Raw genomic sequence first — 72,089 nt, forward strand, 5'->3', positions numbered from 1 at the left:
ATTAATTACAAAATATACAGTAAAAGACCCTTAAAACGAACAATAGCTAAATCATTTTGATATTATTTTGATATTGCTCAGATGGGTGGGCAGACCAACCTATTGTCAAAAAAAAAAACATGGGCAAAGATAGGTGCTCTCTTGGGGATATTGCCGGTCTCATTTTTGTGTTCTGCTTGGTTATGAGGGGTCTGACCATCCCCATCAAAGCTACTTCGCCGCCATCTTTGTATTCCCTAACATTCTGTATTATTATGGGTCTCAATGGGAAATCATCTGTTTTATTAACACTTCTGTGTACAAATTTGAAGGCTGCTTATTGGATAAATACAGGTAAACGTCATATTATACAACTACACTTTATGGAGAGCATACAACCTACTAGTTAAGTCTTGCCTTAAGAACAGGTGGTGCAAACAAATTATGCTTCACGGGATCGTGACACGGAACACAAAAGATGATATTTTAAAGAAATGTTTTTGTCCATATAATGAAAGGCGATGGTGACCAAAACAAGATGTTTTGCTCAACATTTACATTCCTTATATGAAATACCTGCAAAAGAAAGTCACATGGATTTGGATGGACATATGTGGTTGAGTAAATGATGACAGAATTTAAATTTTTGGGTCATTTTTAAATTAACATTTAAAGTTATAACTATCTGAAACACAGTAGTTTAAGACTATTGGTATACTGCATGTTGCAAAAGTATCTTCATTGCAAATAAAAAACAGATTGTGATGTTTTTTAATATATCATATTAGTAAATTATGGCATTTTTGCAACATCCTTTAGTGAGCGTTGTTTCACGGTTAAACACCGCACATCAGGTCATATTGAGAGTTTCGTCTTTTGGTGTTCGATGCCCTGTCGGTAGGCAATAGTAAGATGGCCGCCAGAGCACATCCGGTGGCTTCACCTACTGCTGGCAGTTTAAAATTCTATGAGCAATCCAGTTATATATATATAGATCAGTGATATCAGAATAAATTGGCTGAAATGGAGATTCTATCAGAATAAATTTGCATACATATAAGCTTTTCAATTATTTGAAACAAAAACAAAGAACAAACATGTCCTTGTCAAGCCACAACGGCAGCAGGCAGCTACCTGCGTTCATTCCAATATTATTTATTTACCTCCAACTCCAACAAACCTTGCTGCCTGCGTCTCCCCAACCATTCTCTCCTCCATATTCTTTTCTTTTTCGGGTTTTTGCTGCAAATCATTGCACAAATAACTTGGATTGCAAGCTTTTTGCAGACCACCGTTTTTAGAGGGACGAACTCCAGCCTCACGCGATAACTCCTGTCTCACGTGTGATCTTATGTCATTTTGTGTATCACTTCTCATGTGCATTTTGTTATGAAACCTAGTTTGGTGACCAGACGTAGTTGTCGGGGATTCTACCTAGTAAAATGTTTTGCAATGTGTGACACCGTCGCCGATCCCTCATGTAATGTGCAAACTACAGCAACTTCAAGATACCTCATTATAGACAGACAGTTGTGTAATGTGAACAGTACATCAATCCGATAACTTTGAAAGTCATATAGTGTGTGGGTGGCATGATAGGAATGCTCAGTGTATGTTTTAGCACTTGAAAAGTTAATACTTTTTCTCTTTTTTTTGCTTTGAGAACCATATCAAAAGAAAAACAGAAATTGTACATAATACTGATATATATGTGTGTGTGTGTGTGTGTGTGTGTGTGTGTGTGTGTGTGTTCTGGTAATCATCACTTTGTGGGGACAAGAATCTGTTTACACAGTCACGTAATGGGGACCTCTTGCGTTGTGGGGACCAAAAATCAGGTCCCCATAAGGGTAACGCATTTAATTGAATAGAGGAACTATTCTGAAGGTTCTGGGCGGAGTTTTAGCATTGGCCCATAACACATGATCATCAGGTAGTATGCGTGTGTGTAGCGCGAGCTCTGCTGCGCCCCCAAACATTTTTGGCTGGTAATGCACTCACTTCTCCACACACACATTTTCCAATTATGGTTGGGTACCGCCCACTTCCGGGTCCTCGTTAGGAAGGAGTTCGACAGCAACTTGAAAATACAAGTATTAAATTGATAACGTTACTTCACACGGAGGACAAAGAAGAAGATTATTTACTGGAGATGCCAACTAAGGATCTGAACTTCTACAGAGGATAAAAGTGAAGCTCAAGGTAAGCACATATATTAAACCAATTAAGTTAGGTTAATTAGATTAGGCAGCGGGCTCGCTAGTTAATGTTAGTGCTAATTGTTGAGGCTAACGTTAAGTGTGGCCTGACATTTTCTCTGTTTTTCAAATAAGCGATCACATAATCATACAATTTAATGTTAAGGACTTAATTTTAACTGAAAAGTGTCGTCTAGTCTGACTGAGTGCTAATGGAGGGATTCGGTTATTAAGTTTGTTTCTGTCTAGTTTGCGTTAGTGCTGGACGGTGGATTATTTTATCATTTAAATTAAATATATTTTATATATATATATATATATATATATATATATATATATATATATATATATATATATATATACACACACGTTAGCACTTATGTTTGACTGATCAGTAATTGTTTTTACATTTAAATGAACTCATAGGCAACATATACAAGCCACAGATCTTTACTAAAGTGCTTCACAGAGAAATTAAGTAACGTTAGGCTAAAATAAAACAAAAACTGAAATGGAAAGTAGCTTTAAATGAATAAACTTAGTTTTAATTATGACTGTAGTTAAAATAAACTGGGGTTTGTATGGTGAGCTCGTTCAAAAGAGTAACTTAGTTAGGTTAAGGACCAAATTAATAGTTAAATAACTGCCAGGGCTACCTGGGATTTTATAGATGTTGGTTTTGTGAGAGATTAGAGCCTGAGTGAAAATGGTGAGTTGATGCCCGCAAGGCTAGCATTGTGCCAGTCAATAAATCTGATTTTATTATATTGTAGAGTTCAGATTTCTTGTCTTACATTGATACATACAATATCATTGTAATGCAGTAACATTACAATAACATTCTTATCTAGTCTACTTATTGAACATGCTATTTCCGTGTAATTTATTTCACACTATTTTTTTCCTCTATCAGTTTGAAATGCCACCACGAATCAGCCCCTGAAGGATGCCATGCATCATGTTGTTTCAAAGACTGACAAAACATTCAAATTAGATGTGAAGTATATCAATGCAGTGAAAGGTAAGGTCGTGTGATTTTATCATTCAATATTTACCAAGATATGCATGTCCTAACCATAATCTTATGAGCACATTAGTCAGACCCTGGTTGCAGCTTATTTTAAATCAGCTGCCAACTGTTGATGATTTTTTTGTGTATTTGGCATCCTTTATCTATAAGATTTTAATAATTAAAAAAAAATTCTGTATTTTGCAGGACGTGGTCTATTTGCAAAGGGTGCCATTTGCAAAGGTGATTTTGTTGTTGAGTACAGGGAGATATGATAAATGATGCAGAACTGCAGAGGAGAAGAAAACGTTACCACGCATCCTGTGCTGCATTTATGTTTGATTTCAAGTGGCGAGGAAAACATGGTGGTAAGAAGTCAAGTTATAGCAAAGCTATATTCCTTATGCAAAAAGATAGTAAAAATACACTGATTTGTGGTGGTATATTGTAGTACTTGTAATCATCCTTTTCTCATGGTTTCATATTTAAGTATTGATGCGTCAAGAGAAGATGGATCGTATGGGCGGATCGTTAATGATGACCACAAACATCCAAATTGTAAGATGAAGAAAATTGACGTCAATGGAAAGCCTCACCTTTGTCTGTTTGCCCTGGATGACATTAAAGAAGGAGAAGAAATTGCCTATGATTATGGAGGAGAAAACTACCCATGGAGAACACAAGTATGTTGCAAAGCACACTGTGGACAAAATAGCTCATATTTTTGCAACATGTGTCAAACAAGTTGTTGGTTGAATAGATTATAATTTGATCTATTAGAAATCTATGAATCTAATTTGTCTATTCCAATAAATTATATCCAAATCCCCCACTCCCCCCAAAAAAATTATACATTAAAGAATGAGTTGGTACAGTCTTAGGCCAAATCTTTTTCCCCCAAGTTATGTGTGGCATACAATGACCATGTTGCAACTAATGGGTGAAATATAATCACAAAAAACCCAATGATTAACTATGTAAAATGAATGTTTTACTTTCTCAAACCATGTGGTATCTGTTTCAGATTTCTCTCTTGTGTTTCCATGTTCTAATATCTTGTCATTTTGAATGTTGTCTCTTACAGATGACCAGCGCTGCTGTTAATACCAGCACAGCGAGTAACTCTGATCCTTCTCTCCAGTCAGAGACTCAGATGGATGATGAATCTGCTCAAATCAACTCTCCTCAACAGGTACGTTCACATTCATCACTAAAGATTTAGGTTTTTGTCATGGTTTAGTGATTTGTAAGCATATTTTGATGCGTATCTGGTGTAAATTAGTACATTAAACCACATTAAACCATAAAAAATTAAACATGTTTTACGACATGTGTCCAGTAGATTAGTGGTAGTGGAGTATTTAGGGCCAGTTTTATCCTTCACGAGGATTTTTTTCTGGGTTAATTGTTGCATTAAAATGGACACTCACGACGTCCCCACAACACACTTTCAGTCAGTGTTTGAGTTCAAACCTGTGTTTTGAATTTGATGAAACTGGTCCCCATAAGGAACTATAACGTTGTGTGTGAAAGGTCCCCATGAAGCTGGTTTAATCCAGATGTGGTGGCACAGAGTTGCTGATTGATGATGGTCCCATAGGAACTATAAGCTGGTGGTCCATGAGCGACAGAGTTTGACTGGACAGGAATACATGTTTTAGATGTAGTTGATTTGTCTCTCATTCTCAAACCATGTGGTATCTGTTTCAGATTTCTCTCTTGTGTTTCCATGTTCTAATATCTTGTCATTTTGAATGTTGTCTCTTACAGATGACCAGCGCTGCTGTTAATACCAGCACAGCGAGTAACTCTGATCCTTCTCTCCAGTCAGAGACTCAGATGGATGATGAATCTGCTCAAATCAACTCTCCTCAACAGGTACGTTCACATTCATCACTAAAGATTTAGGTTTTTGTCATGGTTTAGTGATTTGTAAGCATATTTTGATGCGTATCTGGTGTAAATTAGTACATTAAACCACATTAAACCATAAAAAATTAAACATGTTTTACGACATGTGTCCAGTAGATTAGTGGTAGTGGAGTATTTAGGGCCAGTTTTATCCTTCACGAGGATTTTTTTCTGGGTTAATTGTTGCATTAAAATGGACACTCACGACGTCCCCACAACACACTTTCAGTCAGTGTTTGAGTTCAAACCTGTGTTTTGAATTTGATGAAACTGGTCCCCATAAGGAACTATAACGTTGTGTGTGAAAGGTCCCCATGAAGCTGGTTTTAATCCAGATGTGTGTGTGAGCCGCACAGAGTTTGACTGAATTTGATGAAACTGGTCCCCATAAGGAACTATAACGTTGTGTGTGAAAGGTCCCCATGAAGCTGGTTTTAATCCAGATGTGTGTGTGAGCCGCACAGAGTTTGACTGGACAGGAATACATGTTTTAGATGTAGTTGATTTGTCTCTCATTCTCAAACCATGTGGTATCTGTTTCAGATTTCTCTCTTGTGTTTCCATGTTCTAATATCTTGTCATTTTGAATGTTGTCTCTTACAGATGACCAGCTGCTGTTAATACCAGCACAGCGAGTAACTCTGATCCTTCTCTCCAGTCAGAGACTCAGATGGATGATGAATCTGCTCAAATCAACTCTCCTCAACAGGTACGTTCACATTCATCACTAAAGATTTAGGTTTTTGTCATGGTTTAGTGATTTGTAAGCATATTTTGATGCGTATCTGGTGTAAATTAGTACATTAAACCACATTAAACCATAAAAATTAAACATGTTTTACTGACATGTGTCCAGTAGATTAGTGGTAGTGGAGTATTTAGGGCCAGTTTTATCCTTCACGAGGATTTTTTTCTGGGTTAATTTTTGCATTAAAATGGACACTCACGACGTCCCCACAACACACTTTCAGTCAGTGTTTGAGTTCAAACCTGTGTTTTCAATTTGATGAAACTGGTCCCCATAAGGAACTATAACGTTGTGTGTGAAAGGTCCCCATGAAGCTGGTTTTAATCCAGATGTGTGTGTGAGCGCGCACAGAGTTTGACTGAATTTGATGAAACTGGTCCCCATAAGGAACTATAACGTTGTGTGTGAAAGGTCCCCATGAAGCTGGTTTTAATCCAGATGTGTGTGTGAGCACGCACAGAGTTTGACTGGACAGGAATACATGTTTTAGATGTAGTTGATTTGTCTCTCATTCTCAAACCATGTGGTATCTGTTTCAGATTTCTCTCTTGTGTTTCCATGTTCTAATATCTTGTCATTTTGAATGTTGTCTCTTACAGATGACCAGCTGCTGTTAATACCAGCACAGCGAGTAACTCTGATCCTTCTCTCCAGTCAGAGACTCAGATGGATGATGAATCTGCTCAAATCAACTCTCCTCAGCAGGTACGTTCACATTCATCACTAAAGATTTAGGTTTTTGTCATGGTTTAGTGATTTGTAAGCATATTTTGATGCGTATCTGGTGTAAATTAGTACATTAAACAACATTAAACATGTTTTACGACATGTGTCCAGTAGATTAGTGGTAGTGGAGTATTTAGGGCCAGTTTTATCCTTCACGAGGATTTTTTTCTGGGTTAATTGTTGCATTAAAATGGACACTCACGACGTCCCCACAACACACTTTCAGTCAGTGTTTGAGTTCAAACCTGTGTTTTGAATTTGATGAAACTGGTCCCCATAAGGAACTATAACGTTGTGTGTGAAAGGTCCCCATGAAGCTGGTTTTAATCCAGATGTGTGTGTGAGCGCGCACAGAGTTTGACTGAATTTGATGAAACTGGTCCCCATAAGGAACTATAACGTTGTGTGTGAAGGGTCCCCATGAAGCCGGTTTTAATCCAGATGTGTGTGAGCAAGGTTTGCGGGCCAGGAATAATTATTATAATTGTTTTTTTCTTATGCTTTTTATTTTTTCATTTCAAATACTATAATAATGTAAAATACTGTTTTCTTTTCTTTTTACAGATTGTGATACAGCTCGAAATGAAAATGACATTTTAGTACCAAGACTGAGAAGGACTAAAAGTATCATGGTAAGTTCTCAAGTCGCAACAAGAGACTCAGTGGCTATGTTTACATGCACAAGTTGGAGTTTTTCCCTCTTTTGCTCCTCTCTTTTAAATGTTAAAATCCTCGATAATTTGAAAGCTGAAAGTTAAATGTGCACGGCTGCACGGGCATTCATAATTTGAGTTCATTACTATGGAAGCTCGCTCTGCTCACTCTTTACATATGATTAAGGTGTTTGCATATGAAGGCTTTTCAGTCTGATTGAGCCGTCAGTCTGATTACTAATGGATTATTTGGTTGCATGTAAACGTAATCATTGTCATTTCTAATTGATCAGTTATTTTGCTTAGAGCTGCCATCAACATTTTATTCTCATTATCAATTACTCATTGAAATATAATTTATGTAATTAATATATTCTTATGTGATAAATCATTTTGACTACAAAATATCAAATCAAAAATTTGCATCCCCTTTTAGTATTGTCACGATACTAGAATTTCTTACTTCGATACGATATAACTTGAAAAATATCGATATTCGATACCATTTTCGATACCACGGAGAAAAAAACTGCCACTATATTAAGGGGGTTGACTAGCTTTCATAAGGTCTCTCGCTCTCTCCCTCTCTGCCGTGCGCGCGCTATGTATGTTGTGTGCGCGCTATCTATGTTATGCGCGCAGTATGTTCTGTCTCGCATGTGAGCTATAGATTCGGGACATTTGAACTAATTTGCGGGCATCAGGGAGAAGCTATCAATATGTGGGAGACTTCCGGGAGACTTGGGATGTCTGGCTTCATATCAAAAATATTTCCAGATAGCACTCCTGCTGTGTTCTTTATCAACCAAAACTGGTCGCTGAGGCCGCATGCACTTGCCATCTTTACATTCACTTCACTTTTGCTATTTAACCAGTGCGAATGAGACGAGTGTGTGTGTGTGTGTGTGTGGTGTTTGTCAACGCACCTTTGGAGAGAAGTGAAAGTGACAGCTCGGCTAGTATCGATACTTCGGGAAATTAGTATTGGTACCGTTCAGATATTTCAGTATCGATATATCGATATTTTTGACAACACTATCCCCTTTACATTAAACCCAAAACCCATCAGATGTCCTTATTTTTGTCAGATCAACTGCCCAAAACGTTTTATTACACTTAAGAACTTTAGTATAACAAACAGTAAGAAGCAGCAAATAATCACATGTAACTTGTAAATTTAAAACAAAACAATACTTGAACAGTACATTGATTATCACAATAGTTGCCAATTTATGTCTGTTAATGATCAATTAATTAAATGCAGCAGTTCTACCTATTTCTAATTAACTTTTTAATATTTCTTTTTTTTTCATTTAAGATGAAAGACATGGATCTTCAAGATTCTGGGGAGCTCTTTGATTCTACACCAGAGAGTTCAGATAATTATGTTCCAGATACCACTTCCGACAGTGACAGTGATGTTAGCCTTACACTGAACCCAACAAAACGTCAGCTTCTTGATGAACTGGATATGAATGAATCTGCCTCTGTAAGCTTCCCTGACTGTGACACAACAACGTCAGACAAAATGCACAGCCTTACATCTAAAGCATCTGGAACAGTAGAAGAGCCCAGTTCAAGTCAGAACACAATAGACTGCGTAGTTGTTAATGCATACCAAAAAAGAGATGGCGGTAGAGTGTATAACAAGAGACATTACTGCTTGTATTGCTCCAAACCTTACGCTAAGATGGCAAGGCATCTAGAAAGTTCACATGCAAATACATCTGATGTGGCTAGAGCTCTAAGCTTTCCAAAAGGTTCAAAAGAGAGAAAAAACAGCTGGATTATATTCGCAACAAAGGGAACTATGCCCACAATGCTGCTGTTATGGAATCAGGAAATGGGGAACTGGTGCCATTTAAACGACCACCTAAAAAGCACAGGGAGAGGATTTCATGCATTGTGCGTACTGTCAAGGACTTTTTACAAGAAAGGTCCTGTGGCGTCATATGCGTTCTTGTAGACTTCAACCTCAGTCAGTCCCCCCAAACCAGGAAAAAACCGTGTTCAGTCCATGTGTACATACACGGGCCTGTGCCTTCAAACATGACCAAACAACTGTGGGGAGTAATCAGTGCCATGAATCCTGACCCAATCACAGATATAATAAAAAATGACACAGTAATTACTGAAATTGGGCAGCACTTGTTGAACAAAGGAGGGCTATCAGCCAAAAATAAACAGAATGTGCGGGAGAAGATGCGAGAATTGGGAAGGTTGATTCACAAGGCGAGGAGAGTCACCTCTTTAAAAACGATGGAAGATTGTGTAAATCCAAAGAAGTACATGGAGACTGTCAAAGCTGTGAAGTATACGTGTGGGTATGACAGTGAAACGGACAAGTTCATGATTCCATCGCTTGCAAACAAGCTTGGGAATTCCCTGGTTAAAGTGAGCAAACTCTTAAAAGCTCAGGGATTAATCTCAAATGACAAACAGCTTGTTAAGAACGCCAGTGAGTTTCTAGAAGTCCATGAGAACAAGTGGAACGAGATGATCTCAGCTACAGCATTGAGGAACATCAGTGAAGCAAAGTGGAATGTGCCCACTATCATGCCCTTTACTGAAGACGTCCAGAAAATGCATACATATCTCAGTGAAGTGCAAGACAAGTGGTTCAAAACACTCTCTGAAAGTCCCTCTACTAAAGCCTGGATGGAGCTGGCAAAGGTGTGTCTAGCCCAGATGATTCTCTTTAACCGCCGCAGGGAAGGAGAGGTTTCGAGCATGCCTTTGTCTGCATTTCTATCAAGAGACACTTCTGATCCACATGAGGATGTGGACTGGGCACTCTCTGAAGTGGAAAAAAACTCTGCAGACACTTCACAAGGGTTATCACAAGGGGAAAGCGTGGTCGACCAGTTCCAATTCTTCTGACTCCAAAAATGCTATGTGCCTTAGAACTCCTTGTTAAGCAGAGAGAGGCTTGTGGGGTTCTGAAAAACAATCCCTATATGTTTGCAAGACCAGAAGCCATGACACATTTTCGAGGGTCAGACTGCCTCCGTGGCTTTGCTAAGGTGTGTGGCGCAAAGTGTCCCAAGTCACTGACATCTACAAGACTGCGAAAGCATGCCGCAACGCTTTCAACTGTGCTGAATATGACTGACACAGAGATGGACCAGCTGGCAAACTTTCTTGGACACGACATAAGAATCCATCGTGAGTTCTATCGACTCCCTGAGAAGACCCTGCAACTTGCCAAGATCAGCAAAGTTCTAATGGCTCTTGAGCAAGGAAGATTAGCTGAGTTCCATGGCAAGAACTTGGATGAAATTGGGATAGATCCTGATGGTGTGTTTTATTTGACTTTTGTTTGATTTTCTGTTTACCATCTATTCATATACCATGTGTTTTACCATTGCTAAGCTGTACTTTGAACTTCCACAGAAAAAGTTATTGACTGTGATGAGGAAGACGGGAGCATACAAGAGAGACACTGTTCATCTACTGTTGACGGTTTGTATTACTTTCAAAATACACTACTAGATTTTGCAGTTATTCATAGTTTTCAGTCACTTAACTTGTGAAGAAACATCATAGCCAACATTAAAAAAGATTCTTCAGTATGCTGAACAAACGTTTTTTACTGAAACTGCTCATTGTGTAATGAGTCAAATGCCTCCAAGCTATTCTTCAAAATGTCTTACACTAAACATTTATTCTGGAGTGAATATTTTTTGTGGAGTTTACTACTATAAAAATTATATTTCATAAGAGAAACGAGCAAATTTGTCGTAAAATGCTAGCTGATCCGCTCTCTTCTCGTGTTGGTTGTGTCATGGCACTAAACGAACCATGTCAGATTGAGTATTTAACCATTTTATTTCATGTCTTAGTTTGCTTGAGCTTATGTTTGATTAAATGTCTGCTGTAGTGTTGTCACGATACCAAAATTATGACTTCGATACGATACCAGACTAAAATACCTCGATATCGATACCATGGGGAAAAAACGAAAACAGTAAAAGTAACTGAAAAATATGACAGAACTTACAATTCATTGTTTTATAAATTAATAATAAAAAAAAAAACTTAACTTTGTTCCTTCAATGCTTTTTTACCATTACCTTTATTAAATAAAAGAATAATAATAATTAGCAAGTGCCAGTGTGTACGTCCTTACAAAGATGTTTGCAACATTGGCATTATTATCAATCATGTTAACATTTGCTAACCTTTCACAATTCTGAACAGGTTGGGATGACCAAAATCTTATTTCATGAAACGAGTTATTTAATATATTTTAAATGTAATTTTATAATTACAATATAGATATTTAATTCTATTTTTGTTATTTAAAATAAGCAAAAAAGCAAATTACAAACAATAGAGACAAATAAAATAAACAGTGCTTCATTTCTTTTTTGAATGCTACTGTTAAATAAACCTAGTACTGTAGCTGAAAAAATTAAGTCTTCACTCTATAAATTAATTATAGACTGATTCTTAATAAATATATACATTTATTCAGTCAAGCATTGGGTGATTGTCTATTTTCTGTTGTTTCATCAACATTAATTAAACAGAATATTATGCTGCTGGTCCGGCCCTTTAAAGGGATAGTTCACTTTGAAATTAATTTTTGGTATGTTTTAGCTTACCTCAAGGGCATCCAAGATGTAGGTGTCTTTGTTTCCGCAGTAGTTTAAATTTTGATATTTTTAGGTCAAACCGTTCTTGTCTGTCAGTCATATAATGCAGGTCTATGGTCACTTCCTCAAAGAGCATGCACAGAGAAGTCCAAATTAAACATGATTTAATGACTCGTAAATGTAAGTACACATTGATGGCCTAAGACACGAAACGAGCAGTTTGTGTGAGAAAACGAACACTATTTATATCGTTTTTACCTCTTGTAAACACAGCCACGTCCAAGTGATCTGAAGGCACGGGCACTTCGGTCTTTTCCGGCAAAGCGCGGAATGCGCCGAAGTGATCTCGTCGCGTGTACATCACTCATACAATTGTTTTATTTTTTATTTTTTTTAATTGTTTTCTTTTACGACGGTTTAAACATCCCAGATAAGCGCAAATTAGTACCATTTTAATTAGCCGTCTTACCTACAATCTCTGTTCTGTGTAAACAATGAGTGACGTACCTGCCGCGAGAGATCCCTTCCGGCGCTTGCCGGAAAAGACCGAGCGCCCGCCCCTCAGGCAATACGTTCTTTGCCTCAGATCACTTGGACGTGGCTGTGTTTACAAGAGGTAAAAACGATATAAATAGTGTTCGTTTTCTCACACAAACTGCTCGTTTCGTGTCTTAGGCCATCAATGTGTACTTACATTTACGAGTCATTAAATCATGTTTAATTTGGACTTCTCTGCATGCTCTTTGAGGAAGTGACCATAGACCTGCATTATATGACTGACAGACAAGAACGGTTTGACATAAAAATATCAAAATTGAAACTACTGCGGAAACAAAGACACCTTGACACCCAGGGATGCCCTTGAGGTAAGCTAAAACAAACCAAAATTTAATTTCAAAGTGAACTATCCCTTTAAGACCTGCACGTAGGTTTCCTAATGGAACACATACGATTTATATTTACAAACGGTTTACATTCACTAAAGACATACCTGACTGTGTTTACGTGAATACTTGCCAGAACGTACATTTTTACCTAGAATTTTGATTATTCAATCCAAATAATCCACGAAAGAGAACTGAAGTGGCAATGACATGCTGTGTGAAAGGCGTGTGTGTTTGTGCGCTCTTCAGGTCTGAGTCCGGCAGCGCGAGCATGTCCCGCGCTTTATTTTGTCATCATGCATATTTCAGCTATGCGTATATATTTTACTGTTCTGATTTCATTCATTAGTGAATGTAAACAGTGGAAGCAGAGCTCTGCACACACGTCCTGACTCCGACTGTCACACATCGACGCAAAATAAAGAAATACTGCTCTTATTATTTAGAGTGCTGTCACTCTTAAAGTACCGGTACTAATAAAATTTCATATCGTACCGATTTTAATAGCTGGGTATCGCGATACCTTTCTAGTATCGGTATATCGTGCAACTCTAGTCTGCTGGAAAGATGCAGTTCAATTATACTTGCAATAATGAAGAATTGCACAGGATTAGGGTTTATTGTACTTTAATGATTTTAAATAATTATTGCGTAAGTGTAATAAATAACACAGTGTATTGTCTGTTGGAAACTTTTCCTTTGTCGAAGCAGAGACAAGGAGACATTGGGATATCTTTCAAGCAGGATTCTTTGAGAACTCGCTGTGCATCGCTGTAGTCATCCCAGTCTAGTCTAACTAAGGCAGTGTACCTTGTAGTTTATATACCTTTCAAGGGGAGGGATTTACATAGAGGTGGAGACACTCTGAAACAAAGCATGTAAATGAAGTACGGAAGTCTGCTCGTTACGGAAATTCCCCAGCCCTGATCTCATCAGCATAGCAGTGTGATTCAGATGCATAGGTGATAATCCACTCAGCCTGACTATTTAACGACTGGAACAGGGGCTCCTAGAGTCATATAAAGACAAAGGCTCAATCCCAATTCATCCCTTGCCCCTACCCCTTGTTTTCGAGTGTACACCATGGCCCTTAAAACAGAGTTACAAGGGCCAAGGGGTTGAAATATTCCCCTACAAAATGGAACAACCCTTCATGAACCCGACACGTCATCAGTCGTCCTTCATGAACCCGACACGTCATCAGTCGTCCTTCATGAACCCGACACGTCATCAGTCGTCCTTCATGAACCCGACACGTCATCAGTCGTCCTTCATGAACCCGACACGTCATCAGTCGTCCTTCATGAACCCGATACGTCATCAGTCGTCGGCGATGGCTCTGACGTTACAGAGTTTTTACAGGATTTCTACATGACAACGACTGACAATCAGCGCAGCTTCTCTTAACTTTGAGGAAACATGATGATATAACATTCCTTCCTCGAAATGTATGTCTTTTCTGTTTCGGAAAGGTAATTTATTATACAATTTCTTCATTTCATCACCATCAATGGAGCACCGGTGGAGAGAGTCAGCAGCTTCAAGTTCCTCGGTGTCCACATTACTGAGGAACTCACATGGTCCGTCCACACTGAGGCCGTTGTGAAGAAGGCTCACCAGCGCCTCTTCTTCCTGAGACGGCTGAGGAAGTTTGGAATGAACCACCACATCCTCACACGGTTCTACACCAGCACTGTAGAGAGCATCCTGACTGGCTGCATCACCGCCTGGTACGGCAATAGCACCGCAGCACAACTGCAAAGCCCTGCAAAGGGTGGTGCGAACTGCCAGGAACATCATCGGAGGTGAGCTTCCTCCCTCCAGGACATATACACCAGGCGGTGTGTGAAAAAAGCTCGGAGGATCATCAGAGACTCCAGTCACCCAAGTCATGGGCTGTTCTCACTGCTACCATCAGGCAGGCGGTATCGCAGCATCAGGACCCGCACCAGCCGACTACATGATAGCTTTTTCCCCAAGCAATCAGACTGTTGAACTCTTGATCTATCAGGATCAATAATTAGCACTGCACTTTATTAATCTATAATCTCACACTGGACTGTCAACATATTCTCCTCAATACAACTGCTATATATATATATATATACACATATATATTTCATATACTCCCACTTATTGTATTGTATTGTATATTCTGTTCTATATTCTGCATTGTATATAATTGTGTTGTGTAAGTATGTGTACATCTGATTTGTAAATTGTTTTGTGTAAGTATGTGTACATTTGATATGTAAATTGTTTTGTGTAAGTATGTTGTTTATTGTAATTGGTATATGTCTCGTCACTGTCATGACTGCTATGTTGCTCGGAACTGCACACAAGAATTTCACCTACTGTTGCACTTGTGTACATGGTAGTGTGACAATAAAGTGATTTGATTTGATTTGATTTGATTTAAATGACTCTATTATTATCATAAGAGTAAATAAAGTGCATGGTGGTGTCATCTGGGGCTAAATTTAAATGTTTAACCGTTTGTGAAGCATCTCGCCGGTGATTCGCGATGCATTCTGTGAACTTTCTCGTAGCCCTCCGTTTGGAGTGTGCCTCTGAAAAGGGCTATGTAGCCCTACCCCTTCGCCCTACCCCTCGATCTCAACAAGACTCGGGACACCCTACCCCTAGACGTGAACGTGCAAAACGGAGGGGTAGGGCCAAGGGGTGAATTGGGATTGAGCCAAAGAGTGAGTCTCAGTATTCTGACTCATTTAACCTACAATAGAGAGAAACAGGACTGGCAGGAATCTCTTGCTGGAAAACTCTGATATAATCATCATTTATAACTCAAATGCAAAATTCAGTCTACTAAACTTTCTCAGTTTATATACTATTGTATTGGAACCTAAATTAAACATTTAATAAATTTGTAACACAACAATTGTCAGCATTCTATAGTACATTTAAAGTGTATATCTTTCTGAAAAAGTTTAACTTTGATTATTTTCCATAGAACCATCTTCAGAGGTGGCACTTCCTCCTACCGAGAGGAATGACATGCCGCCACCACCCAAGAGACCACGCAGACCACCATCAGATGAAGAGATGCCTTCAGGAGCCAGTGCTGTGAGGCCTTCTTCCAAAGGTGAACTCTTTACACATTTCTAAGACTAAATTAGACAATTTAGGAGCACTTTGATACCCCGATCTCAGACCAGATCACTAAATGCTGATTTTGTTTTTCGCTGTTTCCCTTTTGATACGTTTCCACCAAAACTTTAGCGATTTGAACACTTTGCAACTAAATTGTTCCTCTACACATGAATTTCAATATCATAATGCTCAGGAACCCATCTGTGGTTGTTTAGAGGGTTACTTGGTTGATGCTAGAATCTACTAGGTGCTTTGTGGCACTAGTAGGAACTGTAGCTGTTCTAATAATTGAAATATCAGGAATAACTATCTGGCGAGCTCCGAGAGGGCGGCGTGCCTTGGACGGTGAGAGCGGCGAGAAGTTGAAATCAGGTCAACTTTATGGTAATGAGCAATGACGTGGTTCAGCGGCAACCAATCGGAATGTAGAAGTGCTTCGTTTGAGAGGATTCCAGAGAATGCAGTCAAGTTACTTTTAGGTTCCGACCACATTATTTCCCAAGCAAAATAGAGGAGAGATTGATTAATTGAATTTGATAAGAAGGCACGCAACACTATTTATAGGCAAAGTTTTTGCGCTAGAGCACTTGTTTTTCAGCGGGAATGCAAATTAGAATAGCACTTAACCATGAACACAAAAGCCACACCACACAAATGGCTTTTAATTGGTTTATTTCATTAGCAAACATGTCACTATAATTAAGTTCTTTCCATTGATCAATTTTCTGCAAAAATAACTACTGACGTGCTTGTTTGCTTTATGGCCCCTTTAAATAAAGTTTTAAAAAGACCAAGTATTCGATCTACATCAGAGTGTCCACGAATCTTTCCACGGCGTCGCTGGCAGGGCGGCAGAGCGGCGGCGGTGTGAACGTAGGGTATCTCCTGGAGAAGTTTGAGTGGATAGATGCATAAAAATTACTTGCAGCCAAGACATTGATCCTAATATATTTTCCTTTTCCCCAATGATCATTTCAGGCCAAGTGACAATGTAAAAATCACTGTTTGATTGACAGTGTAATTCTATTTATAGATAGTGCAAATAATTTCTCTTGCAATATAGATGCTGACTAAAGATTTTTCTAGTTGACTAAGTTTAAAATGAATGACTACTAATCACATTTTTATACTAATAAGCCTTAACTAATAATAATGAGCCTTTAATTGCCTATATAATATAAAGCCTAATCAGCTCAAGCGCACACATAAAGCTCCACAGCGCACCGGCAAACATTGAACCATCATTACTAAACATTGTAATAATTTATTGGTAATGTTTTGGGCTGCAGAGATTAAGTCAACGATGCTGACTCATCTCCACAGTGATGCGCATATATGCACGTTTCATACGGATTACATAATCTGAGAATATTTATTTTACACTTGAATTGGTTCCTTTAAAAGCAGACATTTCAAGCTTTCTATAGATATATTTATCGTGTGTGAGGTGAGTATATGCTGAGTTTCGGCTCATTTCTGTGACGCTCAAGTTTACTGAGACAGCAGAAAGCACATCCTGATTGTTTTCATTATTTTACAAAAGCAAAACATTTTGTAGTTATTGAGTTTACAGAAATAATAGAAAATGAAATTTGACCCTTTACAGTTTGCATTACTCTTATCTATATGAATAAAAGGACAAGAGTATTGTAAGTAAAATGATGGCGCGCGCCTGTATGTACTGCAGTAAAGCGTCTCTCCACACACACACACAGATATGAGTCTAATAATAACACATTTATCAGGTTCACATTAGAGTGAGCGACTTGTAAGGTTAATACTACTCGCATGTTTCAAGTGATAAGCCATATTTAAGGTCAATGACTGATAGGCTGAATGTTTGGATTTCCTGCCGACTGCCGTTATTGATCTGTCCGTCACAGCCTGCATGATTTCCTGCGGGGGTTTCCCTGCGACTAACCGACTAATAAAATCGTGGTTAACTATTAGAGGGCAGACCTAATAAATACTGATAATAGGATTTAGAACTTTGGATTGGAATTCCAGTACACACACTTTCTCATTTCAATAGTTTTTTCTGTCCACTTTTAGGTAAAAGTACCCAGAAGACACCCTGGCAGCAGACAGAGGTGCAGGCGGTTGAAAGGCACATGCAGCGATTCATCACATCGCTCACTGTACCAGCAAAGAGCGACTGTGAGAAATGTTTGAAAGCTGAACCAGGAGCGCTGAAGAACCGCGATTGGAAGACTGTAAAATTTTACATTTATAATCGTATTACAGCTTACAAAAAGAAATTGCAGTGCAAATAATAATAATGTTAAGATCCAACTCTGTCATGGCAGGTTTTGTTCAAGATGTTAAAAGGTTAAAGATGTTTTTGGGTTTACTAACCCTTTAAAACTACAGAAACACGTGTAGGCTATAGAATAACTTTATTTGAAATGTTTTATGATGACCACCAGTCGGAAAGCATTGGTCGAACAAAGTTATTTTATGGTTGTAGTTTGTTTAAATCCACATGTATGTGAAAGCATGTGTGAAAGTTATATATATGTTTTTTTTTATACTTTTAATATCAGGACTTTGTTTTGAGGTATGACTCCATTTGAGTTATTTTGTTAAGTTGAACTCAATAAAAGTTGAATTCAGCAATTGTAATGTAAATTAATGTATTGAAGCTCAATTAGTAGTAGATTTTTTTAAATACGTATCAGGTGAATGAGTAGCAGCTGATGCTGGGAGGTTGACTGAAAAATTACAATTATAGAAAGAATAGTTTGAAGTGGAAAGGTTTGAATGTTTGACTTGTGGTTATGAAATGGGTTGGAAAATATCCAGAAAATAATTCACTACTTGCATGCAGTCCTCCATTCACATACAATCCACTTCTATCACACTACTATTCCAATCAAACGTAGGAACAATCCATCGATCCAAACAAATATTCTGCATGTTGAGGAGATGATTACAAGCACAACACTAGGGCCTGGTTTCACAGACAGGATTTAGATTAAACCAGGATTAGGCCTTTAGTTCAATTAGAACATTTAAGTAGCTTTTTTTAACGTTTCTTAGAAATAAACATTACTGGTGTGCGTCTTGAGACAAAACAATGGTACTTGGACACAATGGACTTAATTTAAGATGTGCTTTCAGTTAAAACGGCTTAAACACGGACTTTAGTCTGAGACTATCTTAAGCCAGGTCTGTGAAACCAGCCATAGGTATTCTATGCAAGAGTGAAGCTTTGCATCACTGGCACCATTTGCAGGCCTCACTATCTCTCCACATTAACTAATCGAAGTTTTGTACCAATGTATATTTTAATTCTACTTGGTTGTAGATTCAACCCATTTTTAAGGGCAAATGGACAAATGCAATCTGAGGATTTACTTTATATAAATGCTTATTATTTGTCAAATATTGATAGAACAATAAGTATATCTAGGTCCCCACAAATCAAATGGGAGGCTGTGTGAATTATGCAAATTAGGTCCCCACAAATCAAATGGGAGGTTGTGTGAATTATGCAAATATTATGCAAAGTAGGTCCCTATAAGACATGTCCACTCGATGTTTCAAAGGTCCCCATTGCACATGGTCAAATCATTACTTCATCAATTCAGATATTTGAAGGCGTGTATAAGTTATCAATGCTATGGTAAGTATCCCTAATTTTTTTTATACCTCTAGAACCTTTAGAAAGGGTGGTCCCCACAGGTGATGGTCATAAAGTTGGTCCCCATCCAACATGGAAACCAGTATGTGTGTGTGTGTGTGTGTGTGTGTGTGTATTTGTTGCCATGTGAACTTGAATCTACCGTTTTAAAATGTCAAGCTGAACTCTGAGCAAGATGTTCATGTGCTACACTGCTAATACAACATTTCACCATAGTAACCATAGTTACTGGTAAAATACCAGAATAACAAAAATTATTGTTTCTACAATAAAACTGGGAGCATGATAATAGCTAGCGCTAATTTAGGGTGCTTTTTAAGCTTTAAAGTGTATTATAAACTGCTATTGTTTGGCATCACAATTTATTTTTTAAATATATCCTTTTGTGTTTTGCACAAGAAAGTAATTTGGGTTTGGAATGGCATGAAGGTGATCAAATGATGACAGGACTTACATTTTTGGGCAAACAATTCCTTTAAGCCAGAATCCACAAGAATAAATGTATGAATATAGACAAGTGTCATCTGCAAACAAATTATGCTAGACGTATCACTAGTTTTCTGAGCTATTATTACAATTAATTTTAACCAACCGATTTCTAGTAGTAGTTCTAGTTTGTAGATGTATTACGTAAATTAAGTAAACGTAGGTGTACTTCATCACATTAACTATGAACATATTCCACGTACATCATTAAAAAATTGATGCATTTGTTGCATCATTGAAAACCTACACTGTAAAAAAAAGTTCCCGTAAAATTTACGGTAAAAAACTGGCAGCTGTTTGACAGAAATGTACCATAAAAAATACGATCGAAAATGTTCTTCTGTTTATGGTATACTTAAAAGTTAACTGTAAAATTTACGGTAAAAAACTTGCAGTTTTGGCTGCCATAAAATAACATTCAGAACTGGTATGAAAAGCAAATACAATTTTTTATTTAAATACCACAAGTTTACATAGTAAATACATACTTTGGACAACCATATTCTTCTTAAAACAGCAGTAAAAGAATGTACTTCTTGTTGGCTTCAACTTGCAGAACAAACATTTCAAACAATTGCAATCTTTACCAGAAATCCACATATTAAATAACCTGAACAAGACAACACACCACTCTATTAACAGAATGGATTAATCATGAACCAAAAGCTTGGAAAGCATTAACATAATGCTTTTTTACAATTTCAGATGCACACAACTTCCTGTAGGAAAACTTAAATATATAAATTGAAAGGACATGAAAAGCATAACATACAAAAATAAAATAATAATTACATTTTATTTTAGTTACACACAGTGTTTTGTTGGCTGCAAATCATTACTGGTATAGTACCATAAGTGCAAAACAGTATATAAGCCAAAAATAACTTTCTTAGAGGACAGGACTCACATTTATGTAGTTTTCGACATTCAAAGTTCAAGCATCTTTCAGTGTAAATCCAGATAACACAGTTGTAAAACATTCTCATTGCCAACGTAATCTTCAGACATCTGTCAAAAAGTTTTTGTCCAACCTTAATCTGCTCTCCATTCATGATCAGCAAGGTCTGCTATGAGTGTAAGGACTCGGGGGTTCACTGGGAGCTGTTTTTTGTCTTTCTTCGATTCAAATTTGGTGCCTTTCTCTGGGTTTATGCTGAAGAAGCACCTTAATTGAATTGAATGACTGAATTTGTTGCTCATAAATATACACTGACTAAAGCATTAGTTTACAATTTTTTTAATTGTTATCATTTACTCACCCTCAAGTTGTTCCAAATCTGTAGGAATTTCTTCTGTTGAACATGTGGGTAACCAAAGAGTTACTGGTGCCCATTGACTTCCATAGTATGGGAAAAAAATACAATGGAAGTCAAAAGGGACAAGAAACTGTCTGGTAAACCATATTTTTCAAAATATCTTTTGTGTTCAGCAGAAGAAACCAGTTTGGAACCTCTTGAGGGTGAGTAAATACCCAGCAACCATTTGGACATTTAATGACCATTGAAAAGACACCCCTCTGAAATATCCATCATGGTTGAAAAAAGTTCCAAAATGAAAGTTATGAAATATATCTGAATGCATTTTTAGGAATTGTTCGGTGTAACATATTTTTACCGATTTATGTCATCCCACTGCGACTATTTTTGGCCAGGGACACGACGTTGCTGTCAGACCAAAGTTTGCTGGGTAATGACAGAATTTAAATTTTTGGATGAACTATAGCTTTAACCACAACACAACTTTAGTGTACTATTTAGAGAGTACCACTGTAAAGGAAGTCATTTATTAGTCAACTTTTATGCATTGTAACATTCTATAAAATATATAATTTGTGATCTGCTGCAGTCAGTTCCAAACTCATAAGACTTCAGTTCATCTTAGGGACACAAATTAAGAATTTAATGAAATCTGAGAGCTCCATTGACAGCTACACAACGAACACTTTCAAGCCCCAGAAAGGTAGTTAAGACATAATTAAAGCAATCATGTGACTCCAGTGGTTTAACTTCAGTTTTATGAAGCAACATGAGTGCTTTGTTTGGGCAAAAAACTATTTACCACATTATTTACCAAACTATTGATCTGTAACACTTGTTCATGAGAGCATCATGACACGTGTGTTGTATGGATGCGAGAGCAGACATTGTGTGAACGCTTTTGATCATTTATTTTTATTTTAAAAAGAATGTTTGTAACCAAACAGTTGTGGGGCACCATGAATGCCATAGTATTTTTTTCCTGGAAGTCAATGGTGCCCCACAACTGTTTGGTTACAAACATTCTTCAAAATATCTTCTTTTGTGTTCAGCAGTACAAGGACATTTATACAGGTTTGGAACAACATGAGGGTGAGAAAATGATGACAACATTTTCATTTTATTTATTTATTTTTTTTTTTTATATATATATTTGGGTGAACAATCCCTTAAACATTTTTTAGATGAAACAAAATTTTATTAATTCAAGATTGGGTTGTCTTGAGAGAAATCGCTGCACTTCAGTATTTGGCCATCTGTGCAATCACAAAGTACATCAGTAGAGTTTGTTTCAGGCAGGTGCATCAAAATGCAATTCCTCCAAACCTCTGAATTTAACAGACACTTCAATGTCTCTTTCACAGGTACATAGTATGCAAATTGCTCTGTCCGATTCTCATCTCTACCTAAAAGTATTCTTTTTGGTTCAACATATTTGAATACTTTTTTAAAGGTCTGACTCCTTGAGTACTCTGTTCGCATAGGTCCCTTATGACAAACAGAAAACAAGTCTCATTCCTTTACAGCAGTAATGATTTGAGAAATAGTCTCCATGGGTAACCACAAACTCTGCAGAAGCGAATGTAGCTTACTAAAAGTATATGTCTGTCCCAATTCATGAATATTTTGTATTGTAGACGCAGGGTGAAGAAACTGCCCTTGTAATTTCAGATACAAATCAAATCGTCAATTTTGAAACGAGCCCATTTCACTTTCTTCTGACTCACCTGTATTTGCATCCCGGTCAGCAGGACATTGCTCAGTTGAAACAGACGGTATTTCGTGTGAATCGCTAATGCTGTTTACTGAACAGTTCATGTGCTTTCTAGACATATGAGATGTAAAAGAGGACATTATTTGAAAAGCACTTTTACACCCTCTCACTGGACAGTTAAAGGGCACCTATTATGGAATTTTGAAAATTACCTTTCATGTAGTGTGTAACATAGATTTAAGTGAACAAAAACATCCTGTAAAGTTTTAAATAAGAAAGTTCACCGTAAAAAAAGTTACTGACTCTGAGTCAATGTAATGAATCGTTTTTCCAACGAGTCATTTTCCTTTTCGTTGTGACGTCAAGACGAAAAGTTATCAAATTGGCCGCGCCCACTCATTGCGCGCGCAGACACCAGGGAAAACTTTAAAACATCATGTCGACAACAAGACGCTGTGTTCTGAAGTGCATATCAAAAGCGACCTTTTTTTCACTGCCCAGGGACGAGCATGTGAAGAATCAGTGGCTAGAGTTTATATTTACAACTATACCACACAAGTATAGCCCGAACCTTGTGCTGTGTTCGCGTCATTTTAATGACGATTGCTTTACAAACATGAATGCTTTCAAGTATGTATTCGCGAGCCGGTTGATACTGAAGGAAGGTTCAGTACCAAGTTTATTTGGATCAGCTTCCTCCTCCGAATCACAACCTTTAAGTATTATTAATAATTGTTGCTTTTATGTGTTTTTTAGCATGCTTAATAAGTATTTGTGTGTGTTGTGTAAGTTACGCTCAGCGCAGCTTCTAGGTCTCCAATGTCAATTTTTTTGAAATATGTGAAATGTTTGAGTTGTCATAAAGAATAGAGCAATAACTTGTAGTAATGCAGTGCTTTACCAATATGTTTATGCGTTGGGCTAACGCAAACAATAACTGATTGGGTGTTTACCACCGAACTTTGGGCTATGATCGCTAACATAAATCAACTCAAATTCCTTCTCTGATTTTGATTTTTTTTTACTACAAAGCGGTGATGGGCGTTCCGTTTCCGACAATCTCTGCACAGAGTATACCAATCACAACTGACTGGGTCATCTGACCAATCACCGCAGATTAGCGTCACGCAAAGGAGGGGTTTGGAAAAATTAGTCGTTGAACGAATCATTTGGGAGTCGGTGAGCAAATCAGGTAAACATAAATGCATATTATAAGACAACAAAAGTGTTTTTTGTCATTGCATGCATGTAAATCTGTTGTTGGGGACTCCCAAAACAATATTAGGAACATTGTAAATGCCATAATAGGTTCCCTTTAACTGCACGACCTTCCTTCATATGGTTCTTTAAGTGAGCAACAAGACTGGGCACATCCTGACACTGATAACTATATAATGAAATACTGCATGCCAAGGCTGTATCACCTCCTACATGTGCAGCCACAGCAGTGTTAAAGCTGTTTTGGCGCCGATAGAAATGGCTCTTAAATGCTAAGTATTTGGAAAACGTCTCGGTTACGTACGTAACCTTGGTTCCCTGAGACGAAGGGAATAAGACATTGCATTACCTACGCATATGGGGAGTGCCTTCATACACGACCTATTTGAAACCTCTCTACAATAACAGCAATATTCTAATATTGGCTATGGTGTTTGAGCCAGCCTGTTTTGGCATGAAACTGACCGCTATAAAACAGGTGCACAGACACCATTTCCTCAGAATTTCTGACTGAGAACAAGGAGCGCATTGCTCGTGCCTCAAGAACTCTGAGTCTTGTGGTGCGGCTAGCGTTCGTAATGTCTCGTTCCTTCGTCTCAGGGAACCGAGGTTACGTACGTAACCGAGACATTACCTTACGACTTCAGTCCACTTGACATTGCGTTACTAACGCATATGGGGAACAGAATCCCATCACGCCGCACTACACGACATAACTTCCTAGAGAGGAAACATGGCGGCGCAGTCTTATGGGACGGTGACCGACATGTGTATGCCGCAGTGAGTGATCCTCATGATGGCCAGGAGGAGAGCACTCATAATGAATATATGAGCTATAGCCATATAGTATGAATTACTCCTTATGAACCCGGCCGGGAAGAGAGTTTATTTATAATGAAGTGCTTGTGATTTATGGCATTATAACAGCCTGAATGCAGGCAGTTGTGTAAATGATGTGGAGCCCATACTTAAAAGGGGGGCACGTGTTTTGCGAGGACCATCCTGCTGCAAAACATATGTCTTGTAAGAACACACCATTCGTCCATGCCCATGAGGAGGCCATGCCTCTATTTGAGTGTGCTTAACACCAATTGGACAAGTCTGAACCTGCAATTCATAAGCCAGGGTAAGAAAGTCTTTGCTTGGAGAAGGACATCCCTTTTGCACATCCTCCATAGCATACAAAGATCTGATCAGACAGTCTGCACTGGCAAGTATGCTCAACGTATGTATGTAGCACCCGCACAGGGCATAACAAATGCAATGATTTATCCTCATCTGAATTAAATGGAGGAGGGGAGAAGGCCTGAAGATGAACCACCTGCGCTTTGAAGGGTGTGGTCAGGTCCTTGGGTAAATAGCCTTTCCTGGGTTTGACAGTGGCTCTTGAAAGACCAGGCCAACCTCCAGACATGAATTGTCGACTGATAATGCATGTAGGTCAACGACCCGTTTTTCTGAGTCCAGAGCCAGCAGTAGTGTGGTCTTAATAGAGAGCATAAGCAAATCAACAGAGTCCAAAGGCTAGAAGGGGGGGCCCTGCGTGAACATTTAGGACTAAAGTTAAATCCCAAGTCGGGACTGTAGCCTGCCGAGATGGGTTTAATCGTCTTGCTCCTTTAAGGAACTTTATGATTAAATCCTACTTGCCTATAGAGGTGCCGGTTTCATGTGCGTGATACGCAGATCTAGTTGCCACATACACTTTGAGCTTTGACGGGGTGAGTCCTGCGTCTAATCGCTCTTGAAGAAATATTAAAATTTCATGTATGGGGTAGTTTACCGGGTCCTTGCTGTGTGAGAGACACCAATCAGCGAACACCTTCCATTTTAGTGCATAGAGGCATCTAGTGGACGGTGCTCTGGCTTGTAAAATGGTGTTTATGACTGAACACGTCAGTTCTGGTGCATTTAGTATGCTCCATTCAGGAGCCACACATGCAGGTTCCACAGCTGGGGCTGGGGATTCCAAATTGTGTGCCTGAGAGAGGAGATCCCTCCTCAGTGGTATTTCCTATGGTGAGCTGTACAGCAACTCCATCATTTCGGTGCAACTAATAGAACGTTTCCTTGTCCTCTCAGACTTTGCATATGGCAGAGTGGATCAGGTATACTAGAGGAAATGCATATTTGTTTTTCACCGGCCATTTGTGTGCCATTGCATCCCTTCCCAGCGGGGCTTGGGACTTCGAAGAACAGAGGGGATAGTGGGCATTCTCCACTTAAGCAAATAGATTGATTTCTGCTTTGCTGAATATTTCCCAAATCCTCAGTATAGTTTGAGGATGAAGTCTCCATTCGCCCGGTATCGCCCCTTAGCGTAACAGTAGACGTGCACAGTAATTCAGGCAGCCTGGGACATATGTCACTCTCAGGGAGAGATGATGCTCGCTCCATAGGAGGGGGTGACGCGTCATTCTCGACAGTGGCGGTGAATGAATTCCGCCTTGGCTGTTTATACCACAACTGTCATGTTGACTGAGCAAACCAGGACATGACAGCTCACTATTTCAGACTGAAAGCCTTTAAGGCTAGAATTTACAGCCAATAGCTCTAAGCGGTTGATGTGCCACGCCCTCCTCACACCTGTCCAGGTGCCAAAAGTTGGGTGTCCATTGCACACCGCCCCCCAACCTGTGTTGGAAGCATCCATGGTCACCTCTTTTTGCCTGACAACTTGGGACTTCGAGTACCAGAGGGGACAGTGAGTATTCTCCACTGAGGCAAATAGATTGATTTCTGCTTTGCCAGATATTTCCCAAATCCTCAATACATTTTGAGGGTGAAGTCTCCTGAATTCTGCCTTGGTGGTTTATACATGCCACAACTGTCATGTTGTCTGAGCTAACCAGGACATGACAGTTTGATATTTCTGACTGAAAGCCTTTAAGGCTAGGAATACAGCCGATGGCTTTAGGCACCGTGTGACACTTGACCCAGCGCGACACCTCGCTGGTAAAATGCAAGAGGATCTGTCCGTGGTGCTGAACAGAGGCTGGATATAGTGATGCGGATGCCGCCGCCACAAATCCCAGTGCTTTCTGAAACAAGTTTCAGTGGAAATGTTCTCCCCAGTTTTAACTGAGATGGACACTGTAAAATGGCTGAAGCAGTAAAACTCTGCTGGCATAAAAAAACCTCTGATTGCGGCAGTAACAGCCAATTGTCGAGGTAGTTTAGGATGCGCATGCCGCTCAGTCTCAGAGGGGTGACAACCATATCAATGCACTTTGTGAATGTGCGAGGAGCCAAAGACGGTCCGAAGGGCAGGACTATGAATTGATACGCTGTTCTCTCGAACGCGAATCTCAAAAACATCCTGTGATGTCGTACAATTTGGATATGATAGTACGCATCCTTCAGATCTATCAACGCAAACCAATCATGTGGGCGTACATGCGATAAGATCCTTTTCTGAATAATAATTTTGAATAGGCGCTAACAAATGCGCAATTAAAATGTCTCAGATGCAGGATTGGCCGAAGCCCACCATCTTTCTTTGGAACAAGAAAATAACGGCTGTAAAACCATTTTGTGCTTGACAATTTGGCACAATCTCGATCACATTTTTCACGATGAGAGGTGTATTTCGGCTCATAACGCTGGCGCGTCATGCATTTGCGGCTCGTGAATTTGCAACGAATGCTGTATTCTTTTTGCACTTATTTTTATTTTTGCATTTATTTGAGTGCAAGACACAGAAACAACATTTTGAATAACAATATCCCTTTCTCGACCAACAAAAGTGGGGAGATGGGGAACAATGTTTTGTGTCTCTCCAATCGAGCCTTTTTTGGAGCAGACCCGGAGGGAATCGCGGGCTCTGCTTTCCGCTTCAAATGCTATTGCCCGTCAGGAGCGCTTTGCTGCGCGTAATGATACGCAGGTGCCTGTGAGGCTTTTAGTCGCGCACTGACTCGAAACAGAGCGAGGGCGAACCGGCTGTGATATACTCCATGTGGGCATAAAGTGTCTCATAGCCTGTGACTGCTGCTGAATCGTGACATAACGCTCAGCAAACTTATTCATAGAGCCGCCAAAAAGGCCTGCTGGAGACACAAGAGCATCTAAAACAGTGGCTTTTTCTTTATCACTCATTTTTGCCCTGGAGCACCGCCATTGTGTGGAGTGCTGATCCAGCTTGTTCTGCTGCTGAGTAAGCTTTTCCCGCCAGTGCGGACGTTTGTCGACACGGTTTGGAAGGATGTACATGTTACTCGCTGGGCAGAGGTGTGCGAGAGGCTGAATCGTCCCTCAGAACGAGGGCGATTCGTGAGCGAAGCGACTTGAGACTCATGTCCTCACAGTGAGGACAGTCTGTCTCCATGAGAGCTGACTCTGCGTGGGCGCGGCCCAGACAGAAAACGCAGCTCTCATGCTTGTCTGACGGCGGGATGTGTCTCTCGCACAAGGAACACTTACGGAACAACATCGTGAAAAAGATGTGAACACATAAGTGGCTCTTCTAGATATATAAATATAAATATAGATTTATATTTAACTTATAAAACGTACATTTATACACAAGTACAATTTTGCTTTAAAAGGATACTCTACACCTGCCGACGCGCTGCGGAGAATCAGGATGCTGAGGTCCGTTCACCAGCGAAGCGTCAAGTGGCGAGGAGGAGTGATGTTCGCCGGAGCACTGCAGGGGAGCGGAGAGTCTTCTCGCTGCCGTGAAGATTCCGTCCGCTGACTATTGTGAATCCACGGCGAAGGTAGAGGGCTTCGAGACAAGAGGTAATTGCTGTCTTGAAGGAAGAAATTCTGAGGAAATGGTGTCTGTGCACCTGTTTTATAGCGGTCAGTTCGCGCCGAAACGAATGGTCAGAACAGGCTGGCTCAAACACCATAGCCAATATTAGAATATTGGCGTTATTGTAGAGAGGTTTCAAATAGGTCGTGTATGAAGGCACTCCCCATATGCGTTAGTAACGCAATGTCAAGTGGACTGAAGTCGTAAGGGAACGACTGTTTGCAATCAACTGCGACACATTTGAAAATGACGCGAGGTTCGGTGCGATGCAGTCTGCAGTGCAGAACATATTCCCTCAGACTTTGCACTGTTAAACTACAAAAACAACAAGTGTACATTTTAATGCATATTCAAAACTTATCCTGAACTCAACCAATAACCAATGCGAGATATCGTTTAAACATTAAGTTCGCCTCGCCATGGTTAGTTAGACATAGCCCAGATAGCAAAAAATATCCGCACGGCTTCTTTTTGCCGCCGTCCCTAAGCTGTCGGCTATAGGTGCGTCCCACTGGCGGGGATGAAACGTTTGCCGCCGAATTCGTCACTCCCATTTCTTGCGAGATGCCACCCGCGAAAAGCTGGCGGGCCGCCCGCTTCATTTTCTCTGGCGGTTGCCTCGGGCTGATCGACTGCGGGCGGCTGGCGGCAAGCCGCTTTGAAATATAACAGAGGGTTTATAACAGAGGCTTGACTCTTGATTCCAGGAGAGTGGGGGCGGTTGCAACACTTTTTACATTTCCTTCAGATTCTCAGCGACTGTTTGTATTAGAAAGTCAAAAAAATTAAATATTAAACCCATATATGTCACCTACCTGCCCATACTGTTGCAACATGTGTACATATGATAATATGAATATAATTTGTACTTAAATAGACCCTGAAAAATGTTGCAACTGTCCCCATATATGGGGAAAGTTGCAACAGTACCGAGGGGCAGTTGCAACAGTCATTTAGATATAATAAAACTCATACTTCTTCATCATTTTTCAAATCTTTTTTAGTTTATTTGAGACTAGAGTTCATCGAGTTAACTTATTCAAGTAAAAAACAAGTAGGCTACACAAAATATTAAAGTTTACAACTGTAGTAACAAGTAGTAACAATTTGATTAACACCACCAAACTGATTATTTCATAACACCAACAAACTGATTATTTCATAACACCAACAAACTGATTATTTCATAGCATCAAGTATTCACAATTCCCCATCTGACTCACAATTGTGGCAAATGTAAATGGAACCACCATCAGTGCAGGCTTCATGAGCCCATGCCTTGCACAGCCAACATTGAAGCCACACCTCTTTCAGTCTGGAGTAGCTCTCCAAACATACAATGCAAAAATCTTCTTCTTTCTCTGAGTTACTGTCCTTCTCTGTATGCTTTTTCTTCTCGGTTTTGGTTTCTGGTGTGTTTTTTGTCAGTTTTCTCTTAACTTTTGTTGGCTTTCTCTTAACTTTTGCTTTCTCCCTCTCCAAAGCCTCCTTTTCGGGGGTGTCTGTCAAGATGGCCGATTTGCATTTTTTCCTACCGTTTGCTTTCGTTATCTTCCGTGGTCCTGCTCTGGGGTGAGGTCTAACAGTCTCAGGTGAGAACTCAGCTTGCACTGGAGGAACTGCAGAAGAAGCAGAAGTCCCAGCTTGCACTGGAGGAACTGCAGAAGAAGCAGAAGTCCCAGCTTGCACTGGAGGAACTGCAGAAGAAGCAGAAGGCCCAGCTTGCACTGGAGAAACATCCAAAGGAGCAGATGTCCCAGCTTGCTCTGGAAGAACTGGTGGTGGTGGCCGGTCTGTCACCAAAGATGGTGCAAAGTCACTGTCTTTGAATTTATCACGGTTATAAGGCCAAATTCCAGTGGTGCTAAAGCCATTCTGCACATTGCCTGGTGTTCCAGCCAATGGGAGGGCCAACCTAACAATTCCAGGAATGTCGTAGATGGACATCGTCAGGCCTGGGTGACTTCTCATCCAGGTATCGCAAAATGTGTTGACATGACGTTTTAGGGGGCCATAAACGGTACGATCCAGTGGCTTTAATTTGTGGGAGCAATGGGGTGGAAACGATAATATGACAATGCCATTTTCTCTGCAGAAATCTATTCCTCTTACAGAAAGATGGGAGGAATGATTATCAAGGATCAAGAGGACTTTGGCATCCAATGAGGCCCTCGTGTGGTGGTGGAAATGTTTAAGGAACTGAAGGAAATGGTCCTCCATCATCCACCCTGATTTATTGGCGACTCCAATGCATCCAGGCGGGCCATCGCGGATGAAATGGTCCTTGAAGTTAACCCGCGGGAATATGAACATGGGTGGAATCATGTTCCCTAATGCATTGCCTGCACATGCAACTGTTACCAGTGTTCCTCTCTCTCCGGAGATTACTGCCCCCACCTGTCTGACGCCGCGCCCGGCAACAACATTTTCTGGTTCTTGGACAGTTGTGACCCTGGTCTCATCCATATTCCAGATGTCCTTCCCTTCAAATTTGTTTTTGTCAAGCACATTGGCAAGATTGTCATAAAACAAGGATACATTGTAACGGTTGAAGCTTGTGTTCCGTGTGAGACTGGTAGCTTGAGGGCACCGTATAGACAGACTGGGCTGTCTTTTCATGAACCCCATAAACCAATCCCGGCCAGCCAGGGAGCACTCATTCCAGGTTTCAGGGTAGGAGCACTTGTAGTAGATAGCCAATTGGAAGCCCAATCGACGAACCTGCAAAATGGATGGTAAATGAAAATGGAGGTAGAATGGTAATTTCTCTTATCTTATTATTTCACAGTCTCAATATTCTTATATAATGCTCCCTACCAACCCTCCCTTTAAGCCTACACTCTGCTTTAATACCTTCCTCATGCTTAGCCCTACCTCTTTAGTGCTGAGACCATAGAAAAGATCAGCTGCTCTTTTTAGGTATTCTGCCAGGCTATCTTCCTGTTGGACTGAGAAGACACTCCTCGGGGTCCAGTAACCTGTCCTCATCTCCTCTCCTTGACTTAGCCTCTCTCTCTTTTTAATAAAGCAGTAGAGGGTTGTGTGGCAAATTGAATACTGTTTTGCCACAGACCTCACTGTCCTGCCGTCATTGCTCACTACAGCAGCAGCTAAGGACAGAATAGGTAGAGGGACACCCCTATCTGTTGTCCTTTTCCTGTCTCGTGGCATACTGAAAAAACAGAACAGAAAATGTAGGATATACTGCAGCCTAGTTTGACTTTTAAAAAAGCAATTTGCTGAAATACAAAGAGGAGACACCTGGCTATTGAAATATGTTCTTTATCAAACCACTGAATTGCCTTTTATATCAATTTTATCTAATTGTCATTATTATTGTCATGAGGGACAGTTGCAACACCATGTGGGGACAGTTGCAAAAATGCATTGCAACTGTCCCACCCCTGGCAGCCATCTTAAAACTAGTGATGCTAGCCTAACACATTAGCTTGAACACATTGGTCCTAAGTCTGTTAAGAGCTAAGAAACTGCACATTCAAACTATAAAACTATAAATATCAATACTTAAACCGTTTAGACAGTATGACAAAAAATTTAGTTGTTAAAAAAGGTACTTTTTTACCTTGAATTTCAGTTCTCCCTTAAGGAAGTTTAACATGTGGCTGTTAACTTCTAGAAAGAAGGAGGGGCATACTGAGCATGTGCAGTAGGATTGTCATGACTCCAGCTCATTCCTGATTGGAGAAATCAGCAATGTTGCAACTGCCACACGTTGCAACTGTCCCCACTCCTAAGGTTTAGGAAATGACATTTAAATTACTTTGAAACTCTGAAGCGATTATACAGTAATATATGTAAAATATATTGAATTATTTTATGCACTTGAAAATTGTTTACATTTCTTTGATTGCTGCGCATTTGAGACATGCACCAATAAACCAAAAATAATTCCTTTTGTAAAACTTACTTGGCAATAAATATCTTTATGATTCTGATTAGGTTTTAAAATAGATATTTAATTCATGGTATGAACAATTTAGCAGAATAAATTGATGAAGTTAGACTTTTCACAAATGCCTGACTATCAGTGAACAGTGAAAGACATCTGCAACATGGCCAAAATCTCGGGTATACTTTTTTTTATTAATTTGCAACCATGGTGATATCTATCATAAACATGAAAATCCCTGTTTTGACGTGAAGGATAAACTCAATGAAAAAGCGAAATTATCCTCTGGTTTCACAGTTATGTCTACATTTTTTCCAACCTCGATTTTTTTATTATTTTACCTTTTACAGGTTTTGCAATTATGACCTGTACAAATGTTTAAGAAAGTGTTAAAGTCCCTGTAAAGGCAATAAAAATAAATCTAAACGCATTATAAATGTTAAACATGTATTGCTAAAACACATTACAAAGACTGAACTGTGAAGTTCCGCTGTCGCCATATCTGTATCCGGTTTACTTAGCGTCGCCCAAAATGTCTGTTTTTACTCGATGTCTCCAGAATCTTCCGAAAATACTGGCGTCAGCGATGTTCATCGCATTGTTGATGCCTGGTCCCCTGCTCCGACAAGCAAGAGGGACAAGGGCTTTAAACTCTACATATCGAGTTATCTGCACAACTACAAGGGTAAGTATTTTAATCTAATGTGGTGTGTCGGCAGATAGCGGCTAAGCTAGTTCAGCCACGTGTTCATTTTTATGTAAGGTTAGTATAGAAGCTTGTTTTTTCTTAGTTTTAAAGCAGACTGTTTGTTAATTTTTGTGATAATTGTAATATAAATTATATTAACTTGCTCTCCTCTCAGTTTCTAATAAAGATCAGGGCACAGGTGAAGTCACTGTCAGGGCATTGTGCTACAGGTCCACAAGGAAAGCAGATAAACCTCACAGTTTGAGTGTATGGTGAAGCTAGAATTGATAAGACCGCAGTTATAGGCGTGTTACTTTAATAGCCCGATGTTCCTGGGGACTCGGCTAAGGTTATTCATGTTTAATGTAACTCAAATCAAATGAAAACAGTTATTGTAGGCAGGTAAGTTTCCCTAGCTGGTCCCCTCCAGGTAAAATGCGTTCTTGTTCAAGTTTTCAACTCAGTCATTCGTTTAAGATGCAATCTTGTGTTATAAGTATTAGGCTATCTTGATTATACAGTGAGCAAGCTATATAAATAAGTATTTAATATAATAAAAGTGTAGAGCAACAACCGAGGGTGTAAGGTAAAGGCTGAATATTGTAGATGTATTACAATATGTTGCATGTTTGAATTAAAATACCTGTGGATATGCCACTTCACACTCATGAAAGTGTTATTCAAAGGAGCACACACTCTACAAAGGCCTGACTGGAGATTTGCCTGATCTATCCGTCCTTCAGGTGAGTAGGGATATAACAATAGCAAATTTCACTGTAAAGTATGATATATCAACCAAAATCTGTATACCAATATTTCATTATTTTCTTTTTCCTCCGCTTTTACAAACAAATATTCTGCTTCAAAGAAAAAAAATGAAATTGATGTTATCATAAGGGTTCTTCATTATGAACTTGTATGCCATGCATAACATACTGTGGATAGAAATTACAGGGAAAGTTACTGGTATGATAATTGTGGTTCTATTATATTACTATTATATTTAGTGTATTGCTAATCAATATATTGTTACTTCCCAGGTGACAGCAGCTCACTTACAGAGCAGGTGAAGCAAGTTGGGACAATGTTGAAGACATTTGCTCTCACTGGGCAATCGGGTACAACTTGCAAACAACACCTGTGGTTGTTGGTGTACTTCCCACTGGGGCCACCTGTACATGTAGTAGACCTAGATATAAATGTCATAGTTTAGTTGTTGAAGGACCAGGACTGACTACTTTACTCTTTTATTCTGGGAACCCCTGTAGGTGCAGATCAAACCCTAATGCTGCGACGTCTTGGAGTTTGGCGATGTTGTGCGTAGCATGGACAACAAAATGCTATGCTGCAACATTTCAGTGCCAATGTGTCTGTTGGAGAGTTATCCCTGCCAGGGGATCTGTTACTCCCCCCTAGACACCCAGGAAGATTTGGCGTTGCTTGACAACAGTTTGAGGCAGGATAAAGAGCTCCAGCAACGATTTGTAAGTTTGCCGATTTCGTTTATAACGCCATAGGGTAATCTAAAAAGTAAAATTAAGATGGTACCCTGCATATTCTACAGTCTGAATCCACAGCCTGTCACATTTTAAATTTATGAGAAGCTTCAGAGAAATGTAATTTGTAACATGTTTTTTTTTGTATTTTCAGCTTCGGTTTTTGGCAATCAAATGTGGGAGGGACCTGAAGACAACCGTGTGGCGAATGCTTCAGAGTATCTTCTCTAATCACCTTTCCATCAATACAACCTGGACTGGTGTAGGGGATAAAGCATGTTTTAGAGACATGTTCCTGAAGACCATTGTACAAAGATATTTTTTTTATATTTAAGTAGATGTGTATGACCACATGCCATTCAAATGGAATGACAGATCTTTATTTTCTACAGGAGCCATCCGGAAGGACCTGGCAACCCAGGATGCCACTGATGAGGCGATCCAGGTTAACGTTATGCGTTACCTGAAAGGAGCATCTGAACATGAAGGTGGAAAAAGGCGCCGCACAGCTGAGAGGGACCCACAGCCGACCCCTTAAACCTAGGCTGACTACTGACACCCCAGCATCACTGACAACTGGAACCCTTTCTTTATCCTGCAGTCAGTAACATCAAGACCCCTAAAAAAGCCTGCTAAAAGTGTCAGACTACACTCACCCAATCCACACTGTTCACTGTGGAAATTGCTCGTGACCCTGCTTTGAGGGCAGCTCCTTGGATGAATATGGGATGGTTTGTCCTTTTATACAGGCGCACGAGGAATCACTGAAGATATGCCAATTTGCACTGCCTCATTCTGGAGGTCGGGGAAAACCGGTGATTCTTAGCCCACTACGCCACGCAGTCCCCAACCTCTCCAGACATTCTGATTGGCTGTGTTCTCTACAGCCAGATTTTCTGCTGTTAATTATATTTATTCCCACTTGTTGTCATGTGTAAGTTGAATGTCAAAATGTATATTATACCTGTTATCCTGCACATTCTTTGATACCAAAGATCTCAATTATTTCATATACAATTTGCTGCTTATTTCATTGTTACAGTGCTTAACTATTGTATTTTTAAATATAGCTTGTAAATCCTAGATTATACATCTAATACTTGATATCTGCACATTATCTGGTATCAAATATTCTACTTACCGTGACTTTAGTATTGGCTTATTTCATTCCGTCAGTGCTTAACTATTCTATTATAGTTTGTAAATCCTATTTCATACCTCTGATACTTGATATTGCACATTAACTAGTACCAAAAATTCTACTTTCATTCCGTCACAGTGCTTAACTGTTATTCTAGTGTTAAATATAGCTTGTAAATCCTTGTGCCACAGGTCAGCATTGCAGTTATAATGGTATATTCTACTCCAGAGCTTTACTCTAAATTATTACCACTTAAACTTTTGATAGAAATGACTTGTAAATATGATGTTATACCTCAATTTATTTGGTATCCTGCACTTTCTTTGGTACCAAATATCCTCATTGCTTGTGTTTACTGGTAATTCTTTTCATCCCAGAGCTGACCTCTTTATATTATTAACAATTATTGTAAGTGTTACAATAGTGTTTTTAAAAAAGAAAAATGTTTTTTTTACCAAAATGGAATTGGAAACCTGCATGTTCTTTTGTGTGTGTGTGTGTGTGTGTGTGTATATAATGTTTGTATTTTTCTGTTATTTATATTTCAGTGATCTGACATCTTGTTTCAATGACAGTTACTGTACTTTGAAATGTGGAATTAAAATGCCAAATGGAAATTTGTCTGGTTTGATCAATCATTATTCTTGATAAACTGCATGCTATAAATATATATATAAAAAAAAAAAAAATATATATATATATATATATATACAATAAGCGGCGGCAGATTGCTCAGAAAAAGCGTTTGCCTCCGACGCTCCGCGGAAGGTCCGCCTTCGATATAATGGCGGCGGAACAGCGGATGGCCAGCGGGCCGGCCGTGGAACGAAGGCGGTAGGAAGGCGGCTGCCACTTTTAAAAAGCGGCTGCCGCTGGCGGTGCGCCGTCAAACGTGTTTGCGATATCGCCATTCTGCCGCTTCTACTGTCGCCGGAGCACCGCCAGCGGCCCGCCGACTTATTGCTATCTGGGAGGCTACTGCTAAACTGCGTTACAAACGTTTCAAATAAAATAAATCATAGCAAATTAGTTTATTTCTATTGTGTAAGTTTATATATTAAAAGGATAAAAAGTTACCATCTAGACAGCCAAAAGGTCCACGTCATTTACGATTTACAATTACATTAAAGATATGAAAATATAATAAACACTTTACAACACAAAAGCTGTATTAAAATAACATAACAATTATTGAACTTCAACTTTACAGAATTTATTTACAGACAGATTTCGAGTGGGGGAAAAAATGTAATTTCAGCAGTTCGCCGTGGTCTGGTGCGTTGCGTTTTGCTTGCTGTCCATTCCAGAAAAACCGCCAGTTCAAGTTCAAAAGGCACCAGCACATGTCTTGAGCGCTGATTGGACAAGTCAAAAGGCAATAACTTTAAAATGCGTGTTAAAAAATATGGTTTCTTTATATCATGCAGCATCTTGGCAAATATTGGACAACTGAAAAGCCAATAAAAAAAAAAGACTGAGCTTCAACACATAAAATTCGGCTTTTCAATATTTTATTAATATGATGCAACACCATATGCAATACGATGCATATGGCAAATAAAATAAAGACTGGACTTTAAAACTTATCACACATTGTATGTTATCAATTTAATAATAATTCTATGACACTGCATTAGTTTTTTATTTCATTAGTTTTATTTGATTATAAGAATCATAAAGTCATTGAAATCATGTAATCGAATTAATGGGAGAGACCAGGGTAGGGGTAAAATGGTTTATTTTCATAGAGGTACACACATATTCTTGTTGACCTTATCACTGTGATTTATAGTTCTAACAGCATGCATCTGTAGTAAACACAGTGATTTACCGTTTAGTGTTTTTGTGTACTTTACTGTTGTTTTAAGGGTTTTTACGGTAAAATAATGCCATTTTTACAAAGCAATAATGTAAAAGTTATCAAATTTTCTTGTATTTACATTAACAGTATTTAACTGTTAATTAAACGGTTATTTCATGTTTTATCATTTACAGGTTTTTACCGTTGCTACTTTACAGTCTTTCACCGTTAAAACTACGGACATTTTTTACAGTATAACAAAAATTGTGCTTATAGTATCTTTAAAAAAAAAAAGTGTGCTTATAGTATCTTTATTTACAACAAATATTTTTTTCTAATGCAACGTGTTCAAATAGTTTTTGGGCCTGTTGTATATGCCTTATTATTGCATTCACCAAGTGCTGTGATGGTCATGTTGCTTAGGGGATTCTGAGTTTGGACACAGCTGAAATGTTAATTGAATTTGCTTTTGAGCGCTTATGGAAAATACATGCTCATTCTGTTTTTGCAAATTAATGCAAGTTGGAGCAAACACAGCCATCTGCTTCGGAATGGCAAACAGTAGAGTTGGCTTCTGAAAAATATCTCCCCATTAATGGGATTCCACCCACAAAAAATTTAAATTCAGTCATTATTTCTCACCCTTGTGTTGTTATAAACCCACTTTTTGGTACACAAATCCCTTGCTCTGAAGGCATACAATTAGGTTTGCCTTGTTTGAGGAACAAACCAAAATTGTATAGGCCTATATTATTTACTGAAAATCTTCACTGACCCTTGCTCTTCTTTGCTCATTAATGAGAGTGAACGAGAGCAGTTCTAGCAGCCCCCTCTCACGAATTGGGGTGTTCAATCAAGAACTCGCTTTGTTTTGCTATATTGGATCATGTCTAATGACGCCTCTCTCTCTCATCTTCCAGATAGCCAATTAAATACATTTTATATATCATCAAATGAATAGATTTTCCATGAAAATAAACAAAAATGTCCCCACAGTAGCTACATTGAATTTAACTATAACAACCTTAATGCCAACAAAGTTTATTAGTTGTATCAGGGATTAGAAACAGTCCATTAAAAAATTAAAATTAATGAATATGTTTGCAGAACAACAGAAAGCCAGAACAACCTTTTTATGAGTTTTTTTATGAAACCAAAGACAGATTTTTTTAGGATTACCTCTTGCTTATGAAGATAAGAGTTCTGACTGCAGTGCCACATTTATTTCTTTGTGTCCAATTTTATCAGTTGATTTTAAAGACAATGCTCCCTATATGCTTACTATTTTAAATGAAATCTTGTTAAATGAATTTGGGGGTGTGTTTGAATGACATAGGGGATGGTATTGTGCTACAAGTCATGTCCATTTTGTTCCTGATAACGAAACTTTTGTCAATATGTCAGTAGGCCCCATACACATTGAAAAGAGTTTTTCTCAACATGAAAATAGCAATAAATAACACGGCCAAAAATGAAAATAGAATGTAATTATATCAAGGCACTGAAATATATCAAATATTCAGATTCAGTATAATAAATAATGGCTTTGGTAAGACATGGTTTTAAACGTAGGCTAGTCCTAACTGTCACGTAGTATGCCTGGAGACTGCTTTAAATGTCTTTTTCAACACGTTTTTTATCCTCGGAAAAAAGCGTACGATGCACAAATCTATTACTGTATAGATCAGTAGTACAATGGCTTTACAAGGATCAAAATATATACTCTGGTGGCCAGAAGTTTGGAATAATGTGCAGGTTTTGCTGTTCCGGAAGGAAATTGGTACTTTAATTAACCAAAGTGGCATTCAACTGATCAGAAAGAATAGTCAGAACATTACTGATGTAAAAAAACAGCACCATCACTATTTGAAAAAAGTCATTTTTGATCAAATCTAGACAGGCCCCATTTTCAGCAGCCATCACTCCAACACCTTATCCTTGAGAAATTATGCTAAATTTGCTAATTTGGTACTAGACAATAATTTGCCATTATATCACACATTTTTTATATTTTTTTATTATGCACAAAATAGCAGCATGTAGCGCAGACAGGTTTTGCTGCAAAGCCAGTTGCTAATCACCCCACACTTCTTAAAAGGAGATACCTGACAAATTTCCATTATCTGGTCAAAGAGCTGTACTGTGAACCTGCAAGATTTTTGACGTATTTCAGGTTGAGCCCTGACTCTTTGATCAACTCTATGAAAGTTTAGCCAAGACAATTTCAAAGATTGAAACCAACATGACAGAACCAGCTCAAATCAGCTCAAAGGTGCATCTTGCCATCTGTCTCAGGTGAGTTGTACATTTACTTTCTGTAAAGTGGTTAAAGAAATAGACTGCATGTTACTTCATCATCCTGAAGTGCTCCATACTTCTGATGATTGATTTGCATTCTAGGTGTGTAAAATTATAATGTATCATATTTTATCGCACAATACAACACTCTCGATTTTATATCATATGTATCTTACGGTACATAAATAAATAAAAAAGTGTGATTAAAACCAAGCAATGCAAAATTGAAAGCTGCAAAACAGTCTCCTACCTGGAGAGGTGGTCCTGAGCGCTCACAGGAAAACAGAGCAACTACACTACATTGGTGAGTTGAGAGCTTGAAAATCGATAGCAAATGATAAGTAGATTGCAACGTTGCAGCTTGTTGAATTTGCCAAACGATGGTGTCATGTCCCGGTGCTACAGTAAATCAACCATGCCATTTATTTACACTGATATCACTGCACAAATAGGTGGATTTGCAAGGCAGAAACAGTAAAAGCAAGTTGCAATTAACAGCCAGCCTCTTTCAACTGACACTGAGCATGATCACATGCACGACAAGATGCCAATAACTATCAAAAACGTCTAGGTTACTGATGTAACCTTCGTTCCCTGATGGAGGGAACGAGACGTTGTGTCGAAGAAGCGACACTAGGGGTCTTTCTTGAGCGCCTTTTGCATCTCTGATCTATGAGAAAAGGCCAATGAAAAATTGGCAGACAGAATGTGCATGTCCCGTCCACGAGACGGGGGGTTGCGATTCCTGCATGGCGCTCGACGCAGGGGCTGAGAGCTGGGCCAGGGTTGAGGCGGAGCTGCACGTTCATTAGCTCAGGAGAACGCCATCGGCGAGCAGACGGAGCTCGGCCCATGGCGACAGGTTTGCTGCGGGGCAGGATGTGTGATATGGCCTACGTCTGCTTCTTCACCACGGAGAACTGTTGGGCAAAGTCCTCGACGGTGTCGCTGAAAAGACCGAACTGGGAGGCATCAAGGAAACGTGTCTTGTCCACTTCGCACATCTCGACCACAGATGATGTTCCTGAACCACGAGTCTGGCCATCGCCTGCCCGAGTGACCTCGCTGTGACCTTCATGGCCCTGAGGGTGAAGTCGGTCGCTGAGCGCAGTTCCTGCAGCACGTCGGTATCAGGACTACCCAAGTCAGATCTTTAAGTACCTTGGCCTGGTGGACTTGCAGGAGGCCCATGGCATGTAGGGCAGAGGCGGCCTGTCCGGTGGCGCTGTAGGCTTTGGAGGAGAGTGAAGAGGCCTTGGAGGGGAGCACAGGGGGATCGCAATCGCTCTGTCCACCTGGGGGTCCGCTGTGTACCCGTGGGCCACTCCGCTGTCAAGGGTAGTGAGAGCGGATGAGCGAGAAGCCTTGTGATGTGTGGAGAAGGGTGTCCTCCACGAACTCGTCAGCTCATCATGCACTTCCAGGAAGAAAGGGACCGGGTTGGGGGGGGGGGGGGTGTGCTGTGAGCGGTGCGCCGACCCAAGGAACCTATCATCCAGCCGCGAAGGCTGTGTGGAGGATGGAGGGTTCCAGTCTAGCCCCACGCTGACGGTGGCCCGGGCAAGCATGTCGGACATCTGTGCGTCAGCCTCAGACTGGGCGTGCTGGCCAGAAGGCTGCAGCCCAGTCGAATCATCTGCGTCAGACACCGGACCTCTCTCCAATGCAGCGGCGAGCTCATCCGGCTCGGGGGGCTCAAGAGGATAGGCAGGCTGGCTGTGAGGTGAGGTGAGCCGCTGTTGCCTCGAGCCCGGACAGAAGTCAACGAGCGTGGCGGGGGGCGGGTGGTTCGCAGGGACGTACCCCCCGAAACCGAGCCTGCTGCCATCCCCAAATCGCCTCCGTCGCCAGCCACGCCATCCTCAATCCTGTGGGAAGAAGGAGCAGTGGACTTCACATTACTTTTACTTTTCACTGAGCCTTGAGATGAGTGTGAGGAGGAAGAAACAAAATCTCTGAAGCCTTTTTAGCCTCACCTGGCTCCCGCTCTATCGCTTTGTTTAATAGCTCTAAAAAAAGTGTCACTTCCTGTCCCTGTACTGATAGATAGAGATTGCCCAGTGTTTAATACATACAGGTGGGATAGGCCTGTGTAGGGAAGAACGGTTACCAGAAACCACAGAAAGAACCACCCTGATGATCACATCTGTAAAGCTTGGGTAGCTCTTACAGACCAAGGGCACCCTAGCCAAGAAGAGACATCTGATGATGACTGGAAAGGGGAAGCCTCTTCTGAACACAGTCCAATGATTTTTGAAGATCAAGAAAGAGACCAATCTTTGGAGGAACAAGATAATAAGGTATTTTCAGAGTTCACCCAGGCAGAGCCCACCCATGAAGATAGACCTAGTCAGTTTGGTTGTGTACAGCTGCAGGATCTGAACCAGCGCCAGGCCTAGAAAAAAGTCCAAGTGATTAAAGGCCAGCTACATGAGGGAATAAGTGAACCTACCTGCCCTTCTTTCATGATAAAGGATATAATGCTGTATCAAGTAGATAATGCGAGGGGGAAGTTTGTGAACAGTTTTTTGTTCCAAAGCCCTATGTTTCAAAGGTGTTGTTCCTGTCCTAAACCCACCTACTGGGAGCTCACTTTAGGATGGAGAAAACATATGAATGGATCCTCTTTCATTTCTACTGGCCTGGAGTTATGAGAGGGGTAGAGGACTACTGCTGATGCTGTGCTGAATGTCACAATGTACCAAAACCTCTTCTTGCTGTTGCCTATAATTTACACCACTTTCAACCGGATTGTGTTGGATATTGTAAGACCCTGGAACAAAGTTACATACAAGTCTTACTTGACCATGCCACTGTGTATGTAGAGGCTGTACCTCTTCTGCTGTACCTCTTATTAAAAGCTGTTTCAACTATTCAGCTAAATTGGAACCACAGATGAAATCCTCATAGGCCATGGAATTTGTTTCATGTCAATCATGATGAATTTTGTTTTTTGTAAACGCCTGAGGTAAGGCAGCTCATAACTTACGACTTTCACCTGCAGATGGATGGCCTAGTAGAAAGGTTTAACAAGACACTCAATATTTAAAAACATTTGTGATATTGACAAGAAAATATTGGGACCAATTATTACCTCATGTCCTTTTCTCGGTATGTGAGGATCCCCAGAGTTCAAATGGTTTCTGTCCCTTTGAACTCCAAGAGGCCAAAAGGGTTAAATAAGATTTTACAGTGATTATAGAAAGCTAAAACAAGTCTTTCTGTTTTATACTTACCCCATATACAGGGTAGATTAATAAATTGAGCAATTGGGTCCCATTAGATTTATATCAAAACTTGACCTGATTAAGAGATTTTGGCAGGTGCCCCTAACCCCACAGGCAAAGGTAAATTCAGCGTTCTTTACCCCAGATTGGGCCTTCCAGTACCGAGTTACCGTTCGGTTTCCGTGGGGCTCCTACTACCTTTCAGAGGCACATGGACAGTGTACTATAATCTCACAGTGAGAATGCTGATATGTACCTTGACTATATTGTGTTACACAGCAGGAGCTTGGAAGATTATTTTGTACATGAAGATGCATGAGGGAAACCAGCCGAATTGCAAATCCCACCAAGTGCTCACTGGCATAAGAGGAAGCCATCTGCCTAGGGTACAATGTTAGAAGGGGAATTGTGAATCTCCAACTCCAAGATTGATGCTATCGCCTCTTCCACAAACCAAGAAACAGGTCAGAACCTTTCTGGGGCTTGTGGGTTATTACCAGCAATTCATTCCTTACTTTGCCTCTATAGCAGCACCCCTAAATGATCTGACTTGGAAGACCTGAACTATTCTACCTGAACAATTGAAATGGACCAAGGAAGACAAAAATGCCTTCAGTGCTTTGCAACAAGCCCTTTGCTGTGAGTTAATGTTGCAAGCTCCCAACTTCACAAAAAACTGTTTACATTGAAGACCAAGGCCTTAGAGGTGGGAATTAGGGTCTCCTTGTCACAACTGCAGGATGGGGTGGAACATCCAGTCACATATATTAGCAGTAAGTTGGTACCCTTATGAAAGAAATTATGTGGCAGTTAATGAATAAGAATGCCTAGCTGTAAAATGGGCTGTTGTGTGATGGGGGGTGGGGGGGTGTGGGGTTATGTGGTGTCCTGATCTCAGATTGGTCTCACACAGTGCAGGAGAGGCAGCACCATGGAAAGCACTTCCAGTGTAGGCCACTGGGGATGGTGGTAGATACTACCCACTGGAGTTGATCAGGACCATGGATAGCTCCATTTACACAGGTTTACTGCACCTATCCACTGGCTGAGAACAACAGGTGTGCTGCATCAGGTAATACTCAGTAGCACACTATCACAGTGTGTCTCCGTGTTTCTAAGGACTCTTATTTTGTCCTCTGTCTTCTGTTTCCCACGGACTACATTTCCCAGAATGCACTACCCTCATCACTGCCATCTGTTCCACATGATTCTCACCTGTTCTCCATTCCATCGTCAACCCTTGTTTGTATAAATATCCACTGGTTTTTCCCCCTCATTGTCTGTTCTTGTATTGTGATGTTTGTTGCTAGTTGAGTTCATGTTTGTTTGTTTCATCATTATCTTCATTAAAAGCCTGCAATTAGATCCAGTATCTCCCATCTCATCTCAGCAACTACTTGTTACACACACATTTAAACAAGGACAGTGGTGACTCAATTTGACTAGGAATCTTAACAGTTCAATGAGTTTAATAAACTTACCCACCAAATGTCTCACCATTATCTCCTCTCGCTCTTGCCTCCCTATGAGGGTGTAACGTGAATGACACACATAGAGAAAAGGTACTGGTCCTCCCACCATCCTCTCCTGTATCTTGTTAATAAAATGTATGGTAGTTTCACTGCATTCCTGTCTCCTGGTGTTTCATGCTGAACCACTTTTTGCTGGGCCAAGCTGCCACAGTATTTAATGCATTAATTAAAAATATGAATGCAGGATTAATTTGTTTGTTTTTATGTACAGGTGTCTTGCAACTGGAGAGTCCTTTACATATATTGGCTTTAGCTACAGGGTTGCTAATGCTAATCAGCATTAATGCTGCTCACAACAGCATTCACACCTTTTTATCACTTCAGCTGATTCCGACATCTTGGACTTCCTGTTGCTGACGGCACACTGCACGATGCACGTTTGTAGCCTGCTTAGGCTGCTTAGCATTGCTTATTCTTATTTTCAAACATTCATCATTATATCCTTTGTCATTTTACCGCGTTTCAGGTTTCTTCGCTTTTCTACTGTTTCATCTGATTGTATTTTACCTGTTGCTGCTGGCACCTAGCTAGAGTCTGTGTTTGTAGCCTGCTAGTTTTTTAGCATCGCTTATATATCTGTTTTCAGCCTTTAATCCTTAACATCTGCCATTTTTAAGCGCGCATCGGGTTTTCCCTCGTATTATTCTCTTATCGCGATTCAACTGTGCGCATATTCCACCTGCATCAGCGTTCTAAATTTATCGCGATTAAACTGCGTGCAATTTTTCAGCACGCACCCCTTTTTTCTCCTCTGCGTTACACAGATTATTGCATTGATCTCAAAGCAACACTTATCAAGAACAACCAACAACAACAAACAATTTTGTGAGGGATTCACATCAATCTCAAAACCTCACCGCTCAGGAACAACCAACAACAATCAATTTGCATGGCAAATGCTCATGTTATTTATTCCTGCATTGCATGTCACATGTTTACAATAGCCTCCTCCATCAGCAGTGAGGGATTCACATGTGATAAATGTAAGGAATTAGTCAGGCTGACGGCGAAGGTTAATGAGTTAGAGAATCGCTAGTGGAGGTCAGTGAGAAGAGAAGCCGGTAGATACTGTTTCGGATGCAAGTAGTACAGAGAGCAACATACACACTTTGGTTCCGGCTGTAGAGCCCCTGCAGCAGGACATTTGGGTGATGTCTCAGCGGCATACTCGCTCAGCAAAGATACACCATTGTCCGGTTACTGTTAGGGTTTCCAATCGATTCTACCCACTCAATGATACACCCACTGAGAATCATGTTGAAAGAGCCCTTGTTATTGACGATTCTATTGTAAGGAACGTGGAAATAGAGACTCCAGCCACTATTGTTAATTGCATTTCGGGGGCCAGTGCGTCTGACATCAAATCAAATTTACAAGTGCTGGCTAATGCTAATCCATGTCGGCACTAACGATGTCCGGCTTTGCCAGTCAGATATCACAAAAGATAATGTTAAAGAGGTGTGTGAATTTGCAAAAACAATGTCAGACACTGTAATATACTCTGGTCCCCTCCCTGCTCATCGTGGTGATGAGGTTTATAGTAGATTAGTGTCACTGAATGGCTGGATGTCTGAGTTGTGTCTGAAGAATAAAATAGGATTTATAGACAATTGGAAGAGTTTTTGGGGTAGACCTGACCTGCTAAAGAGAGATGGACTCCATCCCTCCAGGGAAGGTGCCGCTCTCCTTTCTAGTAATTTGGCTCATAGTCTTAATAATTATGGTATTTGACTAACTGGGGCCCAGGTCAGGAAGCAGACAAACTGGTTAATCCGAACGTCTGCTAGCTGCCTTGAGACGTCACACAGGTCACATAAACTACAACACACAGAGACTGTATCTGTTCCTCGAACAACCAAACACAATAACCTCACTAAATCATTTAGAAAAATTTTTATTAAATTCAAACTTGAACAAAACAAACAAATTAAAATACACATCATATAAAAATAGGGCTACTAAACATTAGACCTCTTTCTACCAAAGCACACATTTTTTATGAAATGATTGTAAGCGCTCTGTTTGACTGAAACCTAGCTTAAACCGGATGAATATATTCGTTTAAATGAATCTACTCCCCCAGGTAATTGTTATAAACAAGAGCCTTGTCTGAAGGGTCGAGGAGGAGGTGTTACTACAATTTAAAGTTAAGGTTTTGGTGTTACTCAGAGGACAGGATATAAATGTAAGTCTTTTGAACTAATAATGCTTAATGTGACACCGTCAGATATAAATAAAAAATCTCTGTCATCTTTTGTCCTTGCTACAATGTATAGATCACCCGGGCCTTATTCTGATTTCCTTGGCGAATTTTTTATCAGATCTTGTAGTTACTGTAGATAGAGCTTTAATTGTTGGTGACTTCAACATTCACATAGATAATGAAAATGATACATTGGGATTAGCATTTATCGATATTCTCAACTCTCTTGGAGTCAGACAAAATGTAACAGGACCAACTCATCGCCATAATCATACACTAGATTTGATTTTGTCATATGGAGTTGATGTTGATATTATAGAAATTCTGCAGCAGAGCGATGACATCTCGGATCATTACCTCGTCTCTTGTATGCTGCAATCAGCTAATGTTACTCAATTTACACCACACTATCATTCAGGTAGAACTATTCTTTCGACCACTAAAATAGCTTCACTAATAATCTTCCAGCTCTATCTCATACACTCAATAAACCGCAAAGCCCAGAAGAAATTGATGAAATAACAAAAAATATAAATGCTGTCTTCTCTAGCACTCTTGATATTGTTGCCCCACTTCGATTAAAGAAAATTAAAGAAATAAGCCCTGCACCATGGTACAATGATCATGCTCATGCTCTCAAGTGAGCAGCTCAGAAAATGGGAGCGCATGTGGAAAAATACAAAATTAGAAGTATTTTGTGGTGCATGGAAGGATAGTGTCTGTAGATACAGACAGGCACTAAAAGCTGCAAGGTCAGCATATTTTAGTAAACTCATAGAAAATAACCACAACAATCCTAGATGTTTATTCAGTACTGTAGCTAAATTAGTTAGGAATAAAGCCTCAACAGAACCAGATATTACATCACAGCACAAGAGTAATAACTTCATGAATTTCTTTACAGATAAAATTGAAATAATCAGAAATAAAATTGGAATTATGCAATCATCTCTCATAGCACCTCTGAAGACAGTGTCTAATAATTTTCCTCACATGCAACTTCAATTCTTCTCTGTCATAGGTCATGAAGAGCTAACAAAACTTATCAAAACATCAAAAGCCACAACATGTTTTTTAGATCCTATACCAACTAAGCTCTTAAAAGAGGTATCTCCTGTAATTTCAGAACCTCTTCTTAATATTATTAACTCCTTGCTATGCTTAGGACATGTCCCAAGAAACTTTAAAATGGCAGTTATTAAACCGCTTATTAAGAAGCCACAACTTGATCCTGGAGAACTGGCTAATTATAGACTGATTTCAAATCTCCCGTTTATGTCAAAAATACTAGAAAAGGTAGTATCCTCCCAAATATGTTCATTTCTACAGAGAAATAGTATATACGAATAATTTCAGTCAGGATTTAGGCCTCATCACAGTACAGAGACTGCACTTATCAGAGTTACAAATGACTTGCTCTTATCATCTGATCGTGGCTGCATTTCTCTTCTAGTGCTTTTAGATCTTAGTACTGCATTCAACACGATAGATCACAACATTCTCTTGAATAGGCTAGAGTATTATGTTGGCATTTGTTGAGTTGCATTAGCATGGTTTAGGTCATATTTAGCAGACCGCTACCACTTTGTCTATGTAAATGAGGAATTGTCAAACCGAACAAAAGTAAAATATGGAGTGCCACAGGGATCAGTTTTAGGGCCTCTGCTTTTCTCCATGTATATGCTTCCCCTGGGAGATATTATCAGGAATTGTGGAATGAGTTTCCACTGCTATGTAGACGATACACAACTTTATATTTCTTCAAAACCTGATGAGATTTCACAATTCTCGAAATTAGCAGAGTGTATAAATGAAATAAAAGATTGGATGGCCAGAAATGTCCTTCTACTCAATTCTGACAAAACAGAGCTACTACCCAGATAGCAATGAGTCAGCGGGCCGCTGGCAGTGCTCCGGAGGCAGTAGAAGCGGCAAATGGCGATATCGCAAACACGTTTGACGGCGTTTGAAAAATACAAACATTAGATATATATACACACACACACACACACAAACTAAAGAACATGCAGGTTTCCAATTCAATTTTGGTAAAAAAAAAAAAAACACTATTGTAACACTTACAATAACTGTTAATAATATAAAGAGGTCAGCTCTGGGATGAAAAGAATTACCAGTAAACATAAGCAATGAGGATATTTGGTACCAAAGAAAGTGCAGGATACCAAATAAATTGAGGTATAACATCATATTTACAAGTCATTTCTAACAATAGGTTAAGTGGTAATAATTTAGAGTAAAGCTCTGGAGTAGAATATACCATTATAACTGCAATGCTGACCTGTGGCACAAGGATTTACAAGCTATATTTAACACTAGAATAACAGTTAAGCACTGTGACGGAATGAAAGTGAATTTTTGGTACTAGTTAATGTGCAATATCAAGTATCAGAGGTATGAAATAGGATTTACAAACTATAATAGAATAGTTAAGCACTGACGGAATGAAATAAGCCAATACTAAAGTCACGGTAAGTAGAATATTTGATACCAGATAATGTGCAGATATCAAGTATTAGATGTATAATCTAGGATTTACATGCTATATTTAAAAATACAATAGTTAAGCACTGTAACAATGAAATAAGCAGCAAATTGTATATGAAATAATTGAGATCTTTGGTATCAAAGAATGTGCAGGATAACAGGTATAATATAAATTTTGACATTCAACTTACACATGACAACAAGTGGGAACAAATACAATTAACAGCAGAAAATCTGGCTGTAGAGAACACAGCCAATTAAACTGAGGCCACCTGTACATGTAGTACACCTAGATATAAATGTCTGGAGTGGTTGGGGACTGCGTGGCGTAGTGGGCTAAGAATCACCGGTTTTCCCCGACCTCCAAAATGAGGCAGTGCAAATTGGCATATCTTCAGTGATTCCGTGTGCGCCTGTATAAAAGGACAAACCATCCCATAGTCATCCAAGGAGCTGCCCTCAAAGCAGGGTCACGAGAGAAAAGAAAAGAAAAGAAAAAAAAAAAGAGCAATTTCCACAGTGAACAGTGTGGATTGGGTGAGTATAGTCTGACAATTTTAGCAGGCTTTTTTAGGGGTCTTGATGTTACTGACTGCAGGATAAAGAAAGGGTTCCAGTTGTCAGTGATGCTGGGGTGTCAGTAGTCAGCCTAGGTCGGCTGTGGGTCCCTCTAAGCTGTGCGGCGCCTTTTTCCACCTTCACGTTCAGATGCTCCTTTCAGGTAACGCGTAACGTTAACCTGGATCGCCTCATCAGTGGCATCCTGGGTTGCCGGGTTCTTCCAGATGGCTCCTGTAGAAAATAAAGATCTGTCATTCCATTTGAATGGCATGTGGTCATACATATCTACTTAAATATAAAAAAATATCCTACTTACTTTGAACAATGGTCTTCAGGAACATGTCTCTAAAACATGCTTTATCCCCTACACCAGTCCAGGTTGTATTGATGGAAAGGTGATTAGAGAAGATACTCTGAAGCATTCGCCACACGGTTGTCTTCAGGTCCCTCCCACATTTGATTGCCAAAAACCGAAGCTGAAAATACAAATAAAACCTGTTACAAATTACATTTCCCTGAAGCTTCTCATAAATTTAAAATGTGACAGGCTGTGGATTCAGACTGTAGAATATGCAGTGTACGATCTTAATTTTACTTTTTAGATTACCCTATGGCGTTATAAACGAAATCGGCACACTTACAAATCGTTGCTGGAGCTCTTTATCCTGCCTCAAACTGTTGTCAAGCAACGCCAAATCTTCCTGGGTGTCTAGGGGGGAGTAACAGATCCCCTGGCAGGGATAACTCTCCAACAGACACATTGGCACTGAAATGTTGCAGCATAGCGTCCATTTTGTTGTCCATGTTGCGCACAACATCGCCAAACTCTCCAAGATGTCGCAGCATTAGGGTTTGATCTGCACCTACAGGGGTTCCCAGAATAAAAGAATAAAGTAGTCAGTCCTGGTCCTTCAACTACTAAACTATGACATTTATATCTAGGTCTACTACATGTACAGGTGGCCCCAGTGGGAATTACACCAACAACCACAGGTGTTGTTTGCAAGTTGTACCTGATTGCCCAGTGCGAGCAAACGTCTTCAACATTGTCCCAACTTGCTTCACCTGCTCTATAAGTGAGCTGCTGTCACCTGGGAAGTAACAATATATTGATTAGCAATACACTAAATATAATAGTAATATAATAGAACCACAATTATCATACCAGTAACTTTCCCTGTAATTTCTATCCACATTATGTTATGCATGGCATACAAGTTCATAATGAAGAACCCTTATGATAACATCAATTTCATTTTTTTTTCTTTGAAGCAGAATATGTGTTTGTAAAAGGGGAGGAAAAAGAAAATAATGAAATATTGGTATACAGATTTTGGTTGATATATCATACTGTACAGTGAAATTTGCTATTGTTATATCCCTACTCACCTGAAGGACGGATAGATCAGGCAAATCTCCAGTCAGGCCTTTGTAGAGTGTGCTCCTTTTTTAATAACATAAAACTTTCATGAGTGGGAAGTTGCATATCCACAGGTATTTTAATTCAAACATGCAACATATTGTAATAAATCTACAATATTCAGCCTTTACCTTACACCCTTGGTTGTTGCTCTACACTTTTATTATATTAAATACTTATTTATATAGCTTGCTCACTGTATAATCATGATAGCCTAATATTTATAACACAAGATTGCATCTTAAACAAATGACTGAGTTGAAAACTTGAATAAGAATGCATTTTACCCGGAGGGGACCAGCTAGGGAAACTTACCTGCCTACAATAACTGTTTTCATTTGATTTGAGTTACATTAAACATGAATAACCTTAGCCGAGTCCCCAGGAACATCGGGCTATTAAAGTAACACGCCTATAACTGCGGTCTTATCAACTCTAGCTTCACCATACACTCAAACTGTGAGGTTTCTCTGTTTTCCTCATGGACCTGTAACACAATGCCCTGACAGTGACTTCACCTGTGCCCTGATCTTTATTAGAAACTGAGAGGAGAGCAAGTTAATACAATTGATATTACAATTATCACAAAAATTAACAAACAGTCTGCTTTAAAACTAAGAAAAAACAAGCTTCTATACTAACGTTGCATTAAAAATGAACACGTGGCGAACTAGCTTAGCCGCTATCTGCCGGCACACCACATTAGATTAAAATACTTACCCTTGTAGTTGTGCAGATAACTCGATATGTAGAGTTTAAAGCCCTTGTCCCTCTTGCTTGTCGGAGCAGGGGACTATGGCATCAACAATGTGATGAACATCGCTGACGCAAATTTTCGGAAGATCCTGGTGACATCGGAAACAGACATTTTGTGCGACGCGCAAGTAAACCGTAAAAAGATATGCCGACTTCTGGCGACAGCGGAAGTTTGTCACTACGCTTGTGCATGTAGGCTATTCAGTACTCCACAGTTCACAGTCTTTGTAATGTATTTTAGCAATACATTTAACATTTATAATGTGTTTAGATTTTTTTAATTTTTTTTTTATTGCCTTAACAGGGACTTTAACACTTTCTTAAACATTTGTACAGGTCATAATTGCAAATGAATCCCTTACCTGTAAAAGTTAAAATAACGAAAAAAAATCGAGGTTGGAAAAAATATAAAGACATAAAAGAAATTTCAGCGCAACTGTGAAGCCACTACAATATAATTTGACTCTCGATGGATGTACTGTTACATCATCTTCAACAGCGAAGAACTTAGGTGTTATATTTGATACCAATCTGTCCTTTGAAAATCAAATTACCAATCAAAAACCAATGTTTGTAGAACAGCATTCTTCCACCTACGAAATATTGCTAAATTAAGGCACATGCTCTGTTGCTGATGCTGAAAAACGAATTCATGCTTTCATGACCTCAAGACTAGATTATTGTAATGCATTACAGGGAGGATGTCCAGCAAGTTCAATAAATAAACTTAAATTGGTTCAAAATGCAGCAGCCAGAGTGCTAACAAGAACCAAGAAATATGATCATATTAGCCCCATTTTATCATCATTACATTGGCTACCTGTTAAATCCTGTATTAATTTAAAAATTCTGTTAACTACGTACAAAGCTTTGAATGGTCTAGCTCTGCAGTACTTAAGTGACCTTCTACCACGCTATATTTCATCACGTTCATTATGATTGCAAAATTCTAGCCTGTTAATAGCTCCTAGAATATCAAAATCCACAAAAGGAGGTAGATCCTTTTCATATTTGGCACCTAAACTATGGAATAGTCTCCCTAACAATGTTCTAGATGCAGACACACTCTCTCAGTTTAAGTCTAGACTAAAGACTCATCTATTTAGCCAGGCATACACCTAATTTATCCTCCAACCCACAATTAGGCTGCTTTATTTGGGTCTGCCGGAATCAGAAACCAGAAATATTGATCATGATTTATAACTCTGCAAAATATTTAATGGCATCTATGCTAATATTATTTTATTTGTTTCCCTGTCTCAACCTTGGGACTCCTAGCATGAGGTCATCAGAACCGGCTGGATCCAGCACCATTCCTGCTTCGTGTTGGACTCCACTGCTACGTGTCACTGAATGATGATGACTAAATGCAGCTGGTAACAGGCAAACATCACTTCAGTCTATTATAATGGACTTCAGAGGATGAACTGATGCCAACTCCAACCATAAGACATGGGATACTTCATATGCCATTGTCTGAACCTTGGATTTAGGATGGACCACACCAAACCTCACCGAAATTACAGGCCAGGTTGAACTGCGTTTCACATCCCTGATCTCTGCCTGCATCACCTCGGTCTATTGATGGACTACAATCTTGAAATGGAATGCATAGACTAACAATTGCCAACAAAAGCATTCATCAGCCAATTAACAAGGACAATTGCATGTATGTGAACTTCTGCAGTTAATCCAGGATGGACTTCAAAGACATTAGTCATTAATCTTACAGTTCAAACAAAATCGATGTTTAAACACTGACCCTTAAAACTTACTTAGTTTAATAATTTTAAACCATGACTTTAACTATACATAAGTAATATTTACATCAGGGGTCCCCAAACTACGGCCCCCCACATTTGGACCGGCCCTCTGAACAATGCCATGCAGAGAAATATTTTTACAATTTAATTTTAAATATGTTTTAATCATATTGTATTTGTATTTGATAATACATATTGGCTTTCAAAATAAAATTTCCCTTAGTTATAATTATTAAAGTAGCCAAATTATTGGTTAGATTCACCCGGATTAACGTTCCATCGTGATCGAGTGGGTGCACACGATCCAGCAAGAAAATTTAAAGTGACAACAAAATGGCCAAACGGTTGGGAAAGAGAAAAGTTGATTCAGAATGCAGGGTATTTAACCAAAAGTGGACAAGTGATTATTTTTTTGTTCAATGCAAAGAAATGGCTGTTTGCCTCATCTGTCAAGAAACAGTCTCCGTGTTCAAAGAATACAATCTGCGCCGGCACTATGAAACTCGCCACAGAGACAAGTATGCGAGTTTACAAGGCCAAATGAGAGCAGACAAAGTGTCGAAGCTAAAAAGTGGACTATCTGCTCAGCAAAATACGTTTGTACGGCAAACCCAGTTGAACCAGTCATCCATTCGAGCTAGCTTTCAGGTAGCTAAACTGATTGCAACCTGCGGTAGGCCATTCAGTGATGGTGAGTTCGTAAAGAAATGTATGAATGCTGTTGCGGAGGAGGTATGCCCTGATAAGAAAGACGTCTTAAATGCAGTGAGTCTGTCCGCAAGTCACCAGACGAATTGAAGAAATGGGGTATAATGTATATGCCCAGCTGAAGGAAAAAGTGAAAGAATTAGATTTTTTTGCATTAGCGCTGGATGAAAGTAATGACGTGCAGGACACGGCACAGCTGCTCATTTTTCTTCGCGGAGTTAGCTCAAACTTTGAAGTGTCCGAGGAGCTGGCAGCCCTAAAAAGTCTCAAAGGTACTACGACAGGGGAGGATATTTTTGGTAAAGTGTGCCAAACGATAGACGAGTTGGATCTAGACTGGTCTAAGCTGGCCAGCATCATGACTGACGGAGCTCCTAGTATGGTTGGCGCGTCAAGGGGACTGATAGGACGCATGAATAGAGAAATGGAGGAAAAAGGTCTCATGCCCCCTTTACAAGTACACTGCCTAATTCACCAGCAAGCACTGTGCTGCAAAGTTCTGAAGTGGGAATCGATTATGAAAGTGGTGGTGTCATGTATAAACTTCATCAGAGCAAACGGACTTAAACACAGGCAGTTCCAAGTCTTTCTGTCCGAGCTAGAGTCTTCTCACGGAGATGTGCTTTACCACACAGAAGTCCGATGGTTAAGCCGGGGCAGAGTTTTGAGGCGTTTTTACGAGCTGCTACCGAAATCAATGTTTTTCTTCTGACAAAGGGCAAAACTGGCCCAGAACTGATCGACACAAAATGGAAATGGGACCTCGCCTTTTTAACAGATGTGACAGAAATGTTGAATGGCCTCAACGTGCAGATCCAAGGCAAGGGGAAACTAATATGTGACATGTATTCCCACATAAAAGCATTTGAGGTGAAACTAGCACTGTTTGTGGGACAAGTGCAAAAGCAAGACTTCACCCATCTCCCTGTTACCCAAAGCCTCTCAGCTGAGAAACCAGTGGTCCCATTCCCAGCTGAAAAGTCAGTGGAAGCGCTGGAAATGCTGAAGGCAGAGTTTGATGTGCGATTCCGTGAGCTACATGTCCACGCTAAAGAAATCCGCCTTTTTCAGAACCCTTTTGCTGCTGACATTGACGAAGCCCTGCCCTCTTATCAGTTTGAGTTGGCTGAGTTACAGAAATGTGATGTTCTGAAAGACGCGTTTAAGCCCAACAGTCTCATTAAATTCTATACTGCCCTCCCTAACGAGACCTACCCAAACATCAGAAGGAATGCAATGAAGATGTCCACACTTTTTGGCAGCACATATATCTGTGAGCAAACCTTTTCATGCATGAAACTGATGAAAAATTCGATGAGATCAAGACTCACTGATGAACATTTGCATCAGTCTTTGAGACTGGCTGTGACAGGAATGGAACCTGACATTGGACTTCTCACCAGCCAGAAACAAGCCCATAGTTCACACTGATTAGCCTAATACGCATGAGTAAGTAAATAATTTGATTTCAATAGCAATGAATATGAAAAAATGTCATTACGATAGTAATAATGCTCTTTTAATAGGCTATATATCACTTGATATGTATGGTGCATAAATAATAAATTAATCTAGCATTAGGAGGCATAATACTGTAAATCCATTTAAAATCATAATAAAATCTCCACAATAAATCACTCCGGCCCATGCCATTTTCTGTTAGACTACGGCCCTCCATTATAGAAAGGAAAAATGATGTGGCCCTCATAGAAAAAAGTTTGGGGATCCCTGATTTACATTATATTCATGATGTTAGCCAGAGGGGAACTGGCCCCCACAGTGAGTCTGGTTTCTCCCAAGGTTAATTTTCTCCATTAATCAACATCTTATGGAGTTTTGTGCTCCTTGCCACAGTCACTTTCAGCTTGCTCACTGGGGTTATTAATACAATTATTATTTAATTACTTATTTTTAAATATTATTATTATCAATCATATTTTATCTAATTACACAATGATGATTATAGACATTATAGTTGTATTGTCTGTTAATGACTGCTCTTCTGTAAAGCTGCTTTGAAACGATGTGTGTTGTGAAAGTCGCTATACAAATAAAATTGACTTGACTGCTACATCAACTGTGGCTAAAATAATAGATTATGTCACAAGGTCCATCTTGGAGAGATGGGGAGATAAGAAACGTTGATGGAAAGCACATAGTCATTCAAGCACCAGCATCTTCTGAAAGCTTGTACTACAATTATAAAGGCACACACCCAATTGTGCTAGGTATTAGTGGATGCCAATGTCATCTTTTAAGTAATTCATGTGGGATCCTTAAGAAGAAATTGTGGCAGAGGTATCCTGACAATCTCCTTCCTTATAAAAGTCCTCGAGAACAACCCACTGGACATACTTGTGGACAAAGCATTACCAGGTGCAGAAAACATAGGTGACATGCCTCATGTATGTGTTGGAGATGAGGCCTTTCCCCTACAAAAGCACCTCATGTGCCCATTTTCTGTACAAAGTCTACCTAGAAAGAAGAGGCTTTACAATGACCAGCTCCCTCATGCAAGGCACATAGTTGAAATGCTACAGGCATCCTCTCCAAACAATAGCATATTTACAGATATGTCATAACTTTCTCACCACAAAAATCAAAAGTAGTGGTGAAAGTAACCTGCGTTATGCCCAAGTTCCTGAAGATGATTGAGGATACAGTGGGAAAGAACATTACAAATTTAAATGCACCGAACACTTCCCAGGCAGTGGGAAACCACGGCAGTAAAGAAACAGCAGAAGTGAAGGATTGATTATGTATATATTGCTCCTCCCCAGCAGGTGAAGTAGCATGGCATCACACCATAATCTGGATAGAAAGTAAGATTTGTACATTATTTAGAGCAGAGTTTCTCAACTGGTTTTGCTTCAGGACCCAGATTTTACATTGGACATCAAGTGGCGATCCACCATATTACCTGTATTTAATGTATCATGTGTCAGATTTTCTTGTATCTTGCATAGTTTTGATCATGGCATTCTGGTATAAGGGCAAGTATCAAGTGCTCTTTAGCATGCTGGGTCTGTCTGTTTTAGAGGTTTTCTCAATAGCACTTTAAAGTAGAAAATTCTCAACAGAATTCAGATGAGTCACATTAGTTTTAAGGTCTGCACGCTTCAATATAGAGGGAAGCCAGATTGGTCTGTGCACCAGACAGCAGAGCAGATCATTGGCATGAGTGGCTCCGTTCTCACATGAATCTAAATCGGACCACGAAAATATCGTGTTGCAAATGAGAAGCCTTTATTACGTATAAAGCACTGAACTCAAGATTGTCATTACATTTGCCCGGCAGCCCTAAATTTTACTTTGGCAGCCTCCAAAAATGTATGAACCATGGCATGTTCTTTCCCTGCACTCTGCAACCCAGTCCGAATAGACCTGTGTAAAGGAGTCAATGGAAAGGAGGAGGCGAGAACCAGCTGGATTAAATAAACAATATTTTAATTATAAACTTAAAAGACAACAAACACACATATGACGGACATGTCCGTAAACTCTCTCTCTCTCGCTCTCCCGCACAAACCTCCGCAGTTGGCCCTTATCCCTCTCAGAGGGTTGATTAGCCTGATAAGGGACCGGGTGCGTATGATCACGACCCGGCCCCGCCCTCCGCCCTGCCACATTCCTCCCTTGTTCTCTCAGGCAGGGGAGCCCCTGGCATGACGTACACCGCCCCACCCTCTTTCCCTGGGGAGGGGCGTGCCCAGGGAAATATTGACAGCATACTGTTTTACTTTCAGAAATAACAGGACAACCTGGTGGTGGTCACCCACGTGCTCTGACTGACCAGCAGGATTTAGCTGTGGTGGAAATGGTCAGGGCAAGTAATGACATACGGCTGTCTGAAATCAAGCAGGCTATCGAGGAGAGCAATGACACCTTTTTCAATATGGCAACAATTAACCTTCCAACTATTGCCTGCCTTTTGAAGAAGCACCAGCTTTCTATTAAACAAATTTACCTGGTGCCTTTTGAGGTGAAACAACTGCGTTCAGAATATGTTCAGGTAAAACACAAAGTCGGTGTACTCTATGTTCAGCCTTTACTGTATGCGATATTCAATCTGGCAAAAACCAGACACCATGGACGTAACTTTATTGGCCAAAGCGCAACCATCCAAGTGCCCAGACAATTTGGGGGAACATCTCAATGTGTGCGGCTATATCTGAAGATGGTGTGGTAGGCCGTAGACCAGTTCATGTATTATACAACACTGAACACCTGATATCTTTTCTAAATGAGCTTAAGCAGGCCTATCAGGTTGAAGATATCATCTATGTTATTGTGTGGGACAATGTCAATTTCCACCATGCAGATCTGGTTCGGGAATGGTTTCAGGCGCATCCTCGGTTCATGAGCCTCTACCTTCCCCCATACTCCCCTTTCCTCAACCCTGTTGAGGAATTCTTCTCTGCATTGGAGTTGATTGCCATCCCCATGAGCATGTCACCCTTTTTCAAGCCATGGATGAAACTTGCAAAAATATACTGCAGAGCAATGTCAAGCCTGGATTCGTCATGCCAGAAGGTATTTCCCACGGTGCCTGAACAATGAGGACATTCACTATGATGTTGATGAAAATGTATGGCCAAATGTTGAAGTTATTGATGTTAATTAATATTTTGTGTATTTCAGATCTCCATTTACAGTTTTTTTCCCCACAATACAACCACAGTTTTGTTGTAAAAACTGTACAGTACTTTTGATGTGTTCTTTGATCATGTTGTATAAACTTGTTCTTTTTTATTTAATGTGGCTTTTGTCAGTTTGTTTGAATGTAAGTGTAACATCCATTGCAATGCCAGTGTATACAGTTTTACAGTTAAGTAACATTCATTCAGCACAGAGGGTGATTTAAAACCTGTATTTTGTATTGTTTGCTACTGAATAAACTGATTGTTAAAAGTATTAATTTGAAAGAAGATCTTACTGTTGTGTTTTGGAGATTAAACCAAATGTTCTCATTACATATCACAATGATCTTGTGTTTTGAAACAATGATTATATGGAATGAAAATATGTGCAACTAGAATGAAAGCATTAGATCAGGTTTTGAAAGAATGACTAGCATACCACTTGCTTGTGAAAATTGCACCAAACCATTAAAAAAAATATGTTAAGCCACACCTGGAGTTGCAAGTTTCGAATCTAGGGCATGATGAGTCCAGGCTTCCAGTTGCTAGGGTGGGTAGTCAGGTTGGGTTAACCTCCTTGTGGCTGCTATAATGTGGTTCTCGCTCTCGGTGGGGTGTGTGGTGAGTTTTGTGTGGATGACTCAGATGTGGAGGAAACTGAGGTTCGTCCTCCGCCACCAGGATTGAGGCGAGTCACTACGCCATGAGGACTTAGAGTGCATTGGGAATTGGGCATGCCAAAATTGTGGAGAAAAGGGAAAAAAAAGTTGCCAATTCATTATATTTTCCATTACAAAGTATTTTATGCAAACAGTTTAAATAGTTACCTTTACAAAAAGCTTCACTATGATGCTGCGCTGAAGAGCGCTTTGGGAACACGTCTCAGTTGTGACCAGCTGTGAATATGTATGCAACACGTCAATGAACATTGACTGGAATTTATAGCCTCTGCCGATGTAATCATTGGACGCACCTGGCGCAGTGGCTATAAATAGATGCGTCACTGGTGCATCATCAGATTTTTCGTCTTCAGAGCCATTCTGTGCTGTGTGCTATCATGAAGCTGTCAAACTTTCTTTCCTCTGTTAGAAGTTAGATTCTGTTAGGCAGTGTGCAGTGAACCTTTTCTCCTTTCTCTGCTTTCTATAAATATATATATATATATATATATATATATATATATATATAGAGAGAGAGAGAGAGAGAGAGAGAGAGAGAGAGAGAGAGAGAGAGAGAGAATGACTGAGAATCAGAGCAAACGATGCGTGTTCCCTTGTTTACGCTCTATTGCCGAGTGGGACACGCATCAGTTTTGCTTTGTTTGTTTGGGGGAAGAGCATGCTGCTCTCGTGTTGGAGTGGGGCAGGTGCGAGCATTGCGATCTGCTTTCGTGTGAAATGTTTCGCACTCGCCTCGCTTACTTCCGGGAGTCAGCGCCCACTCTTTCATCATGGGGCTCTCGCATATATCTGGCTCAGGAGCGAGAGACAGGTCCTTCCCTATCGCTCGCTCTCTCCCCAGATCCAGCTGATCCTCCTCGGCGCCTCTTCATTTCATGAGGGGGGGGGGGGGCGCTGAACCTCTGTACATTCCACGCATAATAATAAAGCTGCTGAGAAATAACTTGAGGTTGTTACTCGGGCTGTGGCTAGACTACAGCTAGACTGGCCACGCAAACAAGAGACCCCCCCCAAAACGCTCCAAACTATAAGAAAAAACAAAGGAAGGAAGGGAAGGGAACGTCCTTCCTTTCTTTGATGACCTCCATGACGAGCTTTCTCGCTCATGGAGGAACCCATATACTTCCCGTGTCCACGTACCCTCGGTGTCTTTATACTCGACTATCTTGGGTGCTGAGACACGGGGGTGTTCAATGATGCCGCCGGTCGAAGAGACGCTTGCGGGCTATCTCTCGCCGGGTTCGACATCTTCTTTTAAAAAGCCCTCCCTCCCCACAAAGCCGTGCAGGACCACCTCCACGCTAGTGGGGAAGGCGTATCAAGCGGCGGGTCAGGCTGGTGCTGCTCTGCACACCATGGCAGTGTTGCATGCATACCAGGCTGATCTGCTTAAGGACCTGAGTGCAGGAAGCATTTTCTGAGCTTCGTCGAGCCACGGACATATCTCTTCGCACGACCAAACAGACAGCTCGTGCTATTGGCCGGTCTATGTCTGCTTTGGTCAGCACGGAAAGACACCTGTGGCTCAACCTATCGGCCATCAAGGACAAAGATAAATCTTTTCTCCTTGATGCCCCAATTTCACCTTCTGGACTTTTTGGAGACGCCATGACTACGGTTATCTCCAGGTTCCAGGAGGGAAAAAGCCACGAGGAAGCATTCGGGCAATTTTTCCCTCGCCGCACTCAGGGGCAGGGCCATCGGCCACATGCCCGACATCCCCTCAACAGGAAGTGTCGAAATTAGTATCCATTTCAGAAAACCTGGCAGCGTGGAATCTTCTGCCCGGTATTTCTATGTGGGCTCTAAGAACAGTAGAAAGAGGCTACAGAATTCAATTCTCTCGCCATCCTCCGTGATTCAGTGGCGTGGTCGCCACTTCCATGAAATCGGAGCAGGCATGTCTACTGTGGAAAGGACTCAAAGTCTCTTGGTCTAAGGGGCCATAGAACGTGTTCCCCTTCCAGAGAAAGAGTCAGGCTATAACAGCAAATACTTCCTGGTCTCCAAGAAGGGTGGGGGGTTGCGTCCGATCTTAGATCCTCGAGGCTTGAACCGCTCAGTTGGGGCATTTGATTTCAAGATGCTAACTATCAAGACGGTCGCGTCACAAGCCCAACATCAAGTTTTATATTTTCTTTTAGAAATTCTGCCTCAGCACAGGAAGTTCCTGTGGTTTGCTTTCGGGGCCAAAGCCTTCCAGTATCGGGTTCTTCCATTCGGCCAACCCTATTTAGCCCACACATTCACAAAATGCACTGGCTCCTTTGTGAACACAGGGTATCTGCATTCTGAATTACTTAGATGACCGGCTGATCCTTGCGCAGATTTTCCCGGTTTCTTACCTTGGGTCCCACTCTAGGTGCGTCTCGTTGTCTCAGGCTGCTAACGACAGACGCCTCCCTGATGGGCTGGGTAGCGGCCTTAAGTGGTCGTCCAGCTTAAAGGGAATATGAGTGTTGTCAGCTCGGTTGTCACAGTAACTGTCTCGAGTTGATGGCTGTATTTCTGGCCCTGAAATACTTCCTCTGAAGGCTACCATGTCTTGGTGCGGGTGGGCAATACAGCGGTAGTCTCTTACATAAACCATCAGGGAGATCCACGTTCATGTCAGCTGAATTTCTGACACGTCAGATTCTCCTTGGGGCCCAGGGCAGCTCCTGTCACTCAGGGCGGTTTATATCCCTGGATGCCCGTATATGCGATCAGATTTACTTTCCAGACAGAAAATACAGATAGGGAGTGGAAACTCCACCCTGAGGTAGTTGGTGAGATTTTTCGCAGGCAGAAGAGGACCTCTTCGCCCCTATGAACAGCGCAATGTCTCCTCTGCTTCTCCCCGTGTCACCCAGCCCCCTTGGGTCTGGACGTAAAGGCACATACATGACCCGGAATGCGTCTGTATGCATTTCTTTCCCCGTTTTTTCAGCTCCTGGCAGTCTTCGCCAAGGTTCGCCTTGCCTCCTACTGATAGCGCCGCGCTGGCCGAACAGGGTATGGTTCTCGGAGCTAAATTCTCCCCTCGACGGCTCTCCTCAGGCAATTCCAAACAGGAAGTATTGCTGTATTTCATCCCCGGCCTGAATTGTGGAACCTTCTCATGCTTGGCCCCTGTTGGGTACCAACTGAGGTACACAGGGCCTTCTCCTGAGGTTACCGAGGCCATTTTAAGTGCTAGGGCTCCCTCCACTTGGAACAAATCTGGGTAGATTTTACAAGGCAGAAGAGGACCTCTTCGCCTTTATGAACAGTGCAATGTCTCCTCTACTTCTCCCCGAGTCACCCAGTCCCCCCCTCTGGGACTGAACATGGTGGTGCATACATGGCCCAGAATGCGCCTGTATGCATTTCTCTTTATTAAAAGTTCATATTGCAGAACCAGGTAACTGCCAGATCGCTTCAGTTCTGGACTTTTTGCAGGAAGTACCGCCAGCAGGCTTATGCCCCGCAACTCTCAGGGTCTATGTGGCCGCCACTTCGGCTTGACATGCCTTGATGGACAGAATGCCCTTCAGAGGCACCCTCTACTCACTTGCTTCATTCGTGGAGCCATGCGACTATGGCCTCCTGCTAGGACCATGACCTCTTCATAGGACTTGGCAATAGTCCTTGAGGGTCTGGTTGAGACCTCCTTTGAACCTCTAGAGTCAGCGTCTGACAGACTTCTGACTCTCAAGATGGTTTTTCTTATGGCGATTATCTCTAGAGACAATTGGGGGACAGCTCCTTGCCATGGGAGCCGCAAAAGCGGCCACCCCCAAGCAGACTATGTCGCCTTGGGTGAGGGATGCTACTGCTCTGACATTCGTGGCGCGCTGTCAAGCTTCACCAGTATGTGTCAGGGCTCACTCTACCAGAGGGCTCATCTCCTCTAAAGCCTTAGCTAGAGGTCTCCCTCTGCAGCAAGTTTGTGATGTGGCAGGTTGGTCCTCTCCACACACATTCATTAGATTTTTATAGTTTGGATGTTCTTGCCACTCCAGGCTCTTATGTCCTTGAGTCAACATCTCAAGCTCATGTCTGAGGCCTCTCTTGTGAGCACACTACACAACCGTAGGGGGTCCGGACAGCCACAGTGCGGCGGCGTGATTATTCTCGTTCCCAAAGCGCTCTTCAGCGCAGCATCATAGTGAAGCTTTTTGTAAAGGGAATGTCTCGGGTTTCATATGTAACCCTTGTTCCCTGAAAAAAGTGGAATGAGATGCTGCACTTTTCTGCCGCACTGGGATGCCCCGGGACTGCTCTTCAGACGAAATATCTGATGATGCACCGGTGACGCATCTATTTATAGCCACTGCGCCAGGTGCGTCCAATGATTACATCGGCAGAGGCTATAAATTCCAGTCAATGTTCATCGACGTGTTGCATACATATTCACAGCTGGTCACAACTGAGACGTGTTCCCAAAGTGCTCTTCAGCGCTGCATCCCGTTCCGCTTTTTTAAGGGAACATGGGTTACATATGTAACCTGAGACATTTGTCCATCATAACATTATTGTTCTAACAAACTCTCATCTGCTGATAAACGCAACTTCTCACATGCCCACAAAATGATGCTTCATCATCACACTTGTAGTAAAAACATTCAGTCAGTGAACCGAATGAATGAATAGAATACATGTGTATTGTTTTACTCAAAGACTAAAAGCTGTTAATTTGTGCACAGCATATATTTACAGATTTTATGAACAGATGTGGCTTAATTGTCACATTTCTCTCATGAAACATAAAAAGAATATGATAAACTGTTATATGCGATTACTAAAAGCAAATTCTCCTGTTTTAAACAAGTCCAAAAAAACTGGGATACGGTATATAGATTCTGAGGTACTGTAGTCTTCAAAGAGCATATTTAACATCTGAACCAGTGAATGGAGGCAGGACGGATCCAACATGTGTGCCCGTGTGTTTGTTTGTTTTTTCTCTATTTTCAACCATTCGGTTTTGACACGGAACTACTTTTAGTCAGGTGTTACTTTATTTCCAGGAAATACAGTAAATAAATTATGTATTGCTGTGCCATTGCATTCATTAATTCAAGAAGATTTCAAAAACAAATTTAGAAATGGTAAAAGACACAAATTTGTTGGTGTCTCATTATTCATTAGAGCTCTTGGCATCTGTGACCTCATTATACAGCATACCTATTTTAATTGCATTTTTTGCATAGTCGAATTTCAAACATTACAAGTTCACGCTACTAAGACATGAACAAGTTCTTGAAAAGGAAAACAATCGACGATGGTTATGTGGGATAGTGGTGTAGCATGGGATTTTTTAATTGTAAAAAGTGTGCCGTGGCAGAAAAAAGGTTGTGAAACACTGACCTAGACCACAAAGAGTTAATCTACAAAAAGCGTCCAAAAGAAAACACACAGCAGTATGTAAATTCTGCAGTGCAAAACTTTCTGAGAAGGCTGGGACCACGTCAAACTTTTATTGGGACTTAGAAAGGAAGCATAAAGAAAGATAAGTTAAGAGTAAGTGATGGTAGCTAACGTTAGCAATCTGCCTCTTGCTGCATTCCATTCAACTCAGAAAGTTACTATATTGTTTAAGAAAATACAGAGAAAAGTGAAGACTTATGTATTGAATAATTGTTTTATATATTCTGTACTTATTGATGGTTTATAGGAGAAGAGTCATCCAGAAAACCTAATGCGATGCTTGCACAAATTTTGGATTGTTTAGGTGGATTGTAAAACTTGGAAAGGGAGTGTTGAATAAAGATTTTTAAGTTGATTTCAGCTCTTTATTGATTGTTTGTATTTGTTTGCTTATAGAAAATGTACACATACAACTTACCTCTGCATTGCCTTTTGATTATTTTATCAATACATTTCTCATGGTTCACTGGTACACTGATACACACACACACACACACACACACACACACACACACACACACAAAAGAGGTGAATTAATAGGAACCTGAATTTGTTTTCTGTGGGTGTTTTTATGGGAATGTGTGTCTTTCAGATCAATTTGAGGAGTGCCTGTGGTTTGCATGTTCCACATTTTATTGTAAAAGTGTCATGCAGCCAAGACCAAGGCCTTGGTCTTGGCCTTGTCTCGGTCTCGATACACTCTGGTCTTGATCTTGACTTGGTCTTGGTTTAGGTGGTCTTGACTACAACACTGCTGGATACACTGTGAACCTCTCTAAGAACACTTGGACATAGGCAAGAGAGGGCATTGATCTGTAAATGTATGGCAAGACCAAAAATGTAGTTTCATTAACAAGGTTCAGGAGGAGCAAGTTAATTTAATCCGACCAATCACACAGCCAGAGTAAGAGTATATAAACAGCTGCTTACCTCTATGCGGCATCCATCCAACTCCCCATCTCCTCTTATCTATTCCATCAAAATAATCTGGGGGGGTATTCAAGCTCAGGAAAAGCCTCGAGCCCTTCGCCCAGGACAGCGAGCCAAACATGTTCAAACTATCCTTACAGGATTATATTAACTTGCAAAGTACCGAATGGAAATCCATTGATCTGACAGATTTCACTAACTCTGTTGTTTCATCGTTAAGTTGTTTTTCTCCATCTGATCCCCTTGAGGACAACATTTCTTAGATAAATACTGTTTTAAACACAACTTTGTAACATGTTTCTAGATTTTTTTAGCACCAAGACTCATAAGGTCCGTAAATATATTCTTACTGCTCCATCTGTCTCTTCTGCTTCACCTCTTTATCTATTCAGTTTTTCTTTTCTTCATAATCACCTCACTGTTATTAACCCCTTCGAGCCCCTTTAAAAAAGTTGAACTCCTAAAGACATGAATTGTAATTTTGCAATATATGTAGGAAATCATGACCACTCACATTAAAGTCATATCAGTAACTTTATAAAAAGCTGTTTTTTTCAACATGGAGAGGGTCTGCACATGGGGGCTGCCATTTTAGAATCACATGCCAGCCAAATATTTCTCACTTCGAGCCCCAAAAAATGTCACAGTACAGAAACTGCTTTGGTTAAAAGTCACTAATGATTTGTTAATAGCTTCAGACTCTGGCTCTATTTCTATCCTAGTCTTCTTGATCTCCGTGCCGCTTTTGACACTGCCAATAACAATCTTTTACTCACCCATCTTAAAAATGTCTTTGGTGTCACTGAGATTGTTTTAAATAGTTCACATCTTATCTCACTGTTCGTAGTCAGTTTGTCTCTTTGGAAGGATAGTGTGTCGTGTCTTTCGGAAGCAAAGGTCAAGGAAGGCTCCAGGACCAGATGGCATCTCACCAGCGTGCCTTCGTTCCTGTGCTAACCAACTGGCCCCCATCTTCACTCAGATCTTCAGTAGATCACTGGAGCAGTGTGAAGTCCCATGCTGCTTCAAACGCTCCGTTATTATCCCCGTCCCTAAGAAACCTAAAATCACAGGACTTAATGACTACAGACCTGTCGCCCTGACATCTGTGGTCATGAAGTCATTTGAGAGACTGGTGTTGGCCCACCTGAAGGACATCACTGGACCCTTTCTGGACCCCCTTCAATTTGCTTATCGAGCAAACAGGTCTGTGGATGATGCAGTCAACATGGGCTTGCATCACGTCCTGCAACATCTGGACAGACCGGGGACATACGTAAGGATCCTTTTTGTGGACTTCAGCTCGGCTTTCAACACAATCATACCAGATATACTCCGGACTAAGTTAAACCAACTCCCTGTTCCCACCTCTACCTGTCAGTGGATTACCAGCTTTCTGACGGACAGGCAGCAGCTTATGAGGCAGGGTAAATTCACTTCCACCACCTGTACCATCAGCACTGGTGCCCCCCAGGGATGTGTGCTCTCCCCACTACTCTTCTCCCTGTACACCAATGACTGCACCACCAAGGACCACTCTGTCAGGCTCCTGAAGTTTGCAGACGACACCACTGTCATCGGCCTCATCCGAGATAATGATGAGTCTGCATATAGAAAGGAGGTTGAACGGCTGGCTTTCTGGTGCAGTCAAAACAACCTGGAGCTGAACACGCTCAAAACAGTGGAGATGATTGTGGACTTTAGGAGGAACACCCCAACATTGTCCCCCTCACCATTCTAAACAGCACTGTGGCAGCAGTGGAGTCATTCAGGTTCCTGGGCACTACCATCTCACAGGACCTGAAGTGGGAGATACACATCGACTCCATTGTGAAAAAGGCCCAGCAGAGGTTGTACTTCCTTCGCCAGCTGAGGAAGTTCAACCTGCCACCAGTGCTGCTGAAACAGTTCTATTCAGCAGTCATTGAGTCTGTCCTCTGCACTTCAATAACTGTCTGGTTTGGTGCAGCTACGAAATCAGACATCAGAAGACTACAAAGGACAGTTCAGTCTGCTGAGAGGATTATTGGTTGCCCCCTGCCCCCCTTCAAGAACTATACACTTCCAGAGTGAGGAAAAAGGCTGGTAAAATCACTCTGGACACCACTCACCCAGCCCACTACCTTTTTGAACTGTTGCCTTCTGGCCGGCGCTTCAGAGCTCTGAACATCAGAACCGTCAGACACAGGAACAGTTTTTTCCCTCAGGCCATCCATCTAATGAGCAATTAAATTGCCCCATTGAGCAATAATTATGTGCAATACACAGTTTAAATGTAATTTTAATTTATATTTTCCAACATATCCACTTCTGCCATTACTTACATTGCTCTGTACATAATATACTGTTTTTTGTTCTTTATATACAGATTGTATTAGATTTGCACTACGTGTGTATGTGGGTATGTATGAAGGTGAGTGTATGTACGTATATGTATAATTATTTATTTTGTGTTCTTTTCTGTTTTTAATTACCTATGTCTTGCTGCTGTTTTTGGTATTGTTTGTATTGTTGTAGACTGGAAGCTCCTGTCACCTAGACAAATTCCTTGTATGTGTAAGCATACTTGGCAATAAAGCTCATTCTGATTCTGATTCTGATATAGGTCTTAGATTAGTTAAATTCATCCTGGGGTCCCTCAGTGTTAAATTTTCAGTCCCTCACTCTTAGTATTTACATTTTTCCTCTTGGTCAGCTCTTAAGATCACTTGGTCTTAATTATCATTTTTATGCAGATGACACAGATCTACATGATGTTGAATTCTCTTTTCTTTCAAAATGTATTTCTGATAAAAAAAACATGGATGACTCAATTTTCTTTGTCTGAACAGTAAAAAGACTGACGTTAAGCTTATTAGCACTCCTCACCAGCTTCGTAAAGTGGATCTGTAGATGGCGCCGCTTTGGAATTTCAAACAAAATTGAAAAAAAAGAGTTATATATGATGTTATATTAGCATTTGATACACATGTGCAGAATTATGTTAGAATCACTCCTATCTTGGAATCCTTGCACTGGCTTCCTGTCAGGTTCCAGGTTGATTTTGAAATTCTCATGCTTACCTACAAGGCTTTGTTTTTTTTAGCTTTTAACTCTTTAATCCCCAAAATGTGATCTCCGCTCCTCCTAATCTTGTCTTCTAGCTGTCCCACAGACTCGTGTATGCTCTATAGATGACAGGGATTTTTCTTCCTATGCTCCTAAACTGCGGAACTTGCTACCAGATGATATTAGACCAGCACAGACCCTGTGTCTATTAAAGCATATTATTTCAGGAATGCATTTACTTGATTATTACATTTTTGTATCCTGTTTATTATTAACTCTGTTTTTAAATGCATGTTTATATTGTTAAGGGCCATCTACAGCTGCGCTGTAGGCTTTGAAGGTCAGTGACGACATCATCCTACAGGCCCTGAAGGGGAGCACCGGGCGATCCTGTCAGGTGGCGGCGTTCTCAGGACACAGGTGAATCGCAACCACTCTGTCCACCTGGGAGACCGCCGAGTACCCGAGGAACCAATCATCCAGCCGCGAAAGCTGTGGGGAGGACGGAGGGTTCCAGTCCAACCCCATGCTGACGGCAGCCCGGGAAAGCATGTCGACCATCTGGTCGTCAGCCTCTGACTGGGCGTGCTGACCCGAGGGTGGCAGCCCAATCGAGTCTTCCACGTCAGAGGCCGGAACACTCTCTGATGCAGTGGCGAGCTCATCATCCAGCTCAGGGGGCTCAAGAGGATATGCAGACTGGCCGTGAGGCTGATATTAACTGATATTAAAAATAAAAATAAACATAACTGTTCCCATAAAATACAATTAAATATGATGGGTCAAGAAGGGAATTATTGTTTTATTATTATCTTGTTGAACATAATGTAAATTTTTACCATTGTTAAACAGGAAAATCATACTTTTTTCAAAACTAATGTATTGCCTTTTAAAATATATAAAAAAATGTTTACTGTACATTTTACAGTTACTATTCATTAATCAATGAAGGTATCCACAGAAAGGCTATTCCATATTGTACAGCACATCTAAACAAGTTCAGCAGGAGACAGGAATATAAACATGGAGACAGCATGCAACTGCGAAACCTGTCCGGGTAGTGCACGTTGATGGTATAACTGTCCGCACCCCCGAAAATAGGGTTATGTCATTTGGGTAATTTTTTTTTCAATATAAATAATATAATTTTAATAAAAGTAATTTGTAAAGTAATTACTTGAGTAGTTTTTCAGCAAACTACTTATTTACTCTTCTTCTTCTTTCGGCTGCTCCCATTAGGGTTCGCCACAGCGGACCATCTGTGATCACTTATTTATTCTTACTTCAGTCATATTAATTCTCAGTACTCCTATTTGTATTCAAGTAAATTATTTCTTCAGAAGCAATACTTTTAATTAAAGCTGAAGTATATAATTTCTGCGACACTAGCACCACTGAATGGAATTTAAAAAAGAATTGTTGTTTTCAAAAGAGCTTTCTGAATACACCCTCTGCCTGCCGTTGTTCAAACAAAAAAAGAGATAGTCCCGCCCCAATTCACATCATAGTTTGAGTGATATTGTTGGGGCAAGTCTTAACAGGTCACTCAAAACAAACAGAGAAATTTTTATAGAGCCACATTGACACAGTGTTTATTGTGTACTGTTTGTTGCACTATTCTTGTGGGGCTCATGATGTGCTGCTCTCAGATTGATTTGAAGTACTGTAGGTTCACACATACGCAAAATGTAAGTTATATTAAGATCAAATATATAATTATTGAGATATTTACTGAATATCATCATCAATAGGCTAAAAACTATTGATATGCACTTTTTATAATCACATCGCCAAACTTGTTACATTAAGAAGACAAGCTGTTGTCATTTATTTCTGATTCAAACAAACATTTTTGGGGGGAATAAATGTATAAATAATAAAAAGAATGAAAAAAGAATAATAAATAACTTTATGAATTATCCAAAACTTATTTTCTATATGGAAACAATACATGAAAAAGAGTAAATTTTAAATTGGCCTTTCATAAATGTTGATGTACTTCCTGTTTATGTCACGCCAACATCTGATTATATCCGAATACAGATACAGATGATTTTGTCATTGCAACAGATACAGAAAATGATGCAGATATTGCCTTGGCTTCACACCCCTAATCCATTCTATGGATTTCACCCTGAAAGAGTGTGAATTATCACTTTTTAAATTCTTCAAAAGAGTAGATTTCAAAATTTTTGAAATGAAGAATGTGTATTTCTGCATTTTGATATTAAGAATTAAATGTTTTACGAGTCCAAATGTAATTACTAATATAAAAAAATAACACTTTCACTAGTAGTAATTCCATTGCTAATATCAAAAATTAGCATTAAAATTTAATTGTTGGTTATGACGAGGAGGTTGTGGCCAGGCCGTGAGGCTGCTCTGAATCAGCTGATCAGTGGGAAAGCGAGATAAAGGGGAGCCGAAGATACCAGTTCAAGAGAGAGACGCATGCGGCAGCAATGCATGTGTGTCTGTGTTTGTTTGTTTGTTTTAAGTTA

At 40.3% G+C, this 72,089-nt stretch overlaps 2 protein-coding genes across 2 annotated transcripts; both read left to right on the forward strand.

Moving 5' to 3' along the window:
• The first annotated feature begins 7,155 nt into the window (after positions 1-7,155).
• On the forward strand, positions 7,156-9,190 carry LOC127627229 (uncharacterized). The gene is made up of 2 exons (XM_052103573.1): positions 7,156-7,203; positions 8,543-9,190. The coding sequence occupies exons 1-2, from the start codon at positions 7,201-7,203 to the stop codon at positions 9,188-9,190; spliced, it is 651 nt and encodes a 216-aa protein (XP_051959533.1). The 5' UTR covers positions 7,156-7,200.
• A 100-nt stretch (positions 9,191-9,290) lies between these two features.
• On the forward strand, positions 9,291-18,791 carry LOC127627120 (uncharacterized). Its single transcript, XM_052103370.1, has 4 exons — positions 9,291-10,521; positions 10,618-10,686; positions 15,678-15,809; positions 17,870-18,791. Exons 1-4 carry the CDS (start codon positions 10,113-10,115, stop codon positions 18,088-18,090), a joined length of 831 nt encoding a protein of 276 aa, XP_051959330.1. The 5' UTR covers positions 9,291-10,112; the 3' UTR covers positions 18,091-18,791.
• Positions 18,792-72,089: the final 53,298 nt, after the last annotated feature.

Source organism: Xyrauchen texanus, chromosome 33, assembly GCF_025860055.1.
Source record: "Xyrauchen texanus isolate HMW12.3.18 chromosome 33, RBS_HiC_50CHRs, whole genome shotgun sequence".
NCBI classification, from domain to species: domain Eukaryota; kingdom Metazoa; phylum Chordata; class Actinopteri; order Cypriniformes; family Catostomidae; genus Xyrauchen; species Xyrauchen texanus.

Excerpts from the sequence above, each read along its gene's own strand:
- LOC127627120 (XM_052103370.1), top strand. The coding sequence starts at position 10,113 with ATGCTATGTGCCTTAGAACTCCTTGTTAAGCAGAGAGAGGCTTGTGGG. Across the intron at positions 10,687-15,677 it reads CTGTTCATCTACTGTTGACG|AACCATCTTCAGAGGTGGCA; the intron begins GTTTGTATTACT and ends TATTTTCCATAG. Across the intron at positions 15,810-17,869 it reads TGTGAGGCCTTCTTCCAAAG|GTAAAAGTACCCAGAAGACA; the intron begins GTGAACTCTTTA and ends GTCCACTTTTAG.